Raw genomic sequence first — 60,948 nt, 5'->3', positions numbered from 1 at the left:
GGACTTTAGTGGAGGAATAGATAAATATAGTACCGGTAAATATAACATGAATTAGCAGAGGAGAGATGCCATAAAAAGAGGCTTTTTAGCTAGCAGAATTGAGAAAGCTACTTGGAAGAGGTGACCTTCAAACTGGATGGATAGAATGCCCACAGGTGGAGATGGGAGGATGGGAGATGATTCCAGTGGCAGCAAAGATCCTGTTGATCTGCTGAGGGCAGGGAGTGTGCAGGCCACTCTACAACAAATTCTCCTTCACCTCAAATCCCATCCCCCATCGGTCCCTGGATGAAAGGAGACTCACCATTGTTGACTCCCCAGCCACTGGCCTTCCCAGCCTGATCAACAGGTGTATGGGAGCTCGGCCCTCCTCCTTCTCCTCCCTCACCGCCGGGAGCTAGCTAGGCAGGGGCGGGGCCCTAGCTTTCTCCTCCAGGGAGCCTTCAAGGCTTCGTCCTGGTTCCCCAGGGACCATCCAACCCCACCCGCGGTGCCAGCAAAAGAGCAGAAATTCAGAGAGAGTTGCAAAAAAGAAGGAAGAGAAGTGAGATAGAGAAAGAGAGGGAGGGAAAAAGGAGAGAGAGGAAATCGAGAGCAGACGGTGAGACAGAGCCGTTAGTGAAGCAGAGCAGAGAGGGCACAGCGGCAGGGGCACAGCGGGGAGGGGCACAGAGTGAAGAGGAGCACCGAGCGGAGAGGAAAGCGAGGCAGGGCTGCGGAGAGGGACAGAGCGCGGAGAGAGGGAGGAGGGGACCTGGCTACAGCGGGCGAATCCTCCGAGGCTTCCTGCCTGGCAGGAACCAGAGGCGCTGGCCCGGCTCCCCGTGCCCTCTGCCTCCCGCCGCCTCCCGCCGCCGCTCCTCTTCAGCGTTCACCCCGCGTCCGCAGCCCCGGCCCCCGGCCGCAAACTCCAACGGGGCCCCCGGGAGCCCTAGAGAGCGCCGAGGGAGTCCGGGGCGCGGACGGGGGGCGCGCCTAGCCCGGGCCCAGGGGGCGTGCGCCTGAGCCTGGCCCCGCTGCTCGGGCCGCCTGGCCGCCCGGAGCTGGGGCCGTGGTGGCGGCGGAGTGGCGCTGCCCAGCCCGGGAGACATGAGCGGCCAGCCTTGCCCCGGACGGAAGGAGGACGGCCGTTCGCCGCTCGGCCCGTGATGGGCTCCTGCGTCTCCCGAGGTGAGGACGCTCTGAGGCCGGAGGGCTGGGTCCGAGGAGACCTTGGAAAGTAGGGGAGGGGGGATCGTGAGCGAAAACACGTCTCTTTGGGGTCTCCATTCCTCTCCCTCCCACCCAAGGACAGGGACTTGTTTATCTCGGGCCGCTGGGCACGGGGGCGCTGCCCCCAAGAGGGCCAGGACGTCCCCCTCCTCAGTGGAGATTTCCAGGTGACAATCCTCGACTCCCCCCGGGAGCAGCCGTCCAGCCTCTGAGTGCAGGCGCCCCAGGCAGGGGGAGGGCTCCAGGGAGGCTGGTATGGTGCCCGACGCAGCGGGCGTTCTCGGAGGAGAAAGCTGAGGTCACACCCTCCCTTCAGTGATCGGACCCCGGGGACCGAAGCTGACAGCGGGATTGGGGGCTAGTCCCCTGGCTCTGGTAAGCTTGTTCTCCACCCCCACCCCCCATCCTTTTTACCACCTCCCCTTTCTGTCTCTCCCCCCACCCCTCCCCAGCAGACATACACGCACACACCAACGTCCAGCCCCCAGCCCCAGCCTGACCCCTTTCCTGGGAGTGGAGAGTACTGCAAGTCTGAAAAGCTTCTTGCTCCAGCATTGCCTCTGGGGTATGGTGGACAGCCAGGGGTGGCTGCACCCTCTGCCTGGCACGAGGTTCAGTTAAGATACAGTCATTGTGGATTCTGGCTCAGCACCTTTTCTGGGACCCCTTCCTGCCCTCTCTGACTCATCCTCCCCAGGTTTTCCCAAGGGTCTGATTCCCTTCCTCTAAATCTCATCTTGGAAAGGTTGATAAGGGTTTAATTGAGGGCTCTCACCCCACTCCTTCCTAGACCTCCAGTTATCAGAAAGAAAGAAGCTCCCCTTCTCCCTCCCCACTCCAACCTTAAGTCCCAAGAACTCCCTTGCTTCTTTTTAAAAACACAAAAGCTAGTCTTTCCCCCAAACCATTTTAAATAGCAGTTTCTGTGGCCTTCTGTGAACCCAGGACAATATGGGGAGGAGAAGGCAAGATTAAGGGAAAGGGACTTCTTATTCCATAAAGGCAAGAAGGAGCTTGTTCTCTGGGTACAGCCTCCAGTGTGTGTGTGTGTGTGTGTGTGTGTGTGTGTGTGTGTGTGTGTGTGTGTGTGTGTGTGTGTGTGTATAGAGGGGATGGAGATTCTTCCCTAAGAGCTCAGAGACCCAGTCTGACTGCGGGAAGATAAGTGGAGTTCTTTATGGAGGCAGCGAGATGGATGAAATGACCTCCAAAGGTCCTCAGCCTCTAGGAGTCTTCAAATGATGCTCTCATTCTACCCACCCTCATTTTCTATGCCTCACAGTCCTTTACATCGGTCAGTTGAACCAGTCAGTTATCAATCAATCATTTCAGTCAAAGCAGATCCCTTAGTCTAATGTCTGGATTGTCATTAAAGTATTATTATGCGGCCCATTGTCATCCCTGGGGTTCTGATCAACACAGCAGCTTTTCTGGCTTCCAGAGTGACCCTTCTCTCTCTCTTTCCTTTCTCTTTGCCTCCTCTCCTACCCCCTTCTCTTCTCTTCCCTTCCCTTCCCTTCCCTTCCCTTCCCTTCCCTTCCCTTCCCTTCCTTTTCCTTCCCTTCCCTTCCCTTTCATTCCATTCCCTTCCCTTCCCCTTGAAGCAAGGTTTCCAGGGTAACAACATCACTGGGCTAGTTTCTTAGGGCCAGCTTCCTAAGTCATCATGTCCTTCCCCACCCCCTCTCCTATCCTACTTATGGGCACCAGGGGAACAGATCTTTGCTTGGGAAAAGCTTTGGCCACCATGGGGTGACAGATGCAGGAGAAGCCCAAAGATACCTGATGCAAGGCTGCATTCCACAGGAGGCTTAAGAGAGGACCCTGACCCATGCCTGAACTCCCCAGGACCATCCTTGTGGTGTGTGCTGGGGCTGACCACACCAGGAACCCTCTCTCCCCTCCTTGATTTTCTTCCCAGCAAAATCTGGTTCCTGTGAACACCGAAAGTAATGGGGCAAGGAGAAGGAGGTCACTGAGGGAAGGATACACAGCCCAAAGGATGGGAAAGGCTTGTTTAAGAGGAATGAAGCCTGCTTGAATCCTAATCCTGAGTTTGACTAAGCTATGTGACCTTAGGCAAGTCATTTGAATTTCATTATACCTGAGTTTTCTCATAAGTACAATGAGATTAATAATACATGTCTTTACCTTCCTCATGGAGCTGTTGAGAGGCTCAAATGAAATGAGTGCAAAGCACATTGCAAGCTTTGAAATATAAGTTTTTTTCACTTAGTGATGGATATATACTGGATCTTAGGAATGTTCGGGGGGCAGACAGAACAGCTGACAAGTCTACTGAGCAACAATGGACTGAAAGACTCACTCCCTGACAATTGATTGACAGATTGACATCTGACACCCTCCCTGACAACTGAAAGCACTAACACCTCACTCAATGACAGACAACTGGTCAACTAGTGAATGAATGATTCACTTACTCCCTCTTGATGTTAGATTGGGAGCCATGAGTCCTGAGTTCAAATCCTGACTCTTCTGTTTACTGCTTTAAGCAAGTCTTTTTACCATTCTGATTTCCCTTTTGGTCCAGGCCCCACTCTAGCCCCAGACATTTTGTAGTCCAGCCTTGGACTACTACAAAAACAGTTGGCCTTGTTTTTTCAGAGTTCTCCTGGGGTCAGCCTAGGTCAGGGGGAAACTATCCATTCGCATACCACATCATAAACACAAAATCAGAACCAGTCACCACCTCCTTCCCCTGTCTGTCTCCCCAGCCAACTAGTATTTTAGTGTGATGGACTAAGGTTGTCCAGGGTTGTCTCTGAGTGGGACATACTAAGAGTGACCAGGTGTGACTACTATAAAGTATGTCTATTACTGTGGAAGGCTAGGGCTGGCCAGGTATGCTAGGTATAGGACATGCCTATGTGAAGACAACAGATCTTAGTTTGTCTATGATAGTTTGTCTGTAATAGACTAGGGGTATCAAGTGTGACAGGTATGAGGTAATGTCTAGTGAGTGTGATAGGCTGAAGATGGCCAGGTGAGACAGACTCATGAATGAGGGGGACCAACATGACCTCAATTTTGTACAAGGATGGGCATTTAGGAGAGCAAAGTTCTTCAAGCACAGCCAAGCCTAGGGATTTCTTAGCCCAAGTTTGGACTTTTCCCAAGGATCCAGGGCACTAGTGAATTGCCTTAATTTGCGTCCTTGAGATCCTACATCCCTCTCTCTGGCTTCCCCATTCCTCTGAACGACCCCCTTCCATCTTCTCTATGACCTCCCTATCCTTCTCACTATACCAGCACCTCTACGTTTTTCTCCCCATCCTCTGTACTGATCCCTCCATCTCTATACTGAGGTCCTGTTATCTCACTGAGCCAGCCCAGTAAGGCCCAGTAAGTCCCATCCTCTCCAAGGTCCACATCTTCCTTCCTGACATCTGTACCAAGCTCCCATGCCATCACTGACCTTTCCCAGTCTTATTGAACCCTCATTCTCACTGACCTCCCCATCTTCTTTAGTAAATATTCCTGCCTTCACTGATGTCCCCTACTTCCTCACTGAACCCTGTCACTCTCCCCATTCTATCACTGAAACCCTATCTTCACGGCAGGGGCAATCACAAGGCTCCATCACTTCAAAGGCCTCAGCCCTGGGGTTCTCATGTGCATTGAACTAAAACTAATCTCTATCCCAGGTCACCTTATACCTGCTGCACCCTCCTCAAGGCCTAACCTGAGAAACAGGGTTGTCAGTTACTTTTCCTGTCACCTGGACAAAGATCCGACACTGAGTTGAGGTAGCCTACCCTGTGACTGGGGCCCTCTGCCCTCCTGCTAAGACAGTTTAGTCCAGGCCTCCACAGAGGGCTCCCTGGTCTCTGGGTTATATTCTGTAACAGCAGACGACCATCTGCTATCAGGAGGGATGTGGATGAGAAACTGTAGGATGGAAACAAAAAGCAGAGATGACTTTCCAGTTGTCTTTCTGTGTATGTTCATGAATGTTTAAAGTATTGAAGGGTGTTTCCAGAACAAGTTTTGCCCACCATGAGGGATAGGGCAGATGTTACAGACAATCAGAAGAACCATTGCAAATAGATTCCCAGTAAGTGAAAAGTCATGTTTAATCTCAGTCAAACCTCTTTGATTTGGATTTCCCTGATCAACACTGAATCACTGAACACTAGTGATGGGAGAAGACTTAGAACATGGAATGTCATGGCTGGGAGGGCCCTTAGAACATAGAATGTCCGAGTTGGAAGGGGCCCTAGAACACAGACTGTCAGAGAGGGGAGGAACCTTAGAACACAGACTGTCAGAGAGAGGAGGGAACTTAGAATATTGAATGTCAAAGCTGGGAGGGCCCTTAGAACCCAGAATGTTGGAACTGGGATGGCCCTAGGATAGAGAATATAAAGGTTGGAAAAAGTCCCTTAGAACACACAATATTAGAGCCAAAAGATCCGTTAGAACACAAAACGACAAATTTGGAAGGGACCTTATCATATCAAAAAATGGAAGAGACTTCAGAACACAGAATGTCAGGCCTGTGAGGGTCCTTAGAACAGAATGTCAAACTAGTTTTGGACCCTAGAACATAGAATTTTGGAAGTGGAAGGAACCTTAGTGTTTTTCCCATTTTACAGATGGGCAAGAGCTGAAGAGGCTGGCCCAGAACCCGGGTCTCTGCTTTCAACAATTTGGACCAGGGTGGAAAATGTATTCTAGGCATGAAATACCTTCCCTACGCTTAGTGGAAGAGGGGGAAATGATGGTGAGGGAGAAGGGGAAAGGAAATGATGTTTCCCAAATGGATGTGCAGTATAGATAGATAGATAGATAGATAGATAGATAGATAGATAGATAGATAGATAGATAGAGAGATAGATAGATAGATAGATGTATATGTATATATGTATATATATTTTTTTTGAGAGAGAGAGAATGAATAAGTTTAGTTTATTTAACAGAATGACCCATTCTTGGATGCTTTGGAAGCACCTCCCGGCTTCAGGCTCCTTGGATCTGTAGTCACTTAATCAGGTCACCTCAGGAGCTCTCCTCTTTGGTACTTTTTCAGTCTACAAGTACTTCCTTTTTTTCCCAAGTAATCAATAATTCATATTTGTCACAGATTCAGATTGGTTTACCTGCCATCCCCAATTATCTGTCCCCAACTGCTTCTAATTAAGGATTAGTGAAGTATTATAGGGGGTTTCACTTTCCCTAATGTGAGGGGCTTGGTCTAGATGGGGTGGGGCAGCAAATTACAATCTGCAAGCTAGATCCAGCCCAGCCTATTTTAGGATGACCAGTGGCTAAGAAGGATTTTTATATTTTAAAATAAATTTTGATTATATTTAAAAATAGAAAATATTTTGAATTTATGTATGTACAATGTATCTTAAAATATAAACATATTCTTAGTTCTTCAGGAGGTATAAAAACAGATAGTGGACAGGACTTGGCTCCTAAGCAGTAGTTTGTGGGCTCTCTGGGCTAGAAAATCTCAAAGTTCCCTCCCAGGTCTCACACTGTGTGTTTATAACAGCCTAGGGATAGCAGGGTTAACAAGCTTAAGATACATCTATGTGAATGTGACAGGGTAAAAGTGACAAGGTTGCATCTAGTTCAAACATTCTGTGTTCTAAGACCCTCCCTGCTCTGACATTCTGTGTGGTAAGACCCCTCCCAATTCTGCCATTCTGTGTTCTAAGGGTCCTCCCAGCTATGACATTCCATGTTCTAAGGGTCTTCCCAGCTCTGACATTCAGTGTTCTAAGGGCCGTTCCAGTTCTGACATTTAGTGTTCTAAGGCCCCTGACAAATATGTTCTATATTTTAAGATTTTTTTTTCCTGACTTAGATATTCTCTGATCCTTTGTATATGCTAGGTAACATTTATTTGATACACAGTGGCAGATATTGCAGAAAGGTAGTCCAGTAATAGTGCAAATTGGCTGCAGGTCATCCCCAAGGTAGCCTATGGAAAACAGTTACCTATGTTTCTCCCTACCCTTCCACCCAAGAAGCTGAGCCTCCCTTCCCTCTCCATGCCAGTTTAGGTGGGATTGGTCTTTCCACTGAGCATGGAGGTACACTGAAGCCCCAAGCAGGCTACAAACAAAGCAGATTTTTGTCATCTTGCCAGGGATCACAATGAGAACCTGGAGTTCCTCCCATCTTGAGAGGAGACCAATAAGTTTCAGAGTCTCCCTTCTCCCAACTCTTTCCTTAGAAGTCCCCAGTCCAGTGAGGAATACACTCCCTACCCTTGAAGAATCTTCATTTGATAGGAGAAACCCAGTTTCTGACCTCCTAAACTGAGTTGGAGAAACAGAGCATATCACACATACTCTAGGAAATGCCAATAAGAACATTAATAACATTCATTCTTGTAGCGCAAACTGAATCCTCAAGTGTTGGTACGATGGACTTAAATCAGGTTAATCCAAGGAAACTTCATGAAGGTGGTGAATTTAAAGGAGATGAGGGAGGTTTTCTTGGCAAAGAATCCATGAGGTTTTCTTGGCAAAGACACTGGAGTGATTTGCCAATTCTTTCTCCGGTGTGTCCCCATTTTACAGATAAAGAACTGAGGCAAATAGGGGTTAAGTGATTTGCCCAGGGTCACTCAGCTGGCAAGTGTCTGAGGCCGGATTTGAACTCAGGTCTTCCTGACTCCAGACCTGTACTCTGTCCACTGTGCCACCTAGCTGCCCCAGTATGGTTTATAGAAGGAACCAAAAATATGCTAATGTGAATATGTTAATAATACCTGACATTTCTATAAAACTTTTAAGGTTTACAAAGTGATGTGCAGTCAGACATCTCATTTGAGCCTCATGGCAATGATGTGGGAGTCAGTGCTACAGGCATCATCATCCCCATTGTATAGATGACAAAATGGAGGCTCTTAAAGGTGAAATGATTTGTCCAAGGCTGTATAGCTAATTGCTGTCCAAAGCCAGATTTGAACCCAAATCTGTCCTTGTTCTATAACCCTAACAGATTTAGAGAGGAGGGGAAATGAAAGGATGGGTATCTGCTGCTGCAGAAAACAGAGCCAAAGGTTCTGAAAAGCAATAGAAGCTGTACAATCACTCTAAAAATATCTCTTCTCGAGGGCTAGGGAAGATTGGTAACAGCCAGGCTGTTCTCAGCCAAGCCGCCACACCAGGCTGGGTCTCTGCACCTGTGGCGGTGACTCACCGGGCAGAGGGAGGAGGCAGTATCTTCTCTCTCTTACTTGAGGGGGGGGGGGAAGCTGGGGGAAGAGGAGGGCACACATTGGCCCCATTGTGCAGAAATGGAGACTGAGGTCTGAGAGAGAGGAAAGGGATTTGACCAACTCTCACGGGGATGGTACAAAGGCATCTCAAACACAGAAGTGTGGCTATCTTTCCTTAGGACTGATGTCCTAGGACCTGTTAGAATAATCAAGATAGGGGACCATGAGTGACACTGAGCTTCTTGGTGAAAACAGAAAACATAGGGCAGGGGAAGGGAGGCAGAAGACCGAGATTCAGATCCTAGCTTTAGTATTTTCTCAGCATTCAGACTAATGCCTTGTACATTATAGGTTGTTGACTTAAATTTTAATAGTGTGACCTTAGGGTTGGATGAGATGATCCCTTCAAACTCAGAGATTTTGTAAGTGAACTGAACAGGGATGAAAAAGGAGGTCTTTCCACTGTGTGACTTTGGGAGGTATTTCTTCTCTCTGACCTTCTGATGTAAGGGATGTAAGATGCAGACTTAATATGAGCCCTCCCTGCCTGCCCCATAAAGACTGTGAAGTCTTTAGATGGAAACAGCTCCTTGAGATGCCCAAAGGAACTGAGCTGAGTCAGGAACAGGGTGAGAGCTGTAAACTATTCAAATATTATCTAGGGGGAGGGTGACCAGTAACTCTCCATCTCCCCGATCATTCCAGAAGAGAAGTGAGCTGAAGTTACCAAAGAAAGGTTTTGGTTAGACACACAGCAAGAAAATGTTTGACTAGACACAAGGAGGAACTTCCCCAGTGCTAGAGATCATATTATACTTCAACAAATGTACTGAGGAAAGAAATAGCATCTTCCCTCTCTAGCTTCTTTATCAACTGGAGAGAAACTGCCCACTTTGATGCAGAAGGATACAAGACATGACCTCTAAGTGCCCCCAGGAAGCAAACCAGTTTTAATTCTTTTTTTTTGAGGGGAGGAAGGAGAGTTATTCATTTGGCATGAATTTATTAAGTACCTACTATGTGCCAGTCATCTTACTAAGTGTTAGGGATATAAAGAAATGCAAATAGCAGATTGAGGAGTCAGGTTTTGACCTCAGGATCAGGGTAAACCAAGAGTCTAGGAAAGGGGTCTGTAGTTACTGGTTTAGATCTGCCAGGGGATGCAGAGGTCCAGAGTTCAAATCTCATAGTCTATTAGTAACTACATGAATGACCTTAATCAAGTCACTACCCTGCTCTGGGTCTCAGGTGCTTCAATGGATGCCAAGATCTTTTTTTACTTCTAAAGCCTTTAGAGAATAGGGGAGATGCTGCTAGAGATCCAGGCGTTCCTTGTCACTAATCTCACAGAGGACAGAGCTGACCCATCCTGGGGGAGGGGGCCCTGAGCTATGCTCCTGCCTCCATCCCCTCTCTCCATCCTTCTCAGGCTGTGTTTTTCCAATGGCCAGTGACGTGGTTGGTTTGGTCCCAGCTGGGGAAGGAGGAGCCTGTGACTCCACCCAAGCCTGGTTCATTACCTGATGTCTCTATGGCAACCACGGGTGACATCACAAGGACCCAAGTCCTGAGGGGGAGAAGGAGGCAGGAGGTAACCAGCTGTAGGCTTGGACCCTGGAGAGGAGATATAGGAATGGGAAACCAAACTGGGGAGGGACCAAGAAAGGCAGCATGGTGGAAAGAATCCTCCCTAGTGGAATGGATTGAGCATTTGGCTTGGAAGCAGATGACCTGGGTTCCCACTCTGCTGCTAACTGGCTATGTGGGCAAGTCACAGCTCTTGGAGCCTCAGTTTTTCCATCATTAAAATGGAACCAACCCCAGGTGGCTCCTCTGACACTTCCATCTTGTCTCTCCCTGCCCTAGCCCTCAACACTAAGAGGCAAGGTAGGGTGTTGTTGTAGGATTAGTGACGGCCCCACGTAAAAGGATGCAAGCATTTTTTAACATCTTTCAGTAGATATGTGGAGGGCTCATCAATATTCTTATTCATCTTTAGAGTTCAGTCTCTGTGAAGGTGAGGTCATAAAATATCAGAGCCTGGAGGACCCTGAAGACATCGAGTGCTAAAAACACAGAATGTCGGAGCTGAGAAAGACCTCAGAATACAGAATGTCAGAGCTGGGAGGGCCTTAGAACAGAGAATGTCAGAGCTGGGAGGGCCTTAGAACACAGAATGTCAGAGCTGGGAGGGCCTTAGAACACAGAATGTCAGAGCTGGGAGGGCCTTAGAACACAGGATGTCAGAGCTGGGAGGACCCTTAGAACATAGGATGCCAGGCCTGGGAGGGCCCTTAGAGAAGAACCCTTGATTTAGAGACTGATGGATGGAGAATTTGAATCCTGTTCTTCCACTTACTGTAACCTGTGTGTTCTTGGACAGGTCACTGAACTTCTGGGCCTCCCTCAGTCTCCTATGCCCCTTTCCTTCTCTCCTTGGAGCTGGATGGCCTCTGCATTTTACAGAGGAAAAAATGAAGAGCAAGGGAGGAAAAGTGACTGCTCAGAGGCTTTGAATCTGGGTCGTCTGCCTGGTTCTAGTGCGGCCTCTCACCATCCCACACATCGTCTCTCCCCCATCTCTTCAGATGGGCTGTACTTGTAGGGCACTTAAAGGCACAGTACCTGGTACATATACAGCAGGTGTTTAATAAATGCTTTGTATCTTCCCTAAAAACACCCACTTCTAGGTTGTATATGACCTGTTAAATGCAGGTGTTCCTGACCCCTGCCCGTTCCTCTGAGAAACCTTTAACTCAGCTGTTTTTCTCAGCCTGCTTGATGGCTCTAGGTCTTACTGGGGTGAATTTGGGGGATATTTGGCCCAGCAGATTGGGCTCTGCCCCAGGGCATCAAGATTCACCCCAGGGAAGGAAAGGATAGCTAGGGTCTGGGATGAGTCCCCATAAGAAACCTCCTACCCATTCTCCTAACTGAGCATATGCCCAGCTGTGCCCATCAGTGCCCTGGGCAGGGCTGAGTGACCCTTCAGTGAGTCACTCCTAATGAAAGATATCTCTGGGCACAGTGGCACTCCTCCTTCCTCGAATAGTAAGAGGGCAAACTGAAACCCGGGCCTATCATCCTATCTTCCTATTCCTCAGGTGCTCAGAGGCCCTTCCCTTCTCATCATCTCAAGATGAGTCAACAGCCCCAAAAGCTGATGCTGACCTTAGGGTGAATTAAGAGAAGCTTTGTGTCCCAGATGAGGGAGGACATGGGTCATCTGTTCTCCCTCCTGGTCAGACAGTCTGGGGGATTGTGCCATGATCTACATGTAGGAAGAACACTGTCCATCCAGAGGAGGACTGCTGGGATGGGGAAAGGAAGAAAGATTACATCAAATCAAAATTGGAAGGAACTGGGCATATTTACCCTTGAGAAGAGAAGGCTCTTCAATATTTTGAAATGTTGTCATGAAAAGGAAGAATTAGCTTTTTTTTCTTCTTGGGCCCCAGCTGGCAGAATTGAGATGGTTGGGGATATGTTGCCAAGAGGCAGATTTCAGCTTGATAAAGATGGGAAACATTTCCTGACACTTAGAGATTCCCCAAAGTGGAATGTGCTGGGGGCAGTGGGTTCACTTACACTCGAGATCTTTAAGAAGAGACTGGGTGGCTATTGATAAGGGCTGTTGAAGCAGGGCCTCTTAGTCCACCTGGGGGAAGGAGGAAGGCTCTATAATGGTTGAGGACCCTGCCCCTTCCAAGAGTCTATGAATCTCTCTCTCTCTCTCTCTCTCCATCCTTTCTGGGGATAGAGCAGCCTTGGAAAGGTCAAAATTCCCTGAACTGGCCAGGTGCCAGGGCAGCATCTAATGGTACAGGCTGCCTTCAAGGAAAGAGATTAAATTAGGGGCAGGGTCCAATTTAGGATATTCCTTGAGGTCAGATCCCTGGTGCAGTCCTTCCTGGGAGCAGCAGGAAGCCAGAAGGAGAATTCAGACACTATCTTTGACTATCCCCTCCCCACACACACACACTCCTTCTGGGGCAGATCTGGCCTCAGACACTTCCTAGCTGTGTGACCCTGGACAAGTCATTTCACCCTGTTTGCCTCAGTTTCCTCACCTGTAAAATGAGCTGGAGAAGGAAATAGCAAACCCCTCCAGTATCTTTACCAAGAAAACCTCAAATGGGGACACAAAGAGTTGGACATGACTGAAAACATCTGAAGAACAACAGCCATTCCTTCCCTGTCTAACAGAGTCCCTCTTCCTCCACCTCAACCCTTTTTCTTTAGCTCATGCTCTTTCTTCTTCCAGAATTGTTCACAAGTGCCCACAAGGACTGCGCTCTGCCCAGGAACATAGATTGCCCAGCCCCAGACCTGCCCTCTGACTGCCTTCCCTCTGCTGCTCCAGATCATGCCACCAATAAGGTAAATGACACCCCTACATTCCTCCAACCCACCCCAATTTGCCTGTATGCCCAGACTACACCTGGACCACTATTTCTTCCCTAAAGAGGATACCATTGCAATTGGGAACCCTTCTGATCCTCTGCCAACCTTGAGGATTCTACAATAGATTCAGACTCTCTACATCTGTGGTGTTTGAGGCAGAGCCAGAGGATCTGGTTTCAAATCCTGACTCTGCTGTGGGCTTGCTATCTGATGTCAGCATCCTTATATGTAAAATAAAGGACAAGTTCTTGGTATGGCACCTTGGAAAGTATGCTCCATTTGGATCTAGAGAAACTGAGTTCAAACCCTTGATTTTGCTTCCTGAATTCAAATCCTCCCTTAGATACTAACTATCTGTGTAATCCTGGGAAAGGTGAGCACCAGGAGCTAGGGGGACCAGCACAAGACCTCTTTCAGAAGGTGGGATTTGAGTTGCCTGATGGTCTCTTGGAAACTTGGTCTGCCTCAATCCTCTTTTTCATCCCAATTTAGGAAAAACAAATGGATTTCTGTTGGGATCCCTGGCAGGTCAGTTGACTTGCCCCAATTTCCCCCCACCAAGCCCTTACCCCATGCCTGGCCCTTTGGCATGCTGTCAATCATCTATGTTCCTTGTTGAGTCCTGTGGGAAAAGCTGGGGCAGAGGGGACAAGGTGGGACCTTGATATCCCAAACCTGGACTATCCCCTCCCAGGCATCTCTTTCCATGGTGCTGGCCCAGTGTCTGAGATTGGCACAGGAGGAGGGGAGGATGTTGTCTGACTAGGGGCACTGGCCACTGACCCTCCTTTTTCTTCCGCTTTCAGAAATGCTTCCGGCCACCCAATGGCTTCCTGTCGAATTCCAAGTCCTGCTCTAGTAACTACAATGTGGCCGCCTTAGCCACCTCATCCCTGGTGGGTACGTACAGACCCAGAGCCTAGCCTAGGACAGATGGCACAAAACTGAATTCTAAAGATACCCTGCTGAAGGAGACAGACACTTCCTAGACAAGCAGGGCTGCTCATACTATTCATAGATTGTTGTTTACCCTTCATTCTTGAAGATGACCGTGACAACAGGAAAGTGATGCTGTGCCTTGCAATGAATTGGATTTAAGTGATGCAGGGCTGTGGAAAATCACCAGCCTCACTTTCTCCTCCAGAGCCATCTGGGTTCAGTGACTATATATAGATGCCTCACTGGCCAGTTCCAGGCGGGCAGTGCAACTCCTCTCCTTTCTCCTCCCCTTCTCTCTTCTCCTCTCCTCCTTCTTTTCCCTCTGTCCACATAGAGGGCCATACCCTTCTGTGAGGGTGTTCTGCCCAAAGGAATGCATATTTTGATCACTGAAAGCTAGAAAGATATCTTGGGGTTCACAGGCTATATTTTTTCTTAAGAACCAAGCCTTAAACCCAAATCACTCTGGCTTTCACTGATTGACCAACAACAGGTCCCAGTCTAAGCCCCACTTGGTCATTGTTTGGGCCCTGATGGCCAAGAATGAATGTAAATAGAAGTTATTTCTGTTTTGACCAGAAACTCTGAGGGTCTTCCCCTCCCAGATTGAATTTTAAGGTAACAGGCCATTTTTTGCCTCATTTCTTACCTAGCCATAATCCCTGAATGGATGTTGCCTCAGTCAAAATGAGACCTGGAAAGATCTTAGCTTAAAAAGGTCAAGATCTCCCAGTGTATGGGGCCATCTCCAGTTGTCCTGATCTGTATCTGGAAAACTGGACCCAGATTCCTCCAGAGGAGAAAGTGAGGCTGGTGACTTTGCATAGCCCTGCCTCACTTAAATCCAATTTGCTTACAAGTCATGGCATCATCTTCCAACAACAAATCAGCAGGAGAGGGGTCATAGAGTGGGACTAAGCTAGAAAGGAGTTTATCTGGTAGATGCTGCCACAGATAGGCAACTTCCTATTTTGCCTCATTATTCTTTCTGCCTAGGTGCTAAACTCAATTGTTCCAATTATTCTGAGGCAAAGCTAAACTAAGTATTAAGCTTAATTTTTTCTAGCTCTCTGTAAATTTTGGTGCCCTAAGTCAAAGTCCCAGTTGCCCCACCCTAGGGATGGCTCTGTACAGATCTTTTTCTGGACCTACTATCTTCTATAATCCTCTCCCAGGGATCACACCCTAGAAGATCTGGTTCATGAGGCTGACCCTCCAACAGTAATTTATCAAGTGTCTACTATGAGCCAGGCACTGTACTAAGGGGTGCATTTAAAAGGGTAAGGGTATTTCATGCAGGGGCAAAGACAAAGAAGTAGGAATGAACCATGTCGTACCTGTTGGGGAAAGAAGGGGAACTAAGCTGGACAAAACATGGAGATGTAGAAGGCATGAGAGGCAGCCTTCCCTCCTTCTCACACCAGGGGCTGGCTTATTCCTGCCACTGTCCTTTGCTCATGCTGTTTTCTCTGCCTGGAATACCCTCTCCATTATCCTTTCTCTCTCTACCCTTCAAGACTCTGTTTAAGCTCTGCCTCCTCCAGGGAGACTTTCTCAACTACCCTCATCATCAGCAATCTCTCTCCTCCAAGAGGAAACATGATGTGGTAGAAAGGACCCTGGATGGAGGAACAGAACTGGAATCCTGCTCATACTCCTTCCTAACTGTGTAATCTTGAGCAAATCACCTTACTATTCATGAATCTGAGTTTCCCCATCTATAAGATGGGGCATTGGGCCCAGCAATTTCTAAGGTCCCTTCCAGCACTAAGTCTATGAATTCCTACAGAACTGACTGATTCCTGTGAACAAGAAGTTGTATGAGGATCCATTAATAGATACTGCTGCCAATCAAGAATGCAGAGCTATGATAAAAACCAGTTTATTGTGTATACAAAAATCAGTGAAACCTGAGCAGCAGTATCAGCAACCATATATAGGTTTTGGTTACATAAGTAGGATGGGAACAGTGGAATTTCAAAGAGTAAACAAGAGAAGATGATGATTTACAGATAAAAGAACAGATGGAGGAAGGGGAAGGTCTGAATCAGGTAAAACAAGGTATGAGCCAGATAACAGCTACAGTAGCTGTAGCTGATATTTCAAGCTGTAAATCTGCAAACAGACAACGCAGGAACTAACCAGATAACAGTAGGGCTATAGCTGATGTCTCAGCTTGATTTTATGCTCTAGCTATTTTACGTGACCTGCCCATCTTAAAGAAATTATGATTAAGAAAGTTAAGCCAGAAGTTCTCTTACCACACTACTCTATATGATCTAGTATACAACATGCAACATTTTTGCATTTTTTTGATGGTGGTACAAGGCAGTACAGGTTCAAGAAGCCTGGTTCTGTTGGTAGAAGACCTGACTTCAAATTCCACCTCTGGGACTTACTACCTGTGTATGACCATGGGCAAATCCCCTTCCCTTCCTGGGGTCCATGTTCTCATTTATTAAATGAGTGGCTGAGACAAGATAGCCTCTGACATCCTCAAAACTCCAGATCTGTGATCCATGATCTAGCGGGCATCAGTGCATAGGTGAGAATAGGAGGAGTGGACAACTGACTCAGCTTCTCCACGTGCCCAGGTGTTGTGCAGAGCATCAAGGACCACATCACGAAGCCCACAGCCATGGCTCGGGGCCGAGTAGCCCACCTGATTGAGTGGAAAGGCTGGAGCGCCCAGCAGTCAGGGTGGGATCCATCGCCAGCAGAGGAGGAACATTACAGCTACCTCCCTGATGAGCTTCGGGAGGCCCGATTTGCCGCAGGTCAGTGGGAGCAGTGGGTTGAGGAAATGGTGAAGTCAAAGAGCAAAGGTTGAGGTTCCATGGAGCCCTCAGATGACATACTTCTTCCCCAAGGGGAGACTGGAGTGGAAGAAGCATTGGACATGATCAGAGGACCTAGATTCAAATCCTGACTGTCCCTCTCATCTCCCTCTCCATCTCATCCCAGTGCTCTTGGTCCTGAACAAGATCCTTAGCCTTAACGAGCCTCAGTTTCCTCATCTACCAAATGGGAATAATCATAACTAAGTTACCAACCTTACAGGGTTGTTAGGAAACAAGTGTTATGTAAACTTGACAGCAATATGGAAATATCAACAATTATTATCAGATGGGTGCCAGACCACTGGATGGACATCAGATCATTTTGGGGCATAGGATTGGCACCCATAGAATGAGCACTAGACCATTAGGTGTGCATAGTATTATTGGGTGAATAAGTATTAGACCATCAGATTAGCAGAACATCATTAAGTGAGCCTTGAACCATTATAAGGGCATAAGATCATTTTGTGGGCATAGGGTGGTTAGATGAGAGCATTGGGTGGTTGGAATAAGATTTTTCCTGGGCACTGAATCATTGAATCAGAATAAAATCATTAGGTGGGCACTAGACCATAGAGTAGATATAGGTTTGCTAACTGGGAATTAGACCATTGGATCATTGGATAGAGACTGGATGGAGATCATTGGATAGACATGGGAAAGAGTCTAAAGAGATGGCTACTCTACCAGTCTCCATCCATTGAATCTACCCATTGCAGCTACCAGGGGGATGTAGGGTAGTGTCTGCCACCAACTCCAGTCTATGTCTCTCTTTCTCAATACAGGTGTTGCCGAACAGTTTGCCATCACTGAGGCCACACTGAGTGCCTGGTCCTCAATAGAAGATGAGGAGCTGTGCCATGCAGAGAGTTCCCAGGATGTCATCGCCCTACAAGGTATGTTCCCCTGGGCGGGGGTGGGGAAACAAAAGGAGAGAAGGTGAACGAGTCAATTTAATTAAATGCAGAAAGAATTTATAAGTGCCAGGCATTGTGCTAAATAGTCCATAGACAAAAAGGAAATTGTCTCTGATCTCACAATCTAATGGAAAGGAGAAATAACGTACACATAGATAAGAAAAGACAAGCAACAACTATACATGTGTATATACATACGTAATTTTGTAATGGAGAGATAAGTTATAGAGATTAGAACAGGCCTTTGGGGTTGTTATTTGTTTCAATCATGTCAGACTCTTCATGACCCTATTTGGGGTTTTCTTGCAAGAGATACTGGAGTGGTTTGCTATTTCCTTCCATAGCTCATTTTACAAATGAGGAAACTGAGGCAAACAATGTGAAGTGACTTGCCCAGGGTCACACAGCTAGTAAGTGTCTGAGGTCAGATTTGAACTAAGATTTTCCTGACTCTAGGCTCAGTGCTCTGTCCACTATGTCACCTAGCTGCCCCCAGAACTGGTGATAGTGAATATGAAAAAAGTATCAAACGTTTTATAAATATCCAATAATCATATTCTACGTGAAGAACTGGTGATTTCATCAGAGCTTGCATTCTGGCCTGTTACTCGGACAGATTATAACAACTCCTTCCCCCAACCCCTATGCCTTGGTAGACAGTATTCATGAGTCACTGGGTCTAAAAGAATCCCCATCCCCCAGTGACCAGCCCTCTGATGATGTGTATCTCACAGCTGAGTGGACTCTCCCATATTTGTCATGGTTCCAACTTGCTCAACGGTGCCAAGGCCCACACGCCATTGGCAAAGCCCTAGAGAGCTCAGGGTCACCTCCATACCCCCAGGAGACATGAGAGGAGGGTCGGCTGAAGATGATTATGGGATGAGATCATTGACAAGGATTTTTTTTAAAAAGCACTGTCTGCATGTCCTCTACCCTAATGCCCTGTGGATCCTCTCATTAGAAATGTCCCCTTTATGAATGGATGAGAGAGTTGTTAGTAACAACAGAACAGGGAGTGACATTGGGAGACAGCACCAACCTTGGGTGCCAATTCACCCTGCAGGATGGGGCCAGAAGTTGTCAATGGGCCACAAGCAAGGACCAGAGCAGCCCTTCCCCTAAGTGGGGAGGGCAGGAGGATCAGGGCTAGTGGGGATCAGGGGAAGGAAGAGAAGAGACTGTGTGAGAAAAAGGGAGGGTGAGAGCACAGGAACGTGTCATAGTCGGAGTTCTACTCTTGGAATTTTCCATTGACCAAGCATTACACCATCCCTGTCCAGTCAGAGTGGATGCTAAGGAGCAAGGCTAGGTTAGTGGAAAGAGCTTGGCCTCACTCTACCTTTTCACCTCCATTATGCATTATTCTCATGCACTCATCGGTCCAGTCAAACTGGTCTCATACACAGGGTCTGGGGTGTAATGAAGCTCAAAGGAAATTATGGGTGTAGAGCACCTTACAAACCTTGACATGCTGTTATAGTACCAGTTTATCATTATACTATCAGCTAGGTTCTTAGACCTCTGGGTCTGGAAGCAGGAAGACCAGAGTTCAAATCAAGACTCAGACACTTATTAGCTGTGTAACCTTGGGCAAGTCACTCTGCCTCAGTTTCCTCAACTGTAGAATGAAGGTAATAATAGCAACTGTCTCTCAGAGCACTGGATCGCGATAGCAGCTACCTCTTAGGGTTGTTGTGAGGTTCAAATGGGATAATATTTGTCAAGGGCTTAGCACAGAACCTGGCACACAGTACATAAATGCTTATTACCTTCCTATTTTTATCATTAATGATAATGGGCTTCCAAGTCTGGTGATGACTTCATCTCCTGAGCCTTCTGTTCACTCCTGCTGAGCTCAAGCAAGATTTATAGAAGGATATAGGAGTGATAGGAGTGATACAAAATGATATAGATAAACATCTGGTAAATGTTTAACAACCAGACTGGGGGATGGGGGGTTTGGGGTGGGAAGGGAGGAAGGAAGGAAGGTTAGAGAAGAATGGATGCAAATCCTGTTAAGTTTAATCTGAATCATTAACACTTTCTCCATCACTTTCGTAAGTCTGGAAATCAACAATGCAATAAATCATCCTGATTGGTGGGAGTTGCTGATTTCTGAGGTGTTGATTTTCACACTGAAAATTTCACAATGGGTCTAGCAAGTCAGAGCTGGCTCCTGCCCTGGGATGTACCAAGAGTCTTAGAACAGTTTTTCTGTGTGATGCTACCTTCTGAATCATATGAGAAACATTCAGTTGGGATTAGTTGAGTCCAGTTTTACTAGATTCTGAAGCTTAGGAAGTTGGAGGTGAAGATAACAATCTCTTAGAGCATTGAATGGCAATAGTGTCTGCTAAAATGGTGGCATCCGTATATATATAGGAAACACCTTGTACATCACCTTGCAACTCCCATCTCTGGGCCTTTGCACTCACTTTCCTCCATGCCAGGTGCCTTTCCCTTGTCATGTCCCTAGTTTCCTTCAAAGCTTAGCCCAGGCACTACCTTTTTCCCACAGGTCATTCTTTAACCTCCATCTTGCAGCTGCTAACACCTCCATGACAAAAATCACCTTGTATTTGTTTTCTGTAAAAGCTTACAAGTGTTGGACATGTTGTCTCCCTCGTTAGAAAGTAACCATCTCGAGGGCAGGAATTGTGTGAAGTTTGTCTTTGTTTTTGCGACTTCAGAGGTGACTACTACCGAGCTTGCAGATTGATTGATTGGGCTTGGAGTCAGAATACATAGTTTATTTAGCTTTCTGGCTCTGATATCTGGTGTTACTGTGGTTCACTTAGCCACAGTCCTTCCTAGACTCGTAGAATCATAGATGGAGAGCTAGAAGGAACCTTAGAGGTCATCTAATCTGTCAAAACAGATAGGGAAACTGAGGCAAAGAGAGGTCATGTCATTTGCCCAGAGCCACATCACAAACAAGGAGATTGGGGAAAGGGAAGGGGGTCCCACCTGAGGCACAAAGGCAGGGAGGGGTCAGGGCCCAATCCTAACTCTCATCTCCTTGGCTTCTAGACCTCGGGAGCATCTATCTGCAGGACAGCCTCCTTAATGGACCCTTGCTGGATGGTAGCCTCCAGGCCTTCTCCTCATCACTCTCCTCATCACTCCCTGCCCCTGGCCTGCCTGCTGAGAGTTGGGACTCCCCTGAGGAACAGTCTACAGCGGGACCATGGCCTCCCAGCCCTGAAAAGCAGCTCCTGTTGCTGCAGCAAGAAGAACTAGACGCGAGGGAGGACCAAACCCAAGATGAGTCCAGGACCCAGCTCCACAGCTCTCTCCGCTATGTGGACAGCAGCTCCCTGTCAGAGGATGAGGTCTTCTATAACTGAGGCCGGGCCCTAGGCTGGCACTGGGCTAGGCCAGAGAAAGACACCAGCGGGAAGAAGGAGGATCAGGGGCCACTCCTTTCCTCACTAACCCCATTGACTTCCCTGCCCTGATGCTCATACCATGCCAAGGGGTGCCACCAGGGGCCTGCTTGCCCCTATCACTTGTGGCTCAGGACCAAAAGGCATCAGAGTTCCCAATGTCTAGAGCTGAGGGCTGCTCCCCTCTAGTACAAGGATTCATTCCTCTCTTTGGGTCCTCTGATATTTGGATGAGAGTCAGGCACCAGGTAGGCATGGGGCCATGGTGGAGTCATTAAGATTCCTTAGGAAACCAATTGGTGCCTCAGTTTACCCCTTTCTTCAATGGGAGCCATATCTCCCCAGCACTTTCCTTTCCCTTTCTCTTTGAAAGGTAAGGTTGGGAGAAGCTGGCTCACAAGTCTTCTAGATGCCTCTCCTTCCCACAGCCTCTGACTTTCTTAGCCCTTCCTTGGGGCCAAGCCAAATACTGAGCTCTGTGACATCAAGACTTACCCCTGAGAAGCCTCCCTGTCACCCCCTTAGTGGGGGCATGGAGGGCACTGGAAGGTAGAAAGGGATTGAGTGAGGTGTGTGAACCCCAGGGTTCCTTTCTCAGTCTCCCCTCCATATCTCACACCTCTACCAAGGACTAGGGGAAGCTCTCTCTCACCCCTCACTCCCTCTATGCTCCCCCAGCCCTCCTATGAGATGGTGACTCCCTGCCCTGGCAGCTAATGGCCCCCTTCTTGTCACTGTGACCATCTGTCCATCCTCACACTGTAGCACTTCCTGGACACCCCAGGGATTGACTCCCAACTTACTGGAGATCCTTCCCTGACATGGCCCAACAGGGCCCCTTTGGTGGACAGTCTTCCTCTCTCTCTCTCTCTCTCTCCACCCAATCCCTCCCCTTCCCCTACCCTCATGTTCTCTGAAGACATTAAAGTGGTGGGTTTGCCCAGTAGCTAATATCTCCTTCTCTTGGGGGTGGGAGGATGGCAATTCTTGGGTCCCTAGCTCCACCAGAACCTCCATATAGACACTGCAGAAACCTTTTCAGGGAGCCAGCCTTGGCCAGAGTTGTAATTTACTCTGATAACCAACCCACAGAAGCTCTATTTCCTTGTGTGTGAGCTGCACTCTGGACACTGCCTTCTTAGACCCATTTTCATTTCATCAGTAAGTCACAGACAAGGGCAAAGCTCTTCCATCTTCCAAGGTCAGAGATCCATACTGCTGAAATGAAAACCACTGGAAACCCAGAATTTCACTTTAATTTTCCCTAGCCCGAGACTTTGGGGGGCAGGACAGTAACTATTGTATAGGAGGATTGAGCATGTGGGGGATGGGGAAAGACTGGCCTTTTTAACAAGGTAGATAAGGAGTCATGGGCTGCTGAGTCCCACCTCAGCTCCTCCCTGGTGACAGAGGACCAGAGGTGCCCAATGGACACTCCCAGGATCCAAGATGCTCTGCCCTGGGTGGGCCATTGCAGCTAGGGGCATGGGACAGAATCTGTTCTGACCTTTAACCCCTTACAGGAAGACACAAAAAGGAAACAATTTTTTGCTAAAGCTGCCCCTGGAAACTTAAGGAGAGTGAAAGGAACCTTGAGGGTCTGGATTCAAATCTTGATCTCTGCTGCTTCCCACTTTGCAAATCACTTACCCTCATTGGGTTTAGAAAGTTTGTAAAATGAAGAGATTCTGTGTAATTCTATGAGCATTTATTAAGCACGCACATGGTGTCAGACTAGGAACAGGAACTCTACAGGTCAAATAGACAATGATCCCTACCCTCAAGGAGCTTACAGCCCACTGAACTGGGCAAGAAGAGCCCTGAGGACCACAAAGATTCTAGATCCTGTGACCCAGTGTTGAAGGGAGTGGGCTTAGGGGTGGGGGCTGTGTCAGGGAAGAGATGAACCTAAGGGCCATTAGTAACACAAACAATGGAAGCAGTGGTAGTAGCAGCAATAGCCTGGTTCCTTGATCAAGCCAATAGGATGGTGCTGGTGGGCTCCACATCTTTCTCCTCCACCAGGCTGCTTTATTTAGGAGCTGAGGGATTCGCCAGGTCAGCAATGGCCTTCTTCAGCTAGAGAAGAGAAGATGGGCATGGGTTGTTTGGGGGTGGAGAGGGGGTACTCAAAAACCAAGCAACTGTGTCTCTCTGGCCCCAACGTCCTGAAGATTTTTCCTCTTGGCTTGACCTGGAACCTAGAACCAAATCCTAGAATCAAATCCCCACTGGGAACCCCTGAGACCTGAGTTGCCCCTTGGACAAGGAGTTGGACTAAAGACTGCATAAGGTCTAGACCTTGAACCGTTGGAGTTACTTCAGATCAATGTCCACCTCTGTCTGGTTCCTCCCTTCCCCATCCATGGTACCTCCACCCAGGAGATGAAGCCCACCACTCGGCCCATCGATGTCACCAAGATCCTCTGCATTTTCAAGAGTTCAAAGAGATTGTGGACCTGGGAAAGAGAAAGGTGGATTTAGTACTGCAAAGGGTGGGGAGAAGACAGGGATCCTGAAATGGTGAATTTGGCAAAATTCCTAGGATGAGCTCAGTAAGGAGAGAAGTGTTGTAAGATAAAGGACTCTTAGATGCCCTCTGGCAAGACTGCCTTTACATTTGCCTCAGTTTCCCCAGTTTGATGGCGGGGATGGCAGGGATCGGGGGAGGGGAGGAGAGAATGAGCACATTCCCTGTAGTTACCAAAGTGGCCAGCAGAGGGCAGTCTGCTCCCACAGAAGAATCTTCCTACATGTGGAGTATTGAGAAGCTGGGAACTGGACCACAGGGCAGGGCATAGAGTGGGAAGGGATCTTAGAGAACGTCTAGGTAGTGTAACCCCCCCCCATTTTTACAGAGGTGGGAACAGACCCAAGAAGCTGAGGTGACTTGCTCAAAGTCTAAAGTGTACAGACTTCTAACCTAGGACAAGTCACTGACTCTGGATTAGTCAGTCAGCAAGCATTAATTGAGTGCCTACTGGGTGGTGCAGTGGATAGAGTATTGAACCTGGAGTCAGGAAGACCTAAGTTCAAGTCCTGCTTCACACTTACTAGCTGTGTGATCCTGAGCAAGTCATTCACCTCTTCCTGCCTCAGTTTCTTTATCTGTAAAATGGGGATAATGGCATCTACCTTCCAGAATTGTTGTTACCCTAAAACTCGAGAGGATTTACAAAATACTATAGAAATCCTAACTATAATCTCTAAGATCTCTGGCTCTGCACCTACAGTCCTATGAGCTTTCCTTACCCTCCCTTCTCCCTGTGCTGCTGATGGTCCAAGGACCAATACATAGAATTAACAACAATAACTGGCTATTTGTGCCTCCCAAAACATCCTCTCCTCCTTACCAAAGTGTTCCTGGCAGGTAAGCAGGGCAGAGATTATAATTCCCACTTCACAGATGAGCCTACTGAGTCACAGCTCACTCTTCTCTAAGAGGCTCTGATGTAATTGTGATTATCCATTCATGCCTTGAGTGGCATTCTTGGGTTTAAAGGGATCCATGTTTCCCTACCCAACAGGGTTTCCAGGCCAGCAAAAAACAGGTAGGCTTTTAGGAACTCAGGTGGAAGGGACCCTGAACCACACACAGGACAGACCTTGGCTTCTAACAGTTCTGTTTGTAGGCAAAACTCACCTCAAATCTGTCAATTCCTGGACTGGCATTTCAATCAATTAATTTACAATTTATTTATAATTAATTTATTAAGTGCTCATTATGTGGTAGGCACCATATTTGGTGCTGGAATAGAAATAGGAATGAAAGAGACCAGCACCTGCCTTCAGGGAGTTTATATTCTATCAGATAAGGATACACGTAGTTATAGAGCACTTCCTACATGCCAGGCACTTGACAAAGGTCATTTCATTTGACTTTTGCACCAACTCTAAGAGATATCGTCCCCATTTTAGAGCTGAGGAAACTGAGGTGAAGAGAGACTTGCCCAAAGTCCCATAGCTAAGAAGTGTCTGAGGCTGTATTTGAATTCAGATCTTACTGACTCCAGTCTAGGACTCTAAAATAATAATTGCTAATTTATATTTATATGTCACTTACTCTGTGCCAGTCAGAGACTGTGCTAATTGATTTACAATGATCTTATTTGATCCTTATGACAATCCTGGGAGGTAGGTGCTGTTATTAATTTCCAGATTATATTTTTTTATAATTATATTTATTTCTATATAATTATATAATATAAAATTTCCAGAAGAGAAAACTGAGGATTAAGTGACTTACCCAGGGTCACACAGCTAGGAAATGCATGGGGCCCCATTTAACTCAGGCCTTTCTGACTCCAGGGCTAGTACTCTATCCACTGAACCACCTGTTCCCTTATCTGGGGAACATTTCGTCAAAATGAATCTCCACAATTACAAAGGATTCATGAGGAAACATGCTATCTCCCTCCAGAGACAGAAATGATGGACTCCTACTGCAGACTGACAGTTTTTTGTTTCTTTTTCTTCCTTTTTTTAATGCAGGTAGTGCAAAAATTTGTTTTGTGTGACTATACAAATTTGTTTTCTAATAATTTTTTGGTTTTTTTGAATCACTATTAAATTTTATTTTTTAATTTATAGAATAATTTAAGTCTTCCCTTAACATAAGACAAATAAAAATGATTGTACATAAAACCACAAATTTATTAGGTACAACTTTTTATTCCTTTCAAATATACAACATAATTACCATGTACATTCCTTTTTTTCCTTCAAATTTTTAATAGGTTTTCTTCTCGTTAGGTGGGAGGAGGGGGGAGAGAGAATTTGGAAGTGAAACAAATTTTAAATCTCTGTGCTTAAAAAATTTTTTTTTAAGAAAGAAAAAATGAATCTACAATGCATCCAAATGAATCCCTCTCTGGTGCTGCAGATTCTCAAGACACCAGAGCTCAAGAATCCAGTAGAACAGAAACTCCTTGAGGGCAGGGACTGTTTCATCATACTTTGCTTTTTTCTCCTTGTGTGGCCAATGCACAATGGCTGGCCCCTAGATCTTTACTAATGAATATGTGTTGAAATAGACTCTAGAGATCCATCCCTTTTAACACTGGAATTTTACAGATCGGAAAACTGAGGTCTAGAGAAGGGAATACTTGCTCAAAATCACATGGCAAGTAAATGGCTGAGCCAGGGCTGGACCTGAATCCACGTTCTTTGCAAGTGTCCAGACAGCCCCTCCCTGTCCTCCCTTAGTTCTGATTCACACCTTTGAAAGCACCACTGCTCTCTGCCGCCCCCTAGCGCATATTTACTTACTTACCTGGTGTAGGGAAGTCTGGGGGGACACCTGTAGGGTTACTGGCTCCACTGGGCAGCCTTCAGCCAGGACCTCATGGAGACTCCACTGGGAAGATGAGAAAGAGAGGGCTAATGGAGTAGCAGCCAAAATGTCCTACTTACCCCTTCCCCCCGCCAGACTACACTAGGTAGAAAGGACATGGAAGAGATTCTTCCCTCTCTCCTGCCTCCCTCCTCTCTCCCTTCTTTCCTTTTTCTTTTTTCTCCTCCTTCCTTTTCTTTTTTTCTTCATTTATTCCTCCCTCTTTTCCTTCCTTCCTGATTTTCTTCCCTCCCTCCTCTTTTTCTTTCTTTCTCTTCCTTCCTTCCTCTTTTCCTCTCTCACTTCCTTGCTTCCTTCCTTCATTCTTTTCTTTCTTTCCAAGCTTGTGATTTTATCACATATGGACCTCTTGGTGGAGAATGAGCTCTATCAATGCAGAGTTACTACAGTCTCTGTAACTTAGAGTCATCAGGGTGATGAAGAGATTGAATGACTTGCCCAGTGTCACATAGTCCTTATGTGTCTGAGGCAGGGCTCCAATCCAAGTCTTCCTGACTCCATTGAGAGCTCTGTATGTGTTAAGTCACACTGCCTACCCATAACAGAGCTTTAGGACAGGTTACCAGTTGGGAGAGGGGTTTCCTACTACTCTGTATGGGTCTGAGCCCCTCCTCCTCACTCCCACCCCAGGGTCTGCCAGCCCAGTCCCTCACCATGGCCTCAGCCTTCTCCCCTCTCTCCTCATTGTGCTCCCTCCTTTAGAAGGTTGTTAGATATCTCCTCCCACCACCCTTATCTTGGGTGTGTGGTTGGGCTTGGGCATTGCCTCCAACACTTCACCCACCTGGTGCCTGGGTGCCTGGGTGGTCGGCTCTGCCTGCAGGAATGGCAACAGCTGGTCCCTACGTATGACACCCACCAAGAGCTGGGATTCTGGAGCAGGAAAGAGAAAAGGGGAGAAGAGACAGGAGCATGTGATTGGATGAGAATTCAGGTCAGACCTCAATGAAAGTGGTGGAGGGAGAGGGCAGGGCAATGGATCAGGAGAACAGCTGGAGGAGGTAGAACAGTCCACTGAGGGGGGAGCAGGAGATGGGGAATTAAAGGGGAGAGGAATCTTTGTGGAAAGACCCAATGGGCTTTTCTTCTAGTCTCTCCACCAGCCTTGGTTTAGAATCATAGAATATCAGTGCTGGGAGGGACTTGTGGTCTTCTAGGACAGTGGTATCAAATTCAAATAGAAATGGAGGGGGAGCATCTGAGGTTGTCTAAAATTAAGCTAAAATTAGGCATAAGACTTTAGACCAACAACAATAAGTTAGGGTCCTTTAATTCTTAGTAATACTGTGGAGACAATTAGGTCATGAGCTTAGGAAGTTGGCAAACATAAGTATTATTTATGTCTCAGTTGGTTAATGTTAAAAAAAAAAATCCTTTTGTGGTCCATATTGTAAATGCTTTAAAAGGAAATATCACCTGACCAAAAGTTGGAATTGCTTTTTCTGTTATAAACTGTGTTCAAAACAAATTAAAAAAAAAAGAAATGGAGGCCACTAAATGATGGTGCATGTTGGCTTAGAAAAGCACATATTAATATTATCTATGTTCTGCTGCATCTTTATTTGTTTTGTTGAATTTGCATTTTAAAATGCAATTTGCACTGGGTGCTCGCTACCTTTGATCTCCTCATTTTATAATAAATAAAACAAATTCAGAGAGGTAATGTGGATCTTTCATAGTCACACAGCTGGGGTTGTTGCCCTAGCTTTTATAACTGACTTTCCTGCCTCCCTCTGTAATCATCCCTCACTCTGCAGCTCAGAGAAACTCCCTCAATCCTCTCCAAACCAGAAAGCACTCTGGGAAATGATAGCTATTGGGGAAGCAGTCTGGGACAGGGGAACAGAAGTGAAATTTGGAGTTGTGAACTTGCAGTCAAATCCTGAATCTGCCATCTGGGTAGCAAACTGTGAGTCTGGTGACTTCCCTGCCCTTCCCTTGGCCTCAGGCTGGTTCCTCATCTGCAAATGAGGATTTCCCAAGTCTCTTCTGTCTCTAAATCTGTGAACCTACAATTATCTACTCAAAAGCCTCCAGTGACTCCCAGGGGTCTCCAGAGCAAGCCTGATCCTGGCATTCAAAGCCCTCTACGATGTGTCTCATCCTTGCTTTTCTCAATTCATTCATATCCCTCACTCTCATGGACATTATGTTCCAGCTGGACTGGACTTTTAGCCATGGAAGAAACCTCAGAGATCAACCAGTGTGAGCCATTCCTGATCTACCAATCCCCTCTACAGCAGCACCCCCATCAAGGCCTCCCATGCCACCTTGGGACAGCTCGAATTGTTAGGAAGCTTCTCCTGACACTGAGGTTAACGTACTCTCTCTCTCCCACCTTCTATCTCTCTCTGTGTCTGTGTGTGTGTGTCTGTGTTTGTCTCTCTCTCTCTCTCTCTCTCTCTCTGTCTTTCTGTCTCTCTCTCCAGCTTCTACCCATTGTTCCTAACTGCCCTTGCTCTCAGGGGCCAGGCAGACTAAGGCTAGCCCATGGGCTAGCCCATGCCCACACTGGAATGAACTCCTCATCTCCATTTGGGAAATAGCTTCTTTTCCTTAAAGCTTCAAATCAAGTACTGTGTACTCCTCCATGAAGCCTTTCCTGACCAGTCTCCTCCACCAAGGCAAACATACTTCCTCTCTCTCCAAACTGTCTATTACACAGTTAAGCCCTATCACCATAGATACAGAGACAGAGAGACCTCAGAAGCTATCACATCCAACTCTCCCCTTTTACAGAGGGAGAAACTGAGGCTCAAGAAGTGACTTAGGGCTATAGATATAGAGCTGGAAGAAATCCAAGCCCTTCATTTTACAAGGGGGGAAATTGAAGCTTAAGGTCACAAAGGTAGCTGGCATATAAGGTGGGATTTGAATTCAGGTCCTCTGGCTAAACATACTATATTCATTGGATCTCTCTATTATACTTCATTGCCCTCTGGATCCTAGTCAAGTGGATTTAGCCTTCTCACCATCAGATCATAAAGTCCTTGTGGGCTGGGTCAGTGTTGTATCCTTCTACCTTGGTAGCCCAATGTTGACCATGGCACCTTGTATACAATAGGTGCTTTATAAAGATCTCTCCTGCTTCCATCCCTGGCTTTTTCTCCTCCAGGCAAGAGACTAAAAGAAAAGGAAGGGCAATGCCAAGCCCTCTCCCTCCCACAGGTCACCTGCACTCTCTACCAGGGGGTATTCAGAAGCTTCTGTGGAGGTCACAGTTTGGACCACCTCATCCAAGGAAGAATCTTTGGACAGGGTAGTAATGTGTGGGTTCATGAAGAGCTCAGCAGTCACCCAGTAAGAGCTGTGGAGAAAAGAGACTCAGTTAAGGAAGAAGCTGGGAATGACCTCCTTACCAGAAATATGGCCTTTGTGTTGCCCTGGGAATCTGGAGAGGAAGATATCATGGCAAGGGGGGCAGAAAGAGAGACTTCCTTTGGTCTAGGTCATAAATAGAAGATGTAAGGAATGAATACAACTGTTTAAGATTACTAGAGCTTGAGGATCTCTTAGAACACAGGATTTCAGATCTGGGAAGGGTCTTAGAACACAGGATGTCAGAGCTGGGAGGGTCCTTAGAACACTGAATTGCAGAGCTGGGAATACCCTTAGAATATCAGAGCCAGGAGGATTGTGGAACCATAGTTATAGAGCTGGAAGACATTTTAAAGTTATCTAGTCCAAACCACATGTTTTACAAGTAAATAAACTGAAGACCAGAGAGGAGAAATTTCTTGCTCCTGGTTACATAGGTATTCAGCAATATAGAGCCTCTGCCTCCAATCAGTGCTCTTTCCAGGACAGCAGGCCCTATGAAGGAGTCCTGGGTCTTCTTCCCAGCCCACCAAGCAGCTGGCAATGGTTAGAACTCACTTGAGCTTGCGGCCCAGGACCCGGGGCAGATAGGGAAGCTTCTTCAGGATGATGCCATTATCATAGAAGGAGGGCTGGAAATTCTGACACACAGCATTGGCAGCCAGCACAGCCATCAGTACAGGAAGTACATGGACAAACTGGCCTGTTACCTCGAAGACCAGCAAGGCTGGGGAGATGGTGTGAGTCACTGCTCCTGAGAAGGCAGCAGCTCCTATGAAGGAGTTGGGAGGAAAGCTGGGAGTTAGCCCCAGACCACCACAACCCAATTCCCTCTCTACCTCCTGCAACCTCTGGGTTTAACAAGGATGGGTACTAGGGAGGGATCAACACCCAGCACCAAAGGCCTAGGTCAGAATGTAGTGGTAAGGGAATTTGAAGATCTTCCCTGAGCCTTAATAGACCCAAGTGACCTGTTCTGAGCTTTGGCCCAGCCCACAGCTTGAGTCACATGGAGCCAATGGTGGGAGGAGCTTGCCAAACAGATGGAGCAGGAAGAAAGAGTGAGGCAAAGCTGAAAGTGAGAGAGTAGGTAAAGCAGAGCAGAGCAGCTAGTGTGAGTGAGAGAGGGAGTGACTTTGCCTAAGGGAGCTTGTTTGTGGAAATGTCTGACAGAGGGAAGGCTTGGGGATGACTGTGCTCCCTTCATTGGTAATGTGTACAAACTTTTTGCTACTATGGCTATCATGGCATTTCTGGTATCTGAATAAATATTTTGGTTTTGTCTTTGAGGAAGAGAGCTTATATTTTGTGAATATGCCCTGAAAATACATGTATATCCATAGTGGCTGCCATGGGTATCACATTGGCATTACAAATGGTGACAAGGATGGGATCGTGAAATATAAATCCTCTACTTGGAGACAGGAAGGCCCTAGCAAAGGAAATGGATATCCTCGAATGAGAGGATTTACCTTATTTCTCCCTGGTGAGAGAATGGGATAAAAGTATAAGACTTTATGAAAACTGGGAACTGAGGCTATAGAAAGCCCAGAGATTTAGAAAGATTTTTGGAAGGAATACTAATAGAACCAGGGAGAGAAATGGCAGGAGTACGTAGAAGAGGATGAATATTGTTAACAAGCTATCATACTATAGTATGACATAGTATCATACTACAGTAGATACAAATTGCCAAAGGAAAAGGTTCACCTGAAAAAGGAGTTAGGGGATGTGTACAAGAAGTTTTCTATGCTGCGTCATCTGAACTTTCCTTAAGAAGAGTATGCTAAAAATTTTCGGGTGATGACAGAAAAAACAGTTGTGAGAGTGGCTCAAAAAAGGGGGGGAGTTAACAACAGGAAAATGAATGCAACCCTTGCATCTGCAGGGCTTGACTGGGGCCCAGACACCTGGGAGGAAGATGTGTGGGAGGAAAATGAAACAAATTTGGATGAGGAGGCTGCTAGGAATGTGAGCATGTATCCAATATTATAAAAGAAACGGAAGAACTGGGGGGTGGGGCACACAGTGTTTAAGGAAGTAACTGAGGATTTTACTCAGCTGGAGGTCGCTGATATTTTTAGTAGATTCACCCAAAAAAATGGGAGAATCATTAGTATCTTGGATGGTGAGAATCATGAAGGGGCTGGAAGAGTATGAATAGATAACATAGATTGTTTGAAAATCATAGGTATTAGTCAGAATCCTTTTGTAGAACAGGCTTTTAGGGATTATCATATTCAAGGAGGTAACAATGAAAGTAATCTGTTAGCTTAAGCTGCAGAGGGATGCAATAAGCAGTATCCCATTGATTCTATGTGGCCTAGTGGACATTGACTTAGAAACTATATGAGAAAGTTAAAGGAAGAGGTAATGAAAATTGCAGTAATGGTCAGAGATGCTGAGGCTTATCATAGCACTCTCTTAACAGTTTCTCACAAGAATGAAATAGTTAAAACTTCTCCTCCTGCTTATAAGCACCTGATTCTAACTCTACTAATTGGGGAAATAGGGCTCCCTTTTTCAGAGGTGAGGGTAAGATTTCACAGTTAGGTGACTTGGGGGAATGGGGAAGAGATAAGTTTCCTCAAGAGAGAAGAGCAAATAACCAGTAGATTCTAAATTAGATTAGATTAACAAGGAAAGAATTGTTTACTGCTTTATTAACAGCAGGGATAGATTTTGGAAGAATAGATGGTATTCCAGCTAACGAAATATATAGAAGAAGTACTGAGAAAAGGGACTTACTATTAAATGGAATAGGGAAGTAAGAACTACCCCTACGGATCCTCCTGAAACATTGTATCCAAGTTTGTCACACCTTCCTGGATAACAGGAAATTGACCAAGCCCCAGCTCAGATTAAAGAAATACACAGATGAGATCACAGACCTCATATCAGTTTAACCATATATGGGAAAAATGGACCAACTACTATAATTAGGGCATTAATAGATACTGGAGCAGAGGCTTCCCTTATACGTGGAAAACTTAACAAATTTAAACCTGGAACTCCTGTTACCATCACAAGACCGGGAGGGGCTGAAATATCAGCCAGGTAAGTTAAACTAACAATGAAAATTGGACAATTATCTAAGAAAGAATATACCATGGCAACTGTAGCCATTCCTGAATACATCATTGCAACAGATATATTGAGAGGTATGACTTTAAATTTACCTAAGAGGAGATACTAATTTGTAGTGAAAAAAATAAGAATTAATACAATTTTAGTGGGTAAAATAAAAATGGACCCAGTTCCTTTACCTGAACCTTCTGAAGTAGTTATTTTAAAGCAGTGTTGTGTGCCAGGAGGGCAAGACGAAATTACCAATATTATAAAGGAATATGTTGAGGCAAGACCACTCCATAGAATAACTCTGTCTGACCACTATGAAAGTCAGATGGGACATGAAGGATGACAGTGGATTATAAACAACTGAATAAATTGACTCCCACCTTGTGTACTGCTGTTCTAGATACCATTAGCTTAATAGAAAAGATCCAGAAATATGATGGGACTTGGTATACAGTTACTGATTTAGCCAATGCTTTCTTTACTATCTCAATAGATTCTAAATAATGGGATCAGTTTAATTTCACTTGGCAGGGCTAACAATATACTTTTACCTGCTTGCCACAAGGATATCTGCATAGCCCTACTATTTGTCATAAGATTGTGGTTGAACGTTTGGATGAATTAGAACTACCTGGTATACAGTTTACCCACTACATAGATGATATTATAATATAGGAAAAAATGTATAAGAAGTGGAGAAGAGTTTGATGCTTTTAATATAGGATATGAAAAGCAAAGGGTGGGAATTTAACCCTGTAGAGGTTCAAGGACCAGCTCAAAGAGTAAAATTTTTAGGCATACAATGGCATAAGGGGCTGACATTCTCCCGCAAGCCCAACAAAAGATTCAGGATTTTCTTATCCCCATCAATAAGAAAGAGGCCCAAAAGTTTATAAAATTATTTGGATATTGGAAACATCACATTCTGCATTTGAGACAGATTTTGAAACCCTTATATAAAGTTACTAGAAAGAAATAGGAATTTGACTGGGGACTTGAGGAGAGTAAAGCTTTTGAAGAATCCAAGGCTACTATACAGATGGCCCTAGATTTATGACCTATGCAAAGTGGTCCAGTGGAATTACAAGTGACTGTACAGGATGAATATACAAACTGGAGTTTATGGCAAAAACAAAAAAAGCAAAATGTACCCTTAGGATTTTGGTCTAGGAAACTCCCTTCATCTGGAATTCAATATACCCCTTTTGAAAAGCAGTTGCTAGCTGCATATTAGACTTTGGTAGAGACTGAACAACTGATTCTGGGCTCTAAAGTAATATTAAGGCCTGGAATTCAGCTTATGAACTGGATAAGGAGTACCCCAGCTTCCCACAGAATTGGACATGCACAAGAGGCTAGCATAATTAAATGGAAATGGTACATTCAAAAGAGATCCAAAATAGACAAAAGTGCAGTTTCTGCTTTACATGAATCTATAGCAAATATAGATACTGAAGGAAATGATACATCCCTTGAACCAAAGGCAACAGTTGGTACAATCCTTGGTAAAATGGAATGAGGGATATGATAGATTAACCGAGGAACAAAAGAAACACCTATGATTTACTGATGGGACAGTAAAATATTTTGGGCCATAAGAGACATTGGAAAGTGATAGCCTTTAACTGATGTAGTTGGTGGACTTTGGAAAGTACTGGGACAGACAGAAGTAGTCAATATGCTGAACTTATGCCAGTACACCATTAAAACAAAACAGGGAAGATAGTATCATATATTTACTGATTAATGGGTATTAGCTAATGGATTAGCTATATAGCCCATATGGAAAAATCAAAATTGGGAAATTCATGGTAAACAAGTCTGGGGCAAAGAATTATGGGAAGATATGTGGGACATGTCTTTGATTACTAATTTGTCAGTTTTTCATGTAGATGCTGATGTAGTTACAATGCACATGCTGATCAACTAGCAAATATTGCTAATCAACATGTTTTCCCTACTCTGACATCAATCCATGACCTGTTACTAACAAAATGAGTCCATCAAACAGTCAGCCATTTAGGAGTCGAGGCCACATACCACTGGGCACAAGATCTAGGTATTAATATCTCTCATTCATTGTTAAAACAGGTAGCGGAAGAATGCCATATATGTCAACTGGAAAAGGAACAAACTGTTCCTCAGGTAGTAACTGGAGAGATAGCAAGGGGAAAAGCCCCAGCCCAAATTTGGCAGATAGATTATATTGGACCCCTACCCCAAGGTAAAGGATGCAAATTTATGTGTACTGGTGTTGACCCCAATTCATGTGTACTAATGGCTTGTCCTTATAAAAATGTGACCCAGAAAGCCACCTGTAAAACTCTAGACGTCATAAGTCTATATTATGGAACCCCAATGCAGATTTGAAGTGACAGCATCACATTTTAAAGGCATTAAATGAAGAGATATTGTATATTAAACAATAGAGGATAGATATATCATGTTCTATATTATCCACAAGCATCTGGGTTAATTGAAAGAATGAATGGATTATTGAAAGAATAGTTAAGAAAGTTAAGTTCTAATAATTCTTATAAACATTGGAAAGATACTTTGTTTACTGTTTTATGTAATTTGAATAATTGACCATTGGGAGAAAGTACATCTCTAGCCAGAATGATGACCCGAAATCTGCAAATTAGAACACAGCAAACACGTAAGATCCCAAATATTGAGCACTAGATTGTGAGGCAAGATGTCCCAGCAGTGCATCCAGGACCACCTGGTTCATTAGGAGATGATTTACATTGTTTAGAGGACTTTTGGTTGGATAGAAAAGAAATAAGAAAAATCTTGACTGGAATATGGATGAGAATCCCTAAAAATCTTTTGGATGGATATTACCTAAATCAGGATTAGCAGCATGAGGAATATATGTATTGGCTGGAGTAATAGATTCTAATTATTGAGGAGAAATTATTGTGGTATTCCAAAATTTAGTTGAAGAACCTATACAGTTTTGTAAAAATGATAGCTCAAGAGATCATTATTCCCTGTAAAACAATACCCCTTGGGAGAAGTGACTCCTTCTGAAACAACTGTCAGGAACTGAAGGGTTTGGTTCTGATAGAATAAAATTAGGAGCTAAAGTATGGGTAAAATGGAAGCCAGACAATATTCCAAAGGCTGCGGAGATTATAGCACACAGGAAAGATAATACTGTAACTGTTGTTTATTCATGAGACGATGACCATCAAATTGTGCCCTTAACTCATATATTTTACTGCGAATAAGGTTATGATAGTGGGTTCATGGACTCCAGAAGCACGGATGAAGCTATATTTAGCCTGCTTCTGGTTATTATCTCCTTACTCTTTTTGGGTTTTGTCTGTTTAACCTGTTTGCTAGATTTGTCTCCTGCAGGCTTAGTGTCCTTCACTTGTAGATGACTGACTGCTTAAGCTGGACTACAATATGTCACCCCTGGTCTTGGCATTGACCAAGCTCTGGATAAGGCTAAAGAACTGATCTTTCAACTGGGACCTCTCGAGGCAGGGAACAGCTCTACATCTAATCTCAGCAGGAAGTAGTTCTAGAAGAGACCCTCACGCCTTATCTCAAGGAATTTTGGGTTCCATTCATTTGAGGGGGGGAATGATGGGAGTGTTTGTGCTCAAGTCCCCACCCTAAGATATTGTTTTATGTGTTTATTTTGTGTTATCCCCATTATATTGTTGTGAAGTTATGTTGATACCAGTCACCCCTAAACACCCACTGACATATTAATGGATATGAAAGATCTTGGGGAAGAATGTAATGGTAAGGGAATTTGAAGATCTTTCCTGCCCCTTAATATGCCCATGTAACCTGCTTTGAACTTTGGCCCAGCCCACAGCTTGAGTCACATAGAGTCAAAGGTGGGAGAAGCTTGCCCAATGGATGCAGCAGGAAGGGTGCAACAGGAAGAGAGAGTGAGGCAGAGTTGATAGAGCAGACAGAGCAGAGCAGCTAGTGTGAGTGAGAGAGGGAATGATTTTGTCTAAGGGAGCTTGTTTGTGGGGAGAGCTGACAGAGGGAAGGCTTGGAGATGGCCGTGTTCCCTTTATTGGTAATGTGTACAAACTTTGTTGTTACCATGGTGGAATTGGCTTTCTTTATTTGAATAAATATCTTGGTTTTGTCTTTGAGGAAGAGGGTTTATTTTGTGAATTTACCCTAGAAATACTCATGTATATCCTTAGTGGCTGCTATGGGTATCAAATTGGTGCTACACAGAGTGAGCCTGAGATACTCTCAGAGGAGGGGACAACCTGGGAAAAACTTTTGTCCTTAAGCAAGATTGGCCTTGGACCAGGGCCTGCCTGTGGTCCTGGTTCCTGTGACTCTGAGGTCAGGCTTAGTTTGGTGTCCTTTGCTTACCACTACCCGACCACAGGTAGTTCTCCTCAAGTTGCCCCAGAGGCTCAGGCATGGTTAATATTCTTTGGTCACTCAGAGAAATTTACCTGCCAGGGCATATGCACCAGGAATGATGGTATTGATGACCCCATCATCCGTCTTGATGCCCTCTGGGAAGATGACAGCTAGGATCTCACCAAAAATTCGTCCAATGGCAGCTCCTGGCAAAAATTGGGAGAAGGGTAAGAAGTGAGACCCGATCTGCTCTACTGCCAGAAACGTCTTGAAGTCCTTCCACGTGCCCAAACTGTCTTTAAGATAAAATTATGTGACTTCCCAAGACAAAAATCAAGAGAAGCATGAACAGGTAAACAGGGAGAAAAAAAGAAAAATCATAAAAGACTCTCTAAAGCTGAATTGTTTACATTACTACATGGAAAGAAAATATTTTTAACTCTTGAATCTTTTCTCAGTATTTGGGTAGTTGGAAAGATTGTACACACACACTCACACACATACATGTAGATAGATAGAGAGTACAGGGTGTGTTATATCAGAAGAGATGATATCCACACACACACACACACACACACACAAAATACAATAAAATAAAATAAAATAAAAATTAAGGGGTGAAGGAGGAAAATTCCAGAAAGAGAAAGCGAGTAATGAAACGAGGCAGGCTATAACTCATAAAAGAGATAAGAAAAATCTTATTCAATAGCGGAGATAAGGGAGAAGGGAAGGGGGGGATAAATAAAGCTACTCTCCCCACATGTGGCTGAAGGAAGGAATAACATGCTCACTAAATTTGATATGAAAATATATATCACACCACAGGAAAGTAGAAGAGGAGGCAACAAGTGGAGCGAAGGGAATGTTAGAAGGGAGGGCAAATGGGAGAAGGGAGTCACTAGAAATAAACACTTTCGAGAAGGGTCAAGGTCAATTGTGGGGGGGAAAGTAAGGGGGAGAGGGTAGGTCAGAGGGCAATATAATTAGTATTACACAACATAATTATTATGGAGGTCTTTTGCAAAACAGCACATGTTTAGTCTGTATTGAATTGCTGCCCGTCTTAGTGGGGCTGGGAAGGGAGGGGGGCAGGGAGAGAAGTTGGAATTCAAAGTAGTAGAAACGAATGTTGAGAATTTTTATTGCATATAATCGGGAAATAAGAACTACAGGGATAGGGGTATGGAAATTTATCTTGCCCTGCAAGAAAAGAGAGAAGATGGGGATAGGACAGGGGTGGGGTGTGATGGAGGGGAGGGTGCATTGAGGGAAGGAGCAAACAGAATGCAAGGTATTAAGAAGTGGGAAGAGAGGGGTGATGGGGAGAAAAATTGGTCATGTTACAAAGTGAAGTAAAAGCAATTAGTATTAAAACAATAGACTGAATTAATTACTGAGAATAAATCAATGACATCTTTAGTTTGGAGAAAAGAATTTCAGTCTAAATTTCCTAGAGGAAGGTAACCTCGGGTAAAATTTGGCATTGATGGAAAAGCCAAGGTTTTAATGGTACATTTGATTTTATGATTGCCATTTAATCAGGAACTAGAACATGTATAGAAAGACATGTAAGCCACTTAAGACTTGCCTAAAAGATGTTCCTTAGCCAAAGTGAAACTATAACCATATTTAAAACCTGGTTATAGGAACTTGCCATTTTTAAATGCTATGGGACTACTAAGTGACTATTCTTCTGAGTCTAACTCCAGATATGGGAAGCAAGAAAGGCAATCTGAGCCTCCATTACATGATGCCAGTAAGCTCATGAGATGCTGATATGAACTGCATAGGTGATCTCAAGGGAAGAGTAGAAAAGCAGCTGTTCAGCATGGGCTGAGGTGGGATTCTCCTGACTCAATTTCCCCAATGACACCTGGCAGATGTTAAGCCTGACAATGCAGTCTACTCCTGCCTGGAACTGACATGAAGTTGGGGAGATATTGTTTCCCTACTGTTGGTGGCAATTTCCTATAGTCAAAAGGTTTGTAAGCTTAATACCAGATCTATTCAATTACAGATTATGGGTAGAGGAACATCCGAGGCTGCCTGCAATTAAGCTATTAGGCACAGGACTTTAGACCAACAACATTAAGTTAGGGTCCTTTTATTCTTAGTAATACTGAGGAGACAATTAGGTCAAGAGCTTGTGAAGTTAGCAACATGAATATTATCTGTGTCTCAATTGGCTTATGTTTAAAAAAAAATTCTTTTGTGGTCCACATTGTAAATGCTTTAAAAAGATGTATCACCTGACTAAAAGTTTGAATTGCTTTATCTGTTATAAACTGTGTTAAAAATAAAAAAAAAAGATAAAATTATGGAGCAGAATACAGTCAGACAACCCTTGGGAGTTTAGTCCTCAGAATCACAGATATATAAACTCATATCTTTAGAGTATAAAAGAAACATGGAGGTTATTTAGTCCATTTTACAGATGAGGAAACTGAGGCCTATAAAATGTAAGTGACTTGTCAAAGGGAGGATCATAGCTTTACACCTGGTCTCTATAATCAAAAATCAACCAGAGAGCCAGCAACATTAAGTGCCTTGCTCCAGGTGTGAAGCTAAATGTTTGAGGCAGGATTCACACCTATGTCTTCCTGCCTTCAAATCCCCATCATTCTCTACACTCTATGACAAATCTAGGCCATCTGGTCCATTTTGCCTGAGCAGGAGTCCCCTCTCAAGTGCCCCCAACCAGGAGCCATCCAGTCTCTGTTTGAAGACTTCCAGTGAAGGTGGTCCCACAACTTCCTGAGTTTCCACATTTGGATACTCCCAATTGTTAACAAAATTTTCCCTATATTTAATTAAGATTTGACTCTCTGTAACTTTCCATCCAGGTGCCTCCTTCAGGATGGGTGCAATGGATAGAACAATGGCCCTGGAGTCATGAAGACCTTAGTTCAAATCTGGTTTCAGGCACTCACTAGCTGGGTGACCCTGGGCAAGTCAATTCACCGTGTTTGTCTCAGTTTCCTCATAAGTAAAATGAGATGATGAAGGAAATAGCAAACCACTCCAGTATCTCTGCCAAGAAAACCCCAAATGGAATCATGAAGAGTCTGAAACAATTGAAAACAACTGAATAACAAGCACCTTCCATTCACTATTCCTAAGTTCTCCTTCCTGGAACCAAGCAGAATATATCTTTCTTCTTCCATGTGACAGATTTAGAAATACTTGAAGACAGCTATCAGGGTCCCCTTGAGCCCTTTTTTCTCTAAGTTAAACATGCCGAGTTCTTTCAAACAATCCCAGAACAGCATGATCTTCAGTCCTCTCCTCACCATGCAGATTGCCTTCTTCATGTGTTTCACCTTGCCAATGTTTTCTCTATAATGTGGTGCCCAGAACTGAAGAGGACATTCTAGATGTGTTCTGCCCAAGACAGCATGCATTGGGACTTGTCACCTCCCTCACTCTAAATGCTATGCTTCTCTTAATACAACCTAAGGTCCTATTAGCTTTTGTAGTGGCCACAATGCCTAGCATCCTTTCTTACACACAAGACTTATTCTGCAAAGACTTACTAAGTGAATGTCTTCAAGAGCTTCTGGCAGGCAGTCCATTCCCAGGTCCCAGACCTCTTCCACATATACTGGGCATGCAGGGAGTAACTTTGCAAGTTAAAGATTATATAGTACCAACCACCTGTGGACCCTCCAGACTCACCATAGACAAATACAGGCAAGAAATATCCAGCTGGCATGGGTATTGTGGTGGCAAGAATCAACATCCAAAACTGTTGGTAGAGATAGGGTCCTAGAGTAAGGGCATGTTTGGAAGGGATGTCCAGCAGGTAGGAGATGTGAAGGAGGGAGGGAGGGAGGGCCAATTGAGGGGATGATCATGGGCTGGATGCTAGTAGGGTAAAGCATGTTGGGAAATGAGCCATGATAGAGATGGCTAGGAGTGCCCAAGCCATATACTCCCAAGGCACCCAACACCCACATGGAGACCTAGGCACCTCAAATCTCTGAGCAGTCCATTGACTCCTACAGTCATAGACTGAGAGCCAGCAGGAGCCTGCATGAGGTTCAGTCTCCTCATGCTGCAGATGAGGCAAGGAGGCCCAGAAAGTAAAATGACTTACTCCTTTCACATAGGGACTAGATGTCAGAGCTGGGATTTTGGTCTCCTGGCTCCAGAGCCCAAGCTCTCACCACCAGCCTGCCCAGGCTGACCCAGGTACAGCCTCAACCACAGCAAGCCAAGATGGTCAGGGAAATAAAGGGGTAGAAGAGATGGTACCTGAGTGGGGAAACTGCCAGGTTAGAAAAGGCAGCAAGGAAGTCAAGGGGACCCAGGTGGGGACACTTACCTTCATGGCCAGGAAGAAGGCAAGGGTGCCAAAGATGGTAAACTGGGGATGGTACCACTCAAACCATAGATTGTTGGGGTCCACTTCTGGAGGCCATTCAGGGGAAGAATTCCGGGAAAGCAGGGCCCAGGATTGGTTGTCAAACAGTGAATCCAGGTACAAACTCATAGACAACTGGGGGTGGAGATGGGAGTAAAAATTCTCATAGATGTTTCTCCCTACTCCCCCTCCAACCCCCACCATTGCTCTCTCCTACCCAAGGTCTCCAAACTCATCTAGGGAGCCTTCCCTGTACACTCCGACTTACCCCTGCCCACAGTAACCTCCTCTGAACTGTAGTACCAGTCACTGTCTATACTGCTCATATCCAGAAGCAGTTGGTGGTGCAGGTGATAGAGCACTTGTCCTGGAATCAGGAATGTCTGAGTTCAAATCCAGCCTCAGACATTTACCAGCTTTGTGACCCTGGAGAAAGCACTCCACCTCTGTCTACCTCAGTTTCCTCAATTGTAACAGAGATAACAAGAGCATCTACTTCACAGGGTTGTTGTGAGGATCAAACAAGATAATATTTATAAATAATAATATTTATAAAGGTCTGAGCACAGTGCCTGACACATGGCAGGCACTTAATCAATGTTTCCTTCTCTTCCCCTCACTTGGCACTTAGCATTCACTGTGTGGTGTAGGTGGTGCCTGGGGGTCCTGTCTCCTCATCTAGACTGTTTTGAGAGCAGAGAGCCTTGTTTATACTTCTCTGCAGTAATGGGCTCTGGTGACATATGGGGGGAAGCACTGGACTTAGATTGAGGGACCTAGCTCTGCCCCCTCATGTCCCTCTCACCCTGGAGGCCATGAATCTTCCCAGGCTGTGTGGGTAGGTGATGGAGGCCAGAAGCAGGGCCACCAGGGCTGAGTACACAGGCTTGCTGGAAGGGAGAGAAAGGCAGCCAGGATCATCCCATTCTATCCCCTATCCATGGGTCAGAGAGGAGCTGCCGGGAGTGAGGGGTGTTCTCACAATGTCCTAGTGACTTCCCATCTTAGGGGTCTTCTATTGACTCTGTAGAGATCCTGTGTCTGCCTAGGGCTGTTGTCTCTCCCCACCCCCATCCCCATTGGAATGCAAGCTCCCTGGAGGCAGGAACTCTGGTTTTTGTCCTTCTATGTACAAGGTTTGGCACCCAGTAAACACTTAACAAAGGCTTGTTGACTGGGCATGTTCCACCTCACCTCATTGTCCAGATCCCTCTTATCCTTGGCCTCTTTGTATCCCCAGCACTGGTACAGTGCCTGGCACATAGTAGGGGCTTTTGTTGTTGTTCAGTGGTTCAGCCATATGACCCCATGGAACATGGCCCCCCAGACCCCTCTATCTTTCTCTCTCTCCCAAAGTCTGTCCAAGCTCATGTTCAATGACACTATACAACCATCTCATCCTCTGCCCTCCCCTTTTCTTTCTGCCTTCAGTTTTTCCCAGCATCACTATCTTTTCCAATGAATCCCATCTTTTCATCATATGGTCAAAGTATTTAAGTTTTGTAGGCACTTAATAAGTGTTTATTGACTGAGTGATTGATCCTAGGGCCTGGAGTACGGCCTGATCATCAGGGCTATGGGCTCAGAATTGGGGAAGGGGGCCCAGCTTAGCTGATGGGTGCTCAGGAAGAGTTGTAGTGAGAAACACCATCCACCAAACTTTTGTCAACCCTTCATCCTGATTCATACTCTGTTGCAAGTAGTTTTTTGGTAATCCAGTTCGTTTGAACAAACAATGCAAAACAGCGATGTCCAAAGATGTAGGCACAGCTCACAATCCCACAGACAAACCTGGAAGGAGAGGGAACAAGAGGAACCCTGAAATCCAACTCAGATCCCCTCCCCCTCTTCCTGGCTAGGGACTCTAGAAATAAGTCAGCAGAATTACCATCCACTTGTATCTGTAGAGCCTGGGGTTCATAGTAGAGGAAAGGGGGGACTGGCAGGCTAGGGGCACCCTGAGAATAGGGAGGCCCATGCCCAGTCAATGGCCCACTCATCCCTGTGGGTCTCTAGCCTTTTTTGTACCTACTTACCCAAGCAGTACAAAGAAGAAGATTTCTGGTAGGTCAAAAGGTATATCTACTCGAAATCTAGTCTTGAAGAGGGGAGTGATGGTCTCTGGGGGAAAGATGGAGTAGAAAGGAATCACACCTCAGATCCTTAGCTTAATCTGCCTTGCCCCCACACCCACACTTCTCAAGCCCCTTTCCCAGCAGGAAGTCTCCAAAAACTCTTAGCCTGACACTCACCTTGCTCACTGTTGAAGACAGCCAGGAGCCGAAACATGAAGGCCCCACAGACTGAGGAGAAAAAGCCTCTCCAGTAATCCCAGACAGCAAAGTGGGAGGACATGACCTCAATGCTGAACAGGACCCCTGTGTGGGGAGGGACCGGCCCCAAGAGGCTCAACCCAGCCTCTCCCCTAGACCTGATGACTAACAATCACCTCCCTCCCTCCCCCCCTCCCCACTCAGCTGGACTTCCCAGCTACAAGTGGAAGCCTCCTTCCTCCCTCCCCCATTCACTCTCAGACTGGACTTTCCCTGACCAAAAAGGAATGGAGGACCTAGACTACCTCCAATGCCACATTCTCCAGGAAGCCCTCCCTAATTCACTCCTGTTCAGAGTGTAGCAGACAGAAGCCTGAGTCTAGAGTCAGAAGATACAGGTGTGAATGCTGAAGTCACAGATTTAAACAGAACTTTGGAGGTCATCTAACCTAACCCCATCATTTTACAGATGAGAAAACTGAAGCCTAGTGAGATAAACTAGGATTTGAACCCAGGACCTCTGACTCCAAAGCTGAACAGCTCTCTCTACTTCTGTCTCTGACATTTAGCTGTGTGACCTTGGGGAAATCCACTTCCCTGCATTTAGAGTCAGAGGTCCTGGGATTAAATCTCAGGTCCAATACTCACTGTGACAGCAACCCTGGATAAGTCATAGGCTCATAGGATCATAGATTTAGAGCTGGAAAGGACTTTGGAGGTCTTGAAGTCCAATCCCTTATTTTCAGGTGAGGAAACTGAGGCCCAAAGAGAAGAAATGTCACACAGACAGTCAAGATTTGACCCTAGGGACTCTGATTCCAAACTGCTAAATTTAGATCCTCTGGGTCTCAGCCTCCTCATAATATTCCCTTTACCACGGGCATGTGGGGAGAGTTCTTTGCCATTTTTTTTATTCTTTATTCTCTACATTTCTAAAGCACTCAGAGTCTGAACCACCTAATGTAGGTGCCCAGTTCTAATATTGCTGCTCAGTCCTGTCCAGCTCTCAGTGATCTCATTTGGGGTTTTTTTGGCAAAGATACTAGAGTCGTTTGCCATTTCCTTCTTCAGCTCATTTTACAGATGAGAAAACTGAGGTAAACAGGGTGAAGTGATTTGCCCAGGGTCACACAGCCAGGAAGTGTCTTTTCCCAGATTTGAACTCAGGATGATCTGTCTTACTGACTCCAGGGCCAGAGCTCTCCATATAATGGCACCAGCTACCTGCCCCTAATGTTCTAATAACAGTTTAGTTTGAATGCTGTCTTACATTGTTTCCCAGTGGCTTTCATGTCTTATCTTCCCCAATTAAATCATAAACACCTGGGGAGAAGGGACTTCAACTTCTCTTTCTCTGTCTCCTGCAAAGGTTTGGGCATAAGGCCTGTGCTTAAGAAGCAGATGCCTATCTATTAGCTTGACTCAAACAAGACACAACTCCCAGGATCCAAGACAATGGGGCAGGGGTGGGAATTTGAAGGCCCATTCCACCCTAGGGTCAGGAAAACCAAGAGATGGGAGCCTATGGAGCCTATGGAGAGGAACGGACCTGGAGTAAGGGAGTAAAAACCCAATGGGAAGACCCCAGGACTGGGGGAGGGGGGAGCTCTGTTCTTCCCCTCCCTCCTTCCAGATCTCACCACTGAAGGGCGCCCCAAAGACAGTGGCCACACCCACTGCTGCTGCAGCCACCAACAGCTCATTCTGCTTGATCTTGTTCTGAGGAAAAGACAGATCTTAGGACCCAGTGGTCCTGTCCCCTTTTTGGCTTCCAGACATCCTCCAGTTCTGAATGTCCCCACCCTAGGTTGTAAAAATCATTTAAAACCAGAGCTAAAAGGGACGTTTGTGCTGAAGCTGAAACTGAAACACTTTGGCCACATAATGAGAAGGGAACTCATTGAAAAGACCTTGCTGTTGGGAAAGATTGAAGGCAAAAGGGAAAGGGAATGCCAGAGGGTGAAATGAATTTGGACAGATTTTGGGAGATAGAAGATGAAGGAAGGGCCTGGCATGGCGTCACAAAGAGTCACACATGACTCAGCCACTGAACAACAACAAAACAGACTTCAGAATGTTAAATGTCCAGGCAGGAAGAAACCTTGGAAGAACACAGGATGTCAGAGCTGAGAGGGATGTTAGAAGAGAGAGTATCAGAGCTGTAAGGGATCTTAGAAAATAGAATGTAAAAGGGACCCAGAGTACAAAATGTCAGAGAACCTTAGAAAATAAAATGGCAGAAAATGGCAGATCAGGAAGGATCCTTAGAACACAGGATGTCAGAGCTGGGAGGAACCTTAAAACACAGAATGTCCAAGCTGAGCATGACCTAGACTAGACATGGTCCTGCAGTTTCCCTGTGCTATCCCACTTTCCCAATCTTTCCCAGACTCTTCAGCCAGAGCCCAGGGATTTCTGCAGCAGAGAGCCAAGGCCTTCAGAAGATGAGCATTGTACCACCCAAAGCCCCAGACCTTACCTCATACTCTCCAAGGGCTGAAATGCGCACCTTGCCCATGTAGGCGGCAATCATGCAGCAAATATGAGTGAAGGGTCCCTGGGCAGAAGAAGGGATGGATGAACAAAGCCAGGCAGGTGTGCCCCATATGCCAGGCAGCCACACACTCATCCCTGAGGCATATAAACTGTCCCCTGTCCTCCCATCCATCCCTCCCCCAGGGGCACATACCACTTTGCCAAGAAAGATGGTGCTGCCAGAGGCCAGGGTGCAGGTGAGGCCTACTACTTTAGCGCCAAAGTTCTTGATATCCAAATAATCCTCCAGAACTACACCAGATAAAATGACCTTCATTTCTGAGATTCCAGATCCTAATAGTAGATAGAATGTGAGGAGGAGAGAGCAAACGATTTTATTCAGCCACATGGGGATCAACAAGTATGGAAACCCCTATCTACTGGTCATGAAAACCAAGACAAAAACTGGCAGGGCTGAAGCTGATATCTCCTAATTCACTATTCCTCCCTATCTCTCCCCTTTTCCCCCCAACCCATAATGACAGGAAGGCTATGTGATATGGGCTCTGGAATCCAAAGACTTGTATTCAAATGCTACCTCTAATACTTGACCATTCTGGGCCTCACTTTCTTCATCTGTAAAATGAGAGTTGGACTAGGTGAGCTCTGAGGTTCCTTTGAGCTCCATAGCTGTGGTCCTATGGTCTATCCCTCCTCACTCACAGATGAAGAAGCTGTGGCCCAGAGAGATAAATGACTTGCCCAGGGTCACACAAAAAAGTGGCAGAGCTAGGTTTTGAAGCTGGGTCCTCTGATCAAACCAGACACGCTTTCCATGTAGAGATCCAGGATTTTTCTCATAGGCCTCCTTCATTTCTGGGGTCTTCTAACTTCATACCCCCAAGCCAGTGTATCACCTTGGTCAGTGCCACCCCCAGTACTGTCCATTATGATGCAGTAGATGTATATAAAAGGAGTCAAGAAACCTGGGTTCTAGTCCTGGCCTGGCTACTGATTTAATGTGATCTTCTCTTGGGCAAATCTTTTCCCCCCTTCTCCTGCCCTCAGTTTCCCCATCTACAAATTGGAAATAGTGATATTTATGTGATCTCCTTCATTGAGATGAAGTTATTGGACAGCACTTAGAAAAATATAAACCAGTATGGAAATTCAAGATACTACCGGTAGAAGGATGGCATGGGGTAGGAAGAAGCATGAGTTGCATTGAGCCTAAAATCTGGACATGTGAGCTGAAATCCTAGATTGAACATTTATTGACTAATGGCCATGGATAATCCACTAATCTTCCCTGAGTCTCAGTTTCCCCCTCTGTTTTAAAAAAAAACAAAACAGATTATACTGCCTTCTTCACAGAGATTGTGTAAAGTCTAAGAATGCTATTGAAACAATACTATTATTGTTGTCTTTTTTCCTGGAGAAAAAGGACTTCAGGCCATGGTTCTTACCTCCAGAGAATGGGGTGATGCTCTGGGAAAAGCCAGTGGAGAAGGAGACCAAGGCTATGGGATACACAGTCCAGGAGAGGTAGCGAAGAAGATGGTTGTCCCCAATTTCTCGATACAGCCACATGTGTGCTAAGAGAGGACCATGGGGGTTACAGGGCCAAAAGACCTTGCCAGCTTCCAGTGTAGTATTTTGGAAGATGTCCTGAAATGTCCCTGAGCTCCTGGCTTGAGCGGGTAAGTCAGTGTCAAGAGTCACCAAGAAAGGGTAAGATTGGGCATGGGGACAGTGGGTAGTAACCAGAAGAGACAATCAGTTTCCCCCTCAAGATAGGGGTGTTTGCTAATGATTTCAAGAGTGACTTTGTGAAAGTCACTTACTTTGTCTGGGTCTGTTTCCTCCTCCATATAATGGAAGAATTTGGCCACTTTGGACATTCTGTGTTCTTAGGTTACAGAGTCTACAATTAAGACTTCAGGGGTCATGTAGTCAAACCCCTAACTGGAGACAAATTTCCCCTTCAACATCCTTGGCCAAGTGGATGACCAACCACTGCTTGAAGACTTCACTACCCACCCCACCCAAGGCTGCCTATCCTGCTGTGGGACAGCTCTGATGGTTAGCAAGTTTTTCTTACACTGAGTCAAAATCTGCTTCACTAAATTTCCAACCACTTGCAAACTTGTTCTGCCCTCTGGGACCACACAGAATAAACTGAATCCCTTTTACATCGAACAGCTTCCTATCCTCCCTAAATCTTTTCTCTAAGCATCCCAATACTACTTCCTTCAAACTCTTCTCCCATGATGTGCTCTCCAGGCCTCCTACCACCCTGCTTACCCATCCTCTGAATGTGACCAAATTTGTCATCGTCCTTCCTATCATCTGGCATCAGAAGAAGCTAAATCATCAACAGTCTGCCCCCAACCCCCAACACACACACACACACACACACACACACACACACACAGAGATTGTGTCCAATCAGAGCAGAGTGGATAGACAGACTATCCAGTCAGTGCACAGTGGGCCACTAATATTCTAGATTCTAACATTCTGTGTTCTAAGGGCCCTCCGAGCACTGATGTTCTCTGTCCTAAGGGCCCTCCCAGCTCTGACATTCTTTGTTCTAAGTGCCCTCCAAGATCCAACATTTGCTGACTCTGAATTTACCATAACCATTCTTCTGGAAGGGCATGGGGAGCATTTCCCATAGGAAGGTGAACAAAAGGGAAGAGGAAGAAGGGGTATGCAATGATGGAAAAGGGTATATGGGACTTCTTCCCATGCCAGGCAACCATGCTGGCATTGCTGATGCCCCTGAGCCAGGACCTCCCCTTCATTTTACAGATATAAAAGGACAGGGTTGCTCAGGTTGGCAATACCCATAGTTACCATGGACAATCCTGGAGACAACAAAGTTCATGGCAAAGCTGATAAGACCCATGAGCACTCCTAGGCCAACCAAGAAATACCAATCTTCATCCACCTGGAAGAGCAGTCTCTTCCCTCTCTCCAGAAAGCCTGCCAAAATGGAAGAGTCATGGTCATGGTTAGAACATGCAGGGCAGGGGTGGGAAACCTGCAGCCTTAAGGCCACATGTGGTCTTCTTGCTCCTTACATATGGCCTTTTGATGGAATCCAAATTTTACAGAACAAATCTTTTTATTTTTATTAATACATTTTTATCTTTTATATTTTAATTTTATTTTTAAATGAATATATTTAAAATACCAAAGAATAAAATGTCACAATGAAGTAATTCTCCCAGATTGACTGGCACAATTAGAATATTAGTAAACCATAAGGGCTAAATTGACAACTGCTATGCTCATGATTTAGTTCTAACTTCTCCCACCTGACTGGCACCACTACCACACAAAGCTGATTGCCAAGAGTTAATTGGGGTCAAGGAGGTCCATCTGTCATCAGCTTTTGACAATGGTGCACTGTGTTTCTGTTTGAAGTGGAATTTGTAAATAGTTGTACAGCTCAACAGTATTTTTAAATTCTGTTTGCTTAACAGCCCATCACGTCAAAAAAGACCAAGAGAACACTGAAGGAAGAAAACAGATTTTTTTAATGAGGGCTGGGAATTTCAATATTATCTTGTTTCTGCTAAAGATAAGATGATTTCATTGCTTTGTGATACTGCAGTATCCACCTTAAAGAAATTCAGTGCTCATCAGCATTATAACACTCATTAAGGACCACAAATATTTTAAATTAGAGGAAGAGGTGTGTAAGGTTATAATGCAGAAAAGCAAAAGCAAAGAGAATTCTTTCAAGCAGCAATAAGACCCAGAAATAATGCCACTGAAGCAACTTATAAAGTAGCTTATATACTCAGGGGGAAAAGGGAAGCCATTCAGTGATGTAGACATTGTGAAAGAATGCATTATCGAGGTCACAAGATGCTTAGACCCTGGTAATGTTTCAAAGTACAAACAAATGCCTCTTTCAAGGAGAACCATAACTGATCAGCAGCATGAATCAGCCTTTAACTTAACACAACAACTTAATGCAATTCTTCAAAAGGAAAATATATATTATTCAAGCACTTTGGATGAATCAACTGATACTAATGACTGGTCACAGGTTTATATCTCACTCTTTGCTAAGAAAAGTTACTTTGGGTACTCTTGCAAGCAGAATATGGGGAATAGATATCTTTACCAACTTTGAAGATAAATGTCGTGAAGTTGGACTGAATTTAGTAAATTTAATGAGTGTATATACAGATGTCACAATTTCCATGACAGGAAAACATGAAGGGTTTATTGTACAGCGTAAAAAAAAAAAGTATGAGATACAGATGCTCTCCTTTCTTTTCATTGTATCTTGCATCTGCAAAATCTCTGTGCTAAAGCTACTATTTTAAGTGACATTTTGGAACAAGTTATAAGTATTCATGTAAATGTAACATGTTATCGTTAGTTTTCTAACATGCTAAAGTGGAATGATGAGGTATTCAGTGTGGATTTGCTGTATCATTCTAAAGTGTGTTGGCTATCACAGGGACAGGTGTCAGTCAAAATTTTCTCTCTGTGGAAACAGATAAATTTTATGAAGATTTCTATAGGAATGTCGCTTTAGTGTGAGATATGTCAAATCAAAACGACTTGTATATTTCTTTGCAAGGTAAAACTAAGTCTATATATGATATGTGGCAAAAAAAAAAAAATCCAAGCATTTTTTTAAAAAGTTTTTTTAAATACTTCTTCAAAAGGAAATTTCAGATGAACATTTTTCCTCAGTTAGCAAAGGTCATTGATGAATAGGATAATATATGAGAATCATCTGAAAAATACATAGCTATTATAGACCCATTAATTGAAGAATATAGTGAAAGGTTCACTGACTTTGAGAATCATCACATCACACTCAAATTAGCATTTCAGCCTCCCCTAATTGATGTCACCAAGGACCCTAAAGACCTACAGATGGAATTGATGGAGCTCTCAGTAGATGACATTTTAAAGTCATTGTTTGATGCTAAGAAAGATCCAACTGAAATATGGAAAAATGCAGTAGAATACCCATGCTTTTGGCAACATGCCTGAAAAATGCTTCCTTGCTTTTCAACCATTTATTGCTGTGAATCTCCATTCTCCTACCTAACCCAATCCAGATGCTCTTAAGGTCACAAATGATTGATACCCATCTAGAGGATCAATTGAAACTGGGGGCCTCCACACTTCGATCAAATGTTCAGATGCTCTCCAACAAAAAACAGACACAATAAAGCCATTGAAAGGCTAGTTAACTTTAAAATTAACAAATCGTTATCATTTTTGAACTTAGTAAGTACACAGTGGTTAGATTTTTACAAAATAATGTACATTTTTAAGTATATCTAACTGAAGTTTCTTGAATGCAGCCTTATTTAATTACAGCTAAATGTTAATGTGGCCTTCTAACACTGCTGGTTCAGGGCATAGGGATCTGCAGGTTGTTGGAAGACCTGCACTGGGTTAGGAATGAACCCCATGTCAGGGCAGAAGTGTGGTCAGTATGAGGCTAATTACAGTGGGAGGGAGGGGGAAGACCAGGGAAAGTAAGGGCCAAGGTGGTACAGCCTGCCAACCTGAGAGTACATAAGTGCCCAGTCTCAGGTTGGGAAGAGACAGTTGGGAGAAAGCAAACAGTGTAGTGAGGCATCCTGCCAGCAGAAGGTGGCACAGCAACTGAAACCATGCCAGGGCAGATTTCTACCCAGTCTCAGGTTGGGGACTGCCAGTAAGCATGAATGAGGGGAGCTAGAACCAGATGAGGGCATGCTGCCATGCCCAGCCAGTCATGGGGTTATGGTTGTATGGAGATGGGTGTGACCAGCTACTTCCGCCTCACCTCCCAGAGAATTGCTGTGATAGGGAATTTATAGCCTCATGAGGAAGAGGGAGGCAGGCTCTCCTGCTTCTCATAAATCTGCCACACTACTGTTAAGAGCAAACAAGGAAGCAAAATCCATCCCCCCAGGTAGGCCCTCCAAGACCAGGGACTGGGAAATAGGGCTCCAATAACCAGGCAGGAGACAGATGGAGCCTCTGCCCACCCCAGGGACCTGGAGGTTCCCTCCCCCCCCCCTCCAGAATCTTGGTTCCAACCCCTGCCCTGACCTTGAGCCTTAGGCTAAGTACCTGGGATACCCATTCATCTAGAAGTATCTTCTCCACCTCAGTGTCTAACAAAGACAGGGTCCCCAGGGAAGAAAGAGTTCAATTCTCCTAGGATCATGGACCTGTTCAGAACCTTTTGCCTGGAATTCACTGTGGGGCCAGCTCACCTTCTTAGCCTTATCTCTTATGATCCCTTACACACACATACACACACGCACACACACACACACACACACACAAACATTACCCTCAGGTTATCCTGTACACCCAGAATGCTGTCTAGAGTGACCTGTTCAGTGTCAGCTGACCTTCCCAAATAAGGGATAAGCATAAGTGGGTGAGGGGATAGTACCCTCCACCCCACTGTGGTGCTCACAAAGCCTAGTCAAAGAGGTGGGAGCCCCAGGCTGTACCTTCCAAGGCAGGAGGTTGAGGAGGGGGAAGGGAGGGAGGCCAGGGGACACCTGACTCCAAACGACAGAGAGATCTATGGCTCCCACTCTGCTCAGAGGGAAGCTGGGGAACTTCACTTTTGCCCATTCCCAGGAAATATTTGGTAGTGACAGTGCAGGAGGCAGATGAAAGGGGGCTGACAGCTTGCCCATCTGTCCAACTCAGGGACTGAGATTACAAGCTGAGTCCTAGGGGAGGGGCTATTTTTAGGGGCTGAGGTGGTCTCAGATAGAGAGAGAGAGGCCACTGAAAAAGGCAACAGGGAAGGGATGGAGAGGGAGGGTAAGAGAAAGGAAAGCTGGGGAAGAAAAGTAGCCAGGTCAGGGAAAGGGACAGAGCCCAGAGAGCCCATGACCCTGCCCCCTTGCTCCCCTGGAGCTTGGCAGGCAGGGTCTCTCACCTCTGATTCGGCTCTGGGCCTTGGGGCAGGGACCCCATAGCTCCTGCAAGGTCACAGGATTCCCTGAAGCCCCTTCACGAAGTCCCACCAGATCCTCCATCATGGGACCCTGCAGGAATAGACAGGAGGACCCTGCTAGGCAGCCCAGTCCTTCCTTGTGGCTCAGAGCACTGGGGCCTTCCTCCTCTGATCTGGGTGGGCTCGCCCTCCTAGTAGTGACTGCTCACTCATAGCCCACCCCCTAGCACCCCCTCAGCCAGTCTCCAGTCAGAAACTCATCTCAGAGGGTCAGAGAGAAGTGGAAAGAAAATTGGCTTGGTCACATACTGTGCCTCTTGCCTCAGTGAGTTAGCAGCTCTGGGCCTCAGGACCCTCATGGGAGACATGAAGGGCTTGGAGCAGATCATCTCCAAGACCCCTTTGGGCTCAGATATGCTCTGTTCTAAAAGCCTAGGATTCCTTCCTCCCCAAGGCCCAGTTCAACTCTTGTTCATATGAATGTGTATATTATACTGAGGAGAATTCAGAGCTGGGAGATAGGGGAATGTGATGTATGTATGTTTGTGTGTGGTATGTGCACATGTGGTGTTTGTATAATGTGTATATGTGGGGGTACAGTGTATGTGAGTTATGTGTATATGTGAAGGTGTGGTATATGTGTATGTGTATGTGGCATGTGCCGTGTGTGCATGCATGTAGGGGTAAGTCATCTCTGGAAATGGGTGTGTGTGAGTCTATTTCTGTGTGTTTTTATTTCTGGATTACATATCTGTTTCCTATATATGTGTGCAGGTAGTGTGTCTGGAAGCACACTTTAGGAGAGTTCTCTGGCTAAGTCCCTCCAGGCTGGCATCAGAAAGAGCAGCCTTCACGTACAATGTCTCTCAGGTCATCCAACCTCTCTGGGTCTCTCTGCCTCACCCTTGGGTATTGGGTCTCCTGATAGTCCCTTAGAGGAGAAGAAAGGTTGAAAGGGAGACTAGACTGGATCCCTGAAAAAAGCAGACAATTCCTTCTCCCCAAAATATCGCTGTGTTTGTAGGTGGGGAGTAGTCAGTGCCTGGGTAGTACCTACTGAACAGTTCTGCCCACCTGCCCTTTAACTTCCATAGGACAAGCTGCGCTAGGGTTCTTTCCATCTCTCTTTCCTCAGATCCCCAGAGAAGAAACTTGTTCCTGAACTAAAAATGTTGGAATTACAGCTAAAAGTTAATCAAGGTTTCATGTGGCCAGTCCTTCATTTTATGGGGGAGGAGAACCAGAGGAGAGGAAGGAACTTACCCAAGGTCACACAGCCAGGACCCAGCAAAGCAAAGATTCTGGTCCAGATTCTCTGATCCCACCAGTACTGTTCAAATGGTCTTCTCCCTAGACTGCTTCAGACATACACACACACCATCCCACAATGCTCCACGATGATTCAGGCTTCTCCAGGGATCCTATTTGTTTGGGCCCCCCACATCCAAAGGGTCACCTCTGACCAACTCACCTTTGTCCTCCATCTGGCTGGGTAGACCTTGTACTCTGAGTCTCCCCCTCTGGCTCAGCTGCACCTGGACAGGTGTGAGTTCCACCAATCAGGCTTTTCCCCCTCTGCCCCCCTCCCCAAAGCCTGGAGAGTTTACAGTGGCTGTTTAGAATGTCCTTGACAAGTCAACCTGAACAGGACACACCAGTTACTCTAGGAATGGAGGGAAGGAGCTAGAATGAGGCCCTTAGCCTTTTCCAGAGGGCAAGGAGCCCAGTCAGTCCACAGAGCAGTCTCAGGTCTGTGTCTGCTGCTGAGAAGCTGGCAAGGCTGGCAACATGAAACCTCAAAGGGAGACCAAAGGCTTCCATCATCCAGTTCACAGAATCACTGATTCAGAGGTGGGGGCAGGGGGCTCAGAGGTCCTTCAGCCCATGTCCATGATACAGAGGAGGGAACTGGGGTCTAGAGAATGGATTCCCCCAAGCTTCCACAGGTAATTAGTGCAGAACCCAGAGGTTCTAAACCAGGTCCTGTGGCTCAAGATGCAGATCTTTGTTTGCATGACGATAGCATCATTTGGCTCACTGAGTGTCAGAGCAGGGAGTGTCCTGAGAACCCAGGATGGCAGAGCTGGGGGGGGGCCCTAGAACCCAGGATGTCAGAGCTGGGAGGGCCCTTAGAACACAGGATGTCAGAGCTGGGAGGGCCCTTAGAACACAGGATGTCAGAGCTGGGAAAGGCCTCAGGTAGTATTTAGATGATGGATGCATCTCTACAACAAAACTAAATCCATATTTCTTCAGCTCTGCCCCTCCCCCATCCTAGTACTCCCAGTTCATTGCTCTGAGGCCAGTCAGAACAACATTATCTCCTCAGCCCACAGGCCAAATGCTTCTCCCAAGGGGGCTTGAACCAGATTAAAAAGTAGGTGGGAAATAGTTTAAAAATAAATGAAAATGCAGTAAGACATAGACAAAATTACATTTTATAACTGGATCAGTATGTGGTGGTAGGGCTCCTTATGTCCAAATTAGTGGCCCCTGTTTCTATTTCACTTTGACCCCACTAATTAACGTGTTCTTGTTGTTCTGTCATGTTCAGACATTTGGAATTTTCTTGGCAGAGATACTGGAGTAGTTTTCCATTTCCTTCTCCAGCTGATTTTACAGATGAAGAAACTGAGGCAAACAGGGTGAAATGACTTGCCCAAGGTCACTCAGCTAGGAAGGGTCTGAGGCTGGATTTGAACTCAGGAAAATGAGTCTTTCTGATTCCCACCACAGTGCTCTATGCAATATGGTGCCACCTCCTGGCTTCAAATATGGGCTCTGACATTTCTACATGGATGGTCTTGGGCAAGTCAGCCCCTTCCTCTAGTACACATTTTCCCTATCTATAAAGTGAAGGAGCTGATGTGCATGCCCTCTGAATTCCTTTTCAGTCCCAAATCTATGATTCTAGGGCAATAGCCTCCTATCAAACTTCCTCTTTCTGGACACCAGGCCTCTCCATGCAGGCCAGGTCTGATGAGCTTTGGGAGCTGCCCAGTCATATTTATGGCTAATCTGGAGCTTATTATCCAACAAAACCCCCAGACCGTTCTCCATAAAAACTGCTCTCTCACCATGGTTCCCTTGAATTGTTCCGGCGAAGGTCATTTCTTGAACCAAAGTGTAGGAGTAGCCATTTACCCCCTACTAAGTGTCCTCTTGTCCCATTCAGCCCAGGATTCCAGGTTGAGATGTTTTTGTATCTCATTTCTGTCCCCCAACCATCAGATCATCACTTTGGGTCATCTGTCCACCGTCAAGGAGGACATACCTGTCTTTGGTATTACTATGATTCCCATTTTACAGATGAGGAAACTGAGGCCCAGGGAAGAGACATGACTTACCTAAGTTCTTACAGTGATTAAGTGGCAGAGGTTTCTTGACTCCCAAGTCCATGTTCCTGGTCCTTCCTCTAGGTCATCATCAGCCTCAACATCTGAATCATTGGATACAGTGGAAAGTGTGCTTAGACATGGAATCTGAAGACCTGAGGTCCAATCTGAGCTCTGACTGTAGCTATATGACCTTGGGCAAGTCACTTGGTGTCTCAGTGCCTCAGTTTCTTGTATAATGAGGGGGTCAGATGATGATTACTAAGACTCCTTCCCCCCCTCAATCTGTGATCCTATCATTCCAAAGAATGTCTAGGAAAGGGGGCTCTTCTAGAAACCTTAGAAGATATCAGCTCAACCTTTGTCCTCCCCTTCAGATTCCCTATGTTATATGAAGGTTGCTCTCCCCAGCCTTCTTCTTCTGTCTTTGGGGGCCTCTAGGCCTGGGCTGCTGGGATGGAGAAGGCTATCCGTATTAGTTACACAGAAAAGAAGAGTGGTGCCTGGGATTAAGGCCAGGCATGGGGGTTCTTCCTCTAAGGAGTTAACTTCAGAACTGGGCAGGAAGAGCTAAAGCATATGGACCCCTACCCCCAATTACTCTGGAACACTGGAAGTCTAGGAGGCAGAAGGACAGAGGGAATGTTCTGGGGGTGCCAGCCAGTTGGGGCTATAGGCTAAGGTAGTTGCTGCCAGAGGCAAGGTTTGGGCTATCAACAGGAGAGCCTGGGGCCTGCCAGCAGATCCTGTTACTGTATACACAGGGAGCCAATGACGGCAGTGAGGCCAGGGAGAGGGTGAGGCAGAAAGAGAGAGAGCTCCAGGGCCATTCTCTTCCCTCTCAGTATCTGGGGGTCATCATTGCCATAATGGGGTGCTTAGGGGGTCATGGAAGTTATCATCACATATCAGAGTTACTGGTGTCCTCCTTCCCTTAAAGGGGCTTCAGAAGTTGCCAGAGGAAGGCTGCTCCTGGTGAATATGCCCTGAGGTTCAGTTTGGCTAGACAGGTGGGCAAGTGTGAACTTCTATGGCTGAGCTCATGGGCCCAATCATCTCATCCCTGGGTTCTGCACAGAGATAGCTCTAGGCAGGAGGAGAGAGTCCAAAAATGGAGTCAGGCTTCTGGTCCCACTGGGATGGGTGACAACATTCCTGTGGGCACCTGATGTTAGGGCATCCAGTGCTGGCCCAGTTATAGGCTTCAGCCATGTCCAACTGGGTACTGAAATGATCACTAAGGTCCCTTCTAGCTGTGTTCTAAGGTCCCTGTCAGATCTAACATCTTATGTTCTAAGATGACTCCTATTTAACATTCTGTGTTCTAAGGCCCCTCCTATTGCTGACATTCTGTGTTCTCCCAGCTCTGTCATTCTCTGTTCTAAGGACCCTTCTAGATATAACTAAATAATTCTGCAACACAGGTTCTGACCAAAGACATTGGTATAAACTGGGTGACCTTCCAGGGGCACTTGGAAGATAAATTCCCAGCATATGTGTCAAAGGCCTACGGACCTAGACCCAGGGACAGGAGAAAGAGGGAGGGAGCTGTCCTTCCTCAGGCCTGGGGAACATAATCTCTCACCCAGCAACAGTGACTCAGGGGCTTGCCATCATGACGGTGTATCTGCATTTAGCTGGCCAGCTCCTGTTTCCCTGTCTGGAATCTTATTCTTGGACTACTCCTACCCTACCTCCTTTGCATGATGCCTTCCCACTCCATCACTAGCCCAGTTCTGAGAATAGTGAGTCAGGTTCACCTTGGACAATGAAGAAGCCCTGAGCCCTGGGCAAGAGCAATGGATGCTGGGAACCCCTAAGCCCACTTGAAGCAGAGTGACCTAGACTCCTGCCCAGGAGGTAACTGGCTGGCAAGGAAGGAAGTACAGGCTGGACTACAGTGCCCTTCCACAGTGACCCCTGAAGTCCTTTCTTTGTCCCTGTGGTCTCTCTCCATCCCCGCCCCTCCCATCCCCCAACACCGGATCTGGAGCCAGGAGATGGGTCTAGACCAGTCTCCTCCTCTGTCAGATTAGGAATTCGCTCATTTCAAAGATTCCTCCCAGCTCTGCCATTCTCTGTTCTAAATTCCTTCCTCCCTTTGTCATTCTGGGCTCTAAGATTCATTTGAAATGTAATTCCTATTTTTCAGTTGTTCCCTTTCATTTCCCTTCTGGCCTTGGGGCCTTCTTGGTGGCCTCTTCAGCCCCAGGTACAATCATCCATCCCCTCACACTGATGTTGCCTTATGTCCAGAGTTCCAGATGAAAAGTGGGAGTATCAGAGGCCAAAAGGTTCAGTCCATGCCCTCAGAGCAACCCCATTGTGAACAGGGGACCTAAAGCCTGTCCTAAGGACCAGCTCATCTCCAAGGGGAGATAATCATTGCCCTCTGGGAGAGTCCCTTCCCTTGGGGTCTGTTAGGAAAACTCCCGTTTCTGCCATCAGACAACTCCTGACCACAAGTGTCCAAGAAAGTCTGAACAGGGTGAGATCCATGGAGATGACAGGAAACTCATTCCTGGAAGAGATAGGCTTTGATGTAAGCTCTAAGGGACAAGCAGAATTTCAGTCCAGAGTAAAAATGACGTTAGAGACCAACATGCCCAAAGAACCCTGTCCCTAACCTGAAGAGCAGTGAAGTGATAGAATTGACCCTATCCTCACCCTGGGTCTTCACACACTCAGTAGTCCCCTTCTCCCTTTCCAGGCTTCCCAGCCTTTCATGGAGTGAAGGAAACCTCCAAAACAATGGGAGGAGGGCCTCATCTGGGCCATATCTCCAGACAGATATATCCTCATACTTACCATCTCAGGCAGAAACGTAATCAGTGGTGCCATCTAGGAGCTCCATACTCAGTCTGCTCCAGTGGTAACTTACCCTCCACTGAGTGGAGGGTGGACTGGAGCAGGCAGAGGCTTGTGCAGGCAGCCCCAAAAGTAGGCTGTTGAAATAGTCCAGGAGTGAAGGATGAGGACCTATAACAGGGTGGTGGGAGTGTCAAGGGAGAGAAAGGAAGTGTACAAGAGATGTTGTGTAGGTAAAATTAACAGGCTTTGGCAACAAATTGAATAAAGCAAGGGCATGAGAGTAAGACGTTGAGGATGATGCTTAGGTTGTGAGCCTGGGTTACGGGGAGGAAGGGGTTACCTTCAATAACAGGAAGAGGGGAAGGTTTGGGGAGAAAGATAATGAGATCCGTTTTGTACAGCTCCATGACTCTCCACTATGTGGACAACAGCTCCCTGTCAAAGCATGAGGTCTTCTATAACTGAAGACACTCTTCCTCTCTCTTTAAACTGGCACTGGGCTGGGCCAGAGGTGCCCAATGGGAAGAAAGAGGATCAGGGGCCCCTCCTTTTCTCACTGACCCCATTGACCTCCCTGCCCTGATGCTCATACCATGCCAGGGGATGCCACCAGGGGCCTGCTTGCCCCTATCACTTGTGGCTCAAGACCAAGAGGCATCAGAATTCCCAATGTCTAGAGCTGAGGGCTGCTCCCCTCTAGTACAAGGATTCATTCCTCTCTTTGGGTCCTCTGACATCTGGATGAGAGTCAGGCACCAGGTAGGCATGGGGCCATGGTGGCTATTAAGACTCCTTAGGAAACAATTAGTGCCTCAGTTTACCCCTTTGTTCAATGGGAGCCATATCCCCCCCGGTCCGTTCCTTTCTCTTTCTCTTTGAAAGATAAGATTAGGCAGAAGTTGGCTCACAAGTCTTCTAGATGCCCCTTCTTCCTACAGCCTCTGACTTTCTTTGCCCTTCCTTGGGGCCAAGCCAAATACTGAGCTCTGTGACATCAAGACTTACCCCTGAGAAGTCCCCTTGTCACCCCCTTAGTGGGGGCATAGAGGGCACTGGAAAGTAGCAAGGGATTGAGTGGGGTGTCTGAACACCTGGGTTCTATTCTCAGTCTCCCCCCCATCTCACACTTCTACCAGGGGCCAGGGGAAGCTCTCTCTCACCCCTCACTCCCTCTATGCTCCCTCAGCCCTCCTATGAGATGGTGACTCCCTGCCCTGGCAGCTAATGGCCCCCTTCTTGTCACTGTGACCATCTGTCCATCCTCACACTGTAGCACTTCCTGGATACCCCAGAGATTGACTCCCAACTTACTGGAGATCCTTCCCTGACATGGCCCAACAGGGCCCCCTTGGTGGAGAGTCTTCCTCTCTCTCTCTCTCCACCCTGTCCCTCCTCTTCCCCTACCCTCATGTTCTCTGAAGACATTAAAGTGGTGGGTTTGCCCAGTAGCTAATATCTCCTTCTCTTGGGGGTGGGAGGATGGCAATTCTTGGGTCCCTAGCTCCACCAGAACCTCCATATAGACACTGCAGAAACCTTTTCAGGGAGCCAGCCTTGGCCAGAGATGTAATTTACTCTGATAACCAACCCACAGAAGCTCCATTTCCTTGTTTGTGAGCTGCACTCTGGACACTGCCTTCTTAGACCCATTTTCATTTCATCAGCAAGTCACAGACAAGGGCAAAGCCTCTTCCATCTTCCAAGGTCAGAGATCCATACTGCTGAAATG

The 60,948-nt window shown here is 45.9% G+C and overlaps 2 protein-coding genes across 9 annotated transcripts; one reads left to right on the top strand and one right to left on the bottom strand.

Moving 5' to 3' along the window:
• The first annotated feature begins 410 nt into the window (after nt 1-410).
• FAM131C (family with sequence similarity 131 member C) lies at nt 411-21,848 on the top strand. Of its 5 annotated transcripts, none has more exons than XM_072609004.1 (7): nt 411-1,170; nt 12,678-12,793; nt 13,310-13,345; nt 13,624-13,717; nt 16,351-16,533; nt 17,382-17,492; nt 20,547-21,848. In XM_072609004.1, exons 1-7 carry the CDS (start codon nt 1,149-1,151, stop codon nt 20,861-20,863), a joined length of 879 nt encoding a protein of 292 aa, XP_072465105.1. In that variant the 5' UTR covers nt 411-1,148; the 3' UTR covers nt 20,864-21,848. The 5 variants fall into 5 exon arrangements, with proteins under 5 accessions (XP_072465105.1, XP_072465107.1, XP_072465106.1 ...); XM_072609006.1 differs by lacking the exon at nt 411-1,170 and adding an exon at nt 1,198-1,587; XM_072609002.1 differs by lacking the exon at nt 411-1,170 and adding an exon at nt 8,533-11,056.
• A 339-nt stretch (nt 21,849-22,187) lies between these two features.
• LOC140504262 (chloride channel protein ClC-Kb-like) lies at nt 22,188-54,590 on the bottom strand. Of its 4 annotated transcripts, none has more exons than XR_011967033.1 (20): nt 54,337-54,538; nt 53,056-53,164; nt 48,978-49,106; nt 47,585-47,713; nt 46,333-46,472; nt 46,123-46,200; nt 45,284-45,362; nt 43,623-43,748; nt 43,407-43,491; nt 43,060-43,161; nt 42,176-42,260; nt 41,332-41,505; nt 40,683-40,752; nt 37,100-37,213; nt 30,132-30,345; nt 29,615-29,699; nt 27,040-27,128; nt 26,175-26,258; nt 23,275-23,361; nt 22,188-22,981 (listed from the first exon to the last, which is right to left on the bottom strand). XR_011967033.1 is itself a non-coding variant. In XM_072609001.1 (20 exons), the coding sequence occupies exons 2-20, from the start codon at nt 53,156-53,158 to the stop codon at nt 22,934-22,936; spliced, it is 2,070 nt and encodes a 689-aa protein (XP_072465102.1). In that variant the 5' UTR covers nt 53,159-53,164; nt 54,337-54,538; the 3' UTR covers nt 22,188-22,933. The 4 variants fall into 4 exon arrangements, 3 of the variants coding, with proteins under 3 accessions (XP_072465102.1, XP_072465101.1, XP_072465099.1); XM_072609001.1 differs by lacking the exon at nt 29,615-29,699 and adding an exon at nt 29,429-29,562; XM_072609000.1 differs by lacking the exons at nt 22,188-22,981; nt 29,615-29,699 and adding exons at nt 29,429-29,562; nt 54,545-54,590 and having other exon boundaries at nt 22,988-23,361; nt 54,337-54,428.
• Nucleotides 54,591-60,948: the final 6,358 nt, after the last annotated feature.

Source organism: Notamacropus eugenii, chromosome 5, assembly GCF_028372415.1.
Source record: "Notamacropus eugenii isolate mMacEug1 chromosome 5, mMacEug1.pri_v2, whole genome shotgun sequence".
NCBI classification, from domain to species: Eukaryota; Metazoa; Chordata; class Mammalia; order Diprotodontia; family Macropodidae; genus Notamacropus; species Notamacropus eugenii.
Note: the sequence above shows the minus strand (reverse complement) of the source record. Positions and strands in the feature narration are given on the sequence as shown.

Coding starts and splice junctions, on each gene's coding strand:
- FAM131C (XM_072609002.1), top strand. CDS start 11,002: ATGGGCTGTACTTGTAGGGCACTTAAAGGCACAGTACCTGGTACATAT. Junction 16,534..17,381: donor GGAGGCCCGATTTGCCGCAG/GTCAGTGGGAGC, acceptor TTCTCAATACAG/GTGTTGCCGAACAGTTTGCC. Junction 17,493..20,546: donor GGATGTCATCGCCCTACAAG/GTATGTTCCCCT, acceptor CTTGGCTTCTAG/ACCTCGGGAGCATCTATCTG.
- LOC140504262 (XM_072609000.1), bottom strand. CDS start 53,158: ATGATGGAGGATCTGGTGGGACTTCGTGAAGGGGCTTCAGGGAATCCT. Junction 30,346..37,099: donor TGGTGCATATGCCCTGGCAG/GTAAATTTCTCT, acceptor ACTCCTTCATAG/GAGCTGCTGCCTTCTCAGGA. Junction 29,563..30,131: donor GTCCTGGGCCGCAAGCTCAA/GTGAGTTCTAAC, acceptor TTTTCTCCACAG/CTCTTACTGGGTGACTGCTG.